This window comes from Myodes glareolus, chromosome 21 (assembly GCF_982192425.1).
Source record: "Myodes glareolus chromosome 21, mMyoGla1.1, whole genome shotgun sequence".
In the NCBI taxonomy this organism is placed as follows: domain Eukaryota; kingdom Metazoa; phylum Chordata; class Mammalia; order Rodentia; family Cricetidae; genus Myodes; species Myodes glareolus.
In genome coordinates, this window is record NC_142046.1 from 3,327,543 (window position 1) to 3,399,079 (window position 71,537).

Below are 71,537 nucleotides of genomic sequence, written 5' to 3' on the forward strand. Positions count from 1 at the left end.
GTGAGTTTCTGGTGAATGCTTGTAAGTAGCTTAAGGCACTTTCAAAGGAAAGTGATTTTCTCTGAAAGGACAGCATTTAGAAAGTGAAGCAACACGCCATTCACTTCGCACAGTGAATTGAAGTGTTAGAACAGACTGCTTCTCTTTCAGAGAAATGCATGTGAGTTTAAGTTGAATGCTTGTAAGTAGCTTAAGGCACTTTCCAAAGAAAGTGATTTTCTCTGAAAGGACAGCATTTAGAAAGTGAAGCAACACTCCATTCACTTCGCAGAGTGAATTGAAGTATTGGAACAGACTGCTTCTCTTTCAGAGAAACGCATGTGAGTTTATGGTGAATGCTTGTAAGTAGCTTAAGGCACTTTCAAAGGAAAGTGATTTTCTCTGAAAGGACAGCATTTAGAAAGTGAAGCAACACTCCATTCACTTCGCACAGTGAATTGAAGTGTTGGAACAGACTGCTTCTCTTTCAGAGAAATGCATGTGAGTTTCTGATGAATGCTTGAAAGTAGCTTAAGGCACTTTCAAAGGAAAGTGATTTTCTCTGAAAGGACAGCATTTAGAACGTGAGGCAACACTCTATTCACTTCACACAGTGAATTGAAGTGTTGGAACAGACTGCTTCTCTTTCAGAGAAACGCATGTGAGTTTCTTCCTAATGCTTGCAAGTAGCTTAAGGCACTATCAAAGGAAAGTGATTTTCTCTGCAAGGACAGCATTTAGAAAGTGAAGCAACACTCCCTTCACTTTGCACAGTGAATTGAAGTGTTGGAACAGACTGCTTCTCTTTCAGAGAAATGCATGTGAGTTTCTGTTGAATGCTTGTAAGTAGCTTAAGGCACTTTCAAAGGAAAGTGATTTTCTCTGAAAGGACAGCATTTAGAAAGTGAAGCAACACTCCATTCACTTCGCACAGTGAATTGAAGTGTTGGAACAGACTGCTTCTCTTTCAGGGAAACGCATGTGAGTTTTTTATGAATGCTTGAAAGTAGTTTAAGGCACTTTCAAAGGAAAGTGATTTTCTCTGAAAGGACAGCATTTAGAAAGTAAAGCAATACTCCATTCCCTTCGTGCAATGAATTGAATTGTTGGAACCGACTGCTTCTCTTTCATAGAAACACATTAGTGTTTCTTATGAATGTTTGCAAGTAGCTTAAGGCACTTTCAAAGGAAAATGATTTTCTCTGAAAAGACAGCATTTAGAAAGTGAAGCAACACTCCATTCACTTCGCACAGAGAATTGAAGTGTTGGAACAGACTGCTTCTCTTTCAGAGAAATGCATGTGAGTTTCTGTTGAATGCTTGTAATTAGCTTGAGGTACTTTCAGAGGAAAGTGATTTTCTCTGAAAGGACAGCATTTAGAAAGTGAAGCAACACTCCATTCACCTTGCACAGTGAATTGAAGTGTTGGAACAGACTGCTTCTCTTTCAGAGAAACGCATGTGAGTTTCTTCCTAATGCTTGCAAGTAGCTTAAGGCACTATCAAAGGAAAGTGATTTTCTCTGCAAGGACAGCATTTAGAAAGTGACGCAACACTCCCTTCACTTTGCACAGTGAATTGAAGTGTTGGAACAGACTGCTTCTCTTTCAGAGAAATGCATGTGAGTTTCTGTTGAATGCTTGTAAGTAGCTTAAGGCACTTTCAAAGGAAAGTGATTTTCTCTGAAAGGACAGCATTTAGAAAGTGAAGCAACACTCCACTCACTTCGCACAGTGAATGAAATGTTGGAACAGACAGCTTCTCTTTTAGAGAAACGCATGTGAGTTTCTTCCTAATGCTTGCAAGTAGCTTAAGGCACTTTCAAAGGAAAGTGATTTTCTCTGAAAGAAGAGCATTTAGAAAGTGAAGCAACACTCCATTCACTTCGCACAGTGAATTGAAGTGATGGAACAGACTGCTTCTATTTCAGAAAACGCATTAGTGTTTCTTGTGAATGCTTGCAAGTAGCTTAAGGCACTTTCAAAGGAAAGTGATTTTCTCTGAAAGGACAGAATTTAGAAAGTGAAGCAACACTCCATTCACTTTGCACAGTGAATTGAAGTGTTGGAAAAGACTGCTTCTCTTTCAGAGAAACGCATGTGAGTTTCTTCCTAATGCTTGCAAGTAGCTTAAGGCACTTTCAAAGGAAAGTGATTTTCTCTGAAAGGACAGCATTTAGAAAGTGAAGCAACACTCCATTCACTTCACACAGTGAATTGAAGTTTTGGAACAGACTGCTTCTCTTTCAGGGAAACAAATATGAGTTTTTTATGAATGCTTGAAAGTAGTTTAAGGCACTTTCAAAGGAAAGTGATTTTCTCTGAAAGGACAGCATTTAGAAAGTGAAGCAACACTCCATTCACTTTGCACAGTGAATTGAAGTTTTGGAACAGACTGCTTCTCTTTCAGAGAAACGCATGTGAGTTTCTTCCTAATGCTTGCAAGTAGCTTAACGCACTTTCAAAGGAAAGTGATTTTCTCTGAAAGGACAGCATTTAGAAAGTGAAGCAACACTCCCTTCACTTTGCACAGTGAATTGAAGTGTTGGAACAGACTGCTTCTCTTTCAGAGAAACGCATGTGAGTTTCTGGTGAATGCTTGTAAGTAGCTTAAGGCACTTTCAAAGGAAAGTGATTTTCTCTGAAAGGACAGCATTTAGAAAGTGAAGCAACACTCTATTCCCTTCGTGCAGTGAATTGAAGTGTTGGAACAGACTGCTTCTCTTTCAGAGAAATGCATGTGAGTTTCTTCCTAATGCTTGCAAGTAGCTTAAGGCACTTTCATAGGAAAGTGATTTTCTCTGAAAGGACAGCATTTAGAAAGTGAAGCAACACTCCATTCACTTCGCACAGTGAATTGAAGTGTTGGAACAGACTGCTTCTCTTTCAGAGAAATGCATGTGAGTTTCTGTTGAATGCTTGTAAGTAGCTTAAGGCACTTTCAAAGGAAAGTGATTTTTTCTGAAAGGACAGCATTTAGAAAGTGAAGCAACACTCCATTCACTTCGCACAGTGAATTGAAGTGTTGGAACAGACTGCTTCTCTTTCAGAGAAACGCATGTATGTTTCTTCCTAATGCTTGCATGTAGCTTAAGGCACTTTCAAAGGAAAGTGATTTTCTCTGAAAGGACAGCATTTAGAAAGTGAAGCAACACTCCATTCACTTCGCACAGTGAATTGAAGTGTTGGAACAGACTGCTTCTCTTTCAGGGAAACGCATGTGAGTTTTTTATGAATGCTTGAAAGTAGTTTAAGGCACTTTCAAAGGAAAGTGATTTTCTCTGAAAGGACAGCATTTAGAAAGTAAAGCAATACTCCATTCCCTTCGTGCAATGAATTGAATTGTTGGAACCGACTGCTTCTCTTTCATAGAAACACATTAGTGTTTCTCATGAATGTTTGCAAGTAGCTTAAGGCACTTTCAAAGGAAAGTGATTTTCTCTGAAAAGACAGCATTTAGAAAGTGAAGCAACACTCCATTCACTTCGCACAGAGAATTGAAGTGTTGGAACAGACTGCTTCTCTTTCAGAGAAATGCATGTGAGTTTCTGTTGAATGCTTGTAATTAGCTTAAGGCACTTTCAGAGGAAAGTGATTTTCTCTGAAAGGACAGCATTTAGAAAGTGAAGCAACACTCCATTCACCTTGCACAGTGAATTGAAGTGTTGGAACAGACTGCTTCTCTTTCAGAGAAACGCATGTGAGTTTCTTCCTAATGCTTGCAAGTAGCTTAAGGCACTATCAAAGGAAAGTGATTTTCTCTGCAAGGACAGCATTTAGAAAGTGAAGCAACACTCCCTTCACTTTGCACAGTGAATTGAAGTGTTGGAACAGACTGCTTCTCTTTCAGAGAAATGCATGTGAGTTTCTGTTGAATGCTTGTAAGTAGCTTAAGGCACTTTCAAAGGAAAGTGATTTTCTCTGAAAGGACAGCATTTAGAAAGTGAAGCAACACTCCACTCACTTCGCACAGTGAATTGAAGTGTTGGAACAGACAGCTTCTCTTTTAGAGAAACGCATGTGAGTTTCTTCCTAATGCTTGCAAGTAGCTTAAGGCACTTTCAAAGGAAAGTGATTTTCTCCGAAAGAAGAGCATTTAGAAAGTGAAGCAACACTCCATTCACTTCGCACAGTGAATTGAAGTGATGGAACAGACTGCTTCTATTTCAGAGAAACGCATTAGTGTTTCTTGTGAATGCTTGCAAGTAGCTTAAGGCACTTTCAAAGGAAAGTGATTTTCTCTGAAAGGACAGAATTTAGAAAGTGAAGCAACACTCCATTCACTTTGCACAGTGATTTGAAGTGTTGGAAAAGACTGCTTCTCTATCAGAGAAACGCATGTGAGTTTCTTCCTAATGCTTGCAAGTAGCTTAAGGCACTATCAAAGGAAAGTGATTTTCTCTGAAAGGACAGCATTTAGAAAGTGAAGCAACACTCCATTCACTTCACACAGTGAATTGAAGTGTTGGAACAGACTACTTCTCTTTCAGGGAAACGCATGTGAGTTTTTTATGAATGCTTGAAAGTAGTTTAAGGCACTTTCAAAGGAAAGTGATTTTCTCTGAAAGGACAGCATTTAGAAAGTGAAGCAACACTCCATTCACTTTGCACAGTGAATTGAAGTTTTGGAACAGACTGCTTCTCTTTCAGAGAAACGCATGTGAGTTTCTTCCTAATGCTTGCAAGTAGCTTAACGCACTTTCAAAGGAAAGTGATTTTCTCTGAAAGGACAGGATTTAGAAAGTGAAGCAACACTCCCTTCACTTTGCACAGTGAATTGAAGTGTTGGAACAGACTGCTTCTCTTTCAGAGAAACGCATGTGAGTTTCTGGTGAATGCTTGTAAGTAGCTTAAGGCACTTTCAAAGGAAAGTGATTTTCTCTGAAAGGACAGCATTTAGAAAGTGAAGCAACACTCCATTCCCTTCGTGCAGTGAATTGAAGTGTTGGAACAGAGTGCTTCCCTTTCATATAAACGCATTAGTGTTTCTTGTGAATGCTTGAAAGTTGCTTAAGGCACTTTCAAAGGAAAGTGATTTTCTCTGAAAGGACAGCATTTAGAAAGTGAAGGAACACTCCATACACTTTGCACAGTGAATTGAAGTGTTAAAACAGACTGCTTCTCTTTCAGAGAAACGCATGTGAGTTTCTTCCTAATGCTTGCAAGTAGCTTAACGCACTTTCAAAGGAAAGTGATTTTCTCTGAAAGGACAGCATTTAGAAAGTGAAGCAACACTCCCTTCACTTTGCACAGTGAATTGAAGTGTTGGAACAGACTGCTTCTCTTTCAGAGAAACGCATGTGAGTTTCTGGTGAATGCTTGTAAGTAGCTTAAGGCACTTTCAAAGGAAAGTGATTTTCTCTGAAAGGACAGCATTTAGAAAGTGAAGCAACACTCCATTCCCTTCGTGCAGTGAATTGAAGTGTTGGAACAGACTGCTTCTCTTTCAGAGAAATGCATGTGAGTTTCTTCCTAATGCTTGCAAGTAGCTTAAGGCACTTTCAAAGGAAAGTGATTTTCTCTGAAAGGACAGCATTTAGAAAGTGAAGCAACACTCCATTCACTTCGCACAGTGAATTGAAGTGTTGGAACAGACTGCTTCTCTTTCAGAGAAATGCATGTGAGTTTCTGTTGAATGCTTGTAAGTAGCTTAAGGCACTTTCAAAGGAAAGTGATTTTTTCTGAAAGGACAGCATTTAGAAAGTGAGGCAACACTCCATTCACTTCGCACAGTGAATTGAAGTGTTGGAACAGACTGCTTCTCTTTCAGAGAAACGCATGTATGTTTCTTCCTAATGCTTGCATGTAGCTTAAGGCACTTTCAAAGGAAAGTGATTTTCTCTGAAAGGACAGCATTTAGAAAGTGAAGCAACACTCCATTCACTTCGCACAGTGAATTGAAGTGTTGGAACAGACTGCTTCTCTTTCAGGGAAACGCATGTGAGTTTTTTATGAATGCTTGAAAGTAGTTTAAGGCACTTTCAAAGGAAAGTGATTTTCTCTGAAAGGACAGCATTTAGAAAGTAAAGCAATACTCCATTCCCTTCGTGCAATGAATTGAATTGTTGGAACCGACTGCTTCTCTTTCATAGAAACACATTAGTGTTTCTTATGAATGTTTGCAAGTAGCTTAAGGCACTTTCAAAGGAAAGTGATTTTCTCTGAAAAGACAGCATTTAGAAAGTGAAGCAACACTCCATTCACTTCGCACAGAGAATTGAAGTGTTGGAACAGACTGCTTCTCTTTCAGAGAAATGCATGTGAGTTTCTGTTGAATGCTTGTAATTAGCTTAAGGCACTTTCAGAGGAAAGTGATTTTCTCTGAAAGGACAGCATTTAGAAAGTGAAGCAACACTCCATTCACCTTGCACAGTGAATTGAAGTGTTGGAACAGACTGCTTCTCTTTCAGAGAAACGCATGTGAGTTTCTTCCTAATGCTTGCAAGTAGCTTAAGGCACTATCAAAGGAAAGTGATTTTCTCTGCAAGGACAGCATTTAGAAAGTGAAGCAACACTCCCTTCACTTTGCACAGTGAATTGAAGTGTTGGAACAGACTGCTTCTCTTTCAGAGAAATGCATGTGAGTTTCTGTTGAATGCTTGTAAGTAGCTTAAGGCACTTTCAAAGGAAAGTGATTTTCTCTGAAAGGACAGCATTTAGAAAGTGAAGCAACACTCCACTCACTTCGCACAGTGAATTGAAGTGTTGGAACAGACAGCTTCTCTTTTAGAGAAACGCATGTGAGTTTCTTCCTAATGCTTGCAAGTAGCTTAAGGCACTTTCAAAGGAAAGTGATTTTCTCCGAAAGAAGAGCATTTAGAAAGTGAAGCAACACTCCATTCACTTCGCACAGTGAATTGAAGTGATGGAACAGACTGCTTCTATTTCAGAGAAACGCATTAGTGTTTCTTGTGAATGCTTGCAAGTAGCTTAAGGCACTTTCAAAGGAAAGTGATTTTCTCTGAAAGGACAGAATTTAGAAAGTGAAGCAACACTCCATTCACTTTGCACAGTGATTTGAAGTGTTGGAAAAGACTGCTTCTCTTTCAGAGAAACGCATGTGAGTTTCTTCCTAATGCTTGCAAGTAGCTTAAGGCACTATCAAAGGAAAGTGATTTTCTCTGAAAGGACAGCATTTAGAAAGTGAAGCAACACTCCATTCACTTCACACAGTGAATTGAAGTGTTGGAACAGACTACTTCTCTTTCAGGGAAACGCATGTGAGTTTTTTATGAATGCTTGAAAGTAGTTTAAGGCACTTTCAAAGGAAAGTGATTTTCTCTGAAAGGACAGCATTTAGAAAGTGAAGCAACACTCCATTCACTTTGCACAGTGAATTGAAGTTTTGGAACAGACTGCTTCTCTTTCAGAGAAACGCATGTGAGTTTCTTCCTAATGCTTGCAAGTAGCTTAACGCACTTTCAAAGGAAAGTGATTTTCTCTGAAAGGACAGGATTTAGAAAGTGAAGCAACACTCCCTTCACTTTGCACAGTGAATTGAAGTGTTGGAACAGACTGCTTCTCTTTCAGAGAAACGCATGTGAGTTTCTGGTGAATGCTTGTAAGTAGCTTAAGGCACTTTCAAAGGAAAGTGATTTTCTCTGAAAGGACAGCATTTAGAAAGTGAAGCAACACTCCATTCCCTTCGTGCAGTGAATTGAAGTGTTGGAACAGAGTGCTTCCCTTTCATATAAACGCATTAGTGTTTCTTGTGAATGCTTGAAAGTTGCTTAAGGCACTTTCAAAGGAAAGTGATTTTCTCTGAAAGGACAGCATTTAGAAAGTGAAGGAACACTCCATACACTTTGCACAGTGAATTGAAGTGTTAAAACAGACTGCTTCTCTTTCAGAGAAACGCATGTGAGCTTTTTGTGAATGCTTGAAAGTAGTTTAAGGCACTTTCAAAAGAAAGTGATTTTCTCTGAAAGGAGAGCATTTAGAACGTGAAGCAACACTCCATTCACTTCGCACAGAGAATTGAAGTGTTGGAACAGACTGCTTCTCTTTTAGAGAAATGCATGTGAGTTTCTGTTGAATGCTTGTAATTAGCTTAAGGCACTTTCAGAGGAAAGTGATTTTCTCTGAAAGGACAGCATTTAGAAAGTGAAGCAACACTCCATTCACTTCGCACAGTGAATTGAAGTGTTGGAACAGAAAGCTTCTCTTTCAGAGAAACGCATGTGAGTTTCTTCCTAATGCTTGCAAGTAGCTTAAGGCACTTTCAAAGAAAAGTGATTTTCTCTGAAAGAAGAGCATTTAGAAAGTGAAGCAACACTCCATTCACTTCGCACAGTGAATTGAAGTGTTGGAACAGACTGCTTCTATTTCAGAGAAACGCATTAGTGTTTCTTGTGAATGCTTGCAAGTAGCTTAAGGCACTTTCAAAGGAAAGTGATTTTCTCTGAAAGGACAGCATTTAGAAAGTGAAGCAACACTCCATTCACTTCGCACAGTGAATTGAAGTGTTGGAACAGACTGCTTCTCTTTCAGAGAAATGCATGTGAGTTTCTGTTGAATGCTTGTAAGTAGCTTAAGGCACTTTCAAAGGAAAGTGATTTTCTCTGAAAGGACAGCATTTAGAAAGTGAGGCAACACTACTTTTACTTCGCACAGTGAATTGAAGTGTTGGAACAGACTGCTTCTCTTTCAGAGAAACGCATGTATGTTTCTTCCTAATGCTTTCATGTAGCTTAAGGCACTTTCAAAGGAAGGTGATTTTCTCTGAAAGGACAGCATTTAGAAAGTGAAGCAACACTCCCTTCACTTCGCACAGTGAATTGAAGTGTTGGAACAGACTGCTTCTCTTTCAGGGAAACGCATGTGAGTTTTTTATGAATGCTTGAAAGTAGTTTAAGGAATTTTCAAATGAAAGTGATTTTCTCTGAAAGGACAGGATTTAGAAAGTAAAGCAATACTCCATTCCCTTCGTGCAATGAATTGAAGTGTTGGAACCGAGTGCTTCTCTTTCATAGAAACACATTAGTGTTTCTTATGAATGTTTGCAAGTAGCTTGAGGCACTTTCAAAGGAAAGTGATTTTCTCTGAAAGGACAGCATTTAGAAAGTGAAGCAACACTCCATTCACTTCGCACAGAGAATTGAAGTGTTGGAACAGACTGCTTCTCTTTCAGAGAAATGCATGTGAGTTTCTGTTGAATGCTTGTAATTAGCTTAAGGCACTTTCAGAGGAAAGTGATTTTCTCTGAAAGGACAGCATTTAGAAAGTGAAGCAACACTCCATTCACCTTGCACAGTGAATTGAAGTGTTGGAACAGACTGCTTCTCTTTCAGAGAAACGCATGTGAGTTTCTTCCTAATGCTTGCAAGTAGCTTAAGGCACTATCAAAGGAAAGTGATTTTCTCTGAAAGGACAGAATTTAGAAAGTGAAGCAACACTCCCTTCACTTTGCACAGTGAATTGAAGTGTTGGAACAGACTGCTTCTCTTTCAGAGAAATGCATGTGAGTTTCTGTTGAATGCTTGTAAGTAGCTTAAGGCACTTTCAAATGAAAGTGATTTTCTCTGAAAGGACAGCATTTAGAAATTGAAGTAACACTCCACTCACTTCGCACAGTGAATTGAAGTGTTGGAACAGACAGCTTCTCTTTCAGAGAAACGCATGTGAGTTTCTTCCTAATGCTTGCAAGTAGCTTAAGGCACTTTCAAAGGAAAGTGATTTTCTCTGAAAGAAGAGCATTTAGAAAGTGAAGCAACACTCCCTTCACTTTGCACAGTGAATTGAAGTGTTGGAACAGACTGCTTCTCTTTCAGAGAAACGCATGTGAGTTTCTGGTGAATGCTTGCAAGTAGCTTAAGGCACTTTCAAAGGAAAGTGATTTTCTCTGAAAGGACAGCATTTAGAAAGTGAAGCAACACTCCATTCCCTTCGTGCAGTGAATTGAAGTGTTGGAACAGAGTGCTTCCCTTTCATATAAACGCATTAGTGTTTCTTGTGAATGCTTGCAAGTTGCTTAAGGCACTTTCAAAGGAAAGTGATTTTCTCTGAAAGGACAGCATTTAGAAAGTGAAGCAACACTCCATTCACTTCGCACAGTGAATTGAAGTGTTGGAACAGACTGCTTCTCTTTCAGAGAAATGCATGTGAGTTTCTGTTGAATGCTTGTAAGTAGCTTAAGGCACTTTCAAAGGAAAGTGATTTTTTCTGAAAGGACAGCATATAGAAAGTGAGGCAACACTCCATTCACTTTGCACAGTGAATTGAAGTGTTGGAACAGACTGCTTCTCTTTCAGAGTAACGCATGTATGTTTCTTCCTAATGCTTGCATGTAGCTTAAGGCACTTTTAAAGGAAAGTGATTTTCTCTGAAAGGACAGCATTTAGAAAGTGAAGCAACACTCCATTCCCTTCGTGCAGTGATTTGAAGTGTTGGAACAGAGTGCTTCTCTTTCATATAAACGCTTTAGTGTTTCTTGTGAATGCTTGAAAGTAGTTTAAGGCACTTTCAAAGGAAAGGTATTTTCTCTGAAAGGACAGCATTTAGAAAGTGAAGCAACACTCCATTCACTTCGCACAGTGAATTGAAGTGTTGGAACAGACTGCTTCTCTTTCCGAGAAATGCATGTGAGTTTCTTGTGAATGCTTGAAAGTTGCTTAAGGCACTTTCAAACAAAAGTGATTTTCTCAGAACGGACAGGATTTAGAAAGTGAAGCAACACTCCATTCACATCGCACAGTGAATTGAAGTGTTGGAACAGACTGCTTCTATTTCAGAGAAACGCATGTGTGTTTCCTGTGAATGCTTGAAAGTAGCTTAAGGCACTTTCAAAGGAAAGTGATTTTCTCTGAAAGGACAGCATTTAGAAAGTGAAGTAACACTCCATTCACTTCGCACAGTGAATTGAAGTGTTGGAACAGACTGCTTCTCTTTCAGAGAAACGCATGTGAGTTTCTTCCTAATGCTTGCAAGTAGCTTAAGGCACTTTCAAAGGAAAGTGATTTTCTCTGAAAGGACAGTATTTAGAAAGTGAAGCAACACTCCCTTCACTTTGCACAGTGAATTGAAGTGTTGGAACAGACTGCTTCTCTTTCAGAGAAATGCATGTGAGTTTCTGTTGAATGCATGTAAGTAGCTTAAGGCACTTTCAAATGAAAGTGATTTTCTCTGAAAGGACAGCATTTAGAAAGTGAAGCAACACTCCACTCACTTCGTACAATGAATTGAAGTGTTGGAACAGAAAGCTTCTCTTTCAGAGAAACGCATGTGAGTTTCTTCCTAATGTTTGCAAGTAGCTTAAGGCACTTTCAAAGGAAAGTGATTTTTTCTGAAAGAAGAGCATTTAGAAAGTGAAGCAACACTCCATTCACTTCGCACAGTGAATTGAAGTGTTGGAACAGACTGCTTCTATTTCAGAGAAACGCATGTGTGTTTCCTGTGAATGCTTGAAAGTAGCTAAAGGCACTTTCAAAGGAAAGTGATTTTCTCTGAAAGGACAGCATTTAGAAAGTGAAGCAACACTCCATTCACTTCACACAGTGAATTGAAGTGTTGGAACAGACTACTTCTCTTTCAGGGAAACGCATGTGAGTTTTTTATGAATGCTTGAAAGTAGTTTAAGGCACTTTCAAAGGAAAGTGATTTTCTCTGAAAGGACAGCATTTAGAAAGTGAAGCAACACTCCATTCACTTTGCACAGTGAATTGAAGTTTTGGAACAGACTGCTTCTCTTTCAGAGAAACGCATGTGAGTTTCTTCCTAATGCTTGCAAGTAGCTTAACGCACTTTCAAAAGAAAGTGATTTTCTCTGAAAGGACAGGATTTAGAAAGTGAAGCAACACTCCCTTCACTTTGCACAGTGAATTGAAGTGTTGGAACAGACTGCTTCTCTTTCAGAGAAACGCATGTGAGTTTCTGGTGAATGCTTGTAAGTAGCTTAAGGCACTTTCAAAGGAAAGTGATTTTCTCTGAAAGGACAGCATTTAGAAAGTGAAGCAACACTCCATTCCCTTCGTGCAGTGAATTGAAGTGTTGGAACAGAGTGCTTCCCTTTCATATAAACGCATTAGTGTTTCTTGTGAATGCTTGAAAGTTGCTTAAGGCACTTTCAAAGGAAAGTGATTTTCTCTGAAAGGACAGCATTTAGAAAGTGAAGGAACACTCCATACACTTTGCACAGTGAATTGAAGTGTTAAAACAGACTGCTTCTCTTTCAGAGAAACGCATGTGAGTTTCTTCCTAATGCTTGCAAGTAGCTTAACGCACTTTCAAAGGAAAGTGATTTTCTCTGAAAGGACAGCATTTAGAAAGTGAAGCAACACTCCCTTCACTTTGCACAGTGAATTGAAGTGTTGGAACTGACTGCTTCTCTTTCAGAGAAACGCATGTGAGTTTCTGGTGAATGCTTGTAAGTAGCTTAAGTCACTTTCAAAGGAAAGTGATTTTCTCTGAAAGGACAGCATTTAGAAAGTGAAGCAACACTCCATTCCCTTCGTGCAGTGAATTGAAGTGTTGGAACAGACTGCTTCTCTTTCAGAGAAATGCATGTGAGTTTCTTCCTAATGCTTGCAAGTAGCTTAAGGCACTTTCAAAGGAAAGTGATTTTCTCTGAACGGACAGCATTTAGAAAGTGAAGCAACACTCCATTCACTTCGCACAGTGAATTGAAGTGTTGGAACAGACTGCTTCTCTTTCAGAGAAATGCATGTGAGTTTCTGTTGAATGCTTGTAAGTAGCTTAAGGCACTTTCAAAGGAAAGTGATTTTTTCTGAAAGGACAGCATTTAGAAAGTGAGGCAACACTCCATTCACTTCGCACAGTGAATTGAAGTGTTGGAACAGACTGCTTCTCTTTCAGAGAAACGCATGTATGTTTCTTCCTAATGCTTGCATGTAGCTTAAGGCACTTTCAAAGGAAAGTGATTTTCTCTGAAAGGACAGCATTTAGAAAGTGAAGCAACACTCCATTCACTTCGCACAGTGAATTGAAGTGTTGGAACAGACTGCTTCTCTTTCAGGGAAACGCATGTGAGTTTTTTATGAATGCTTGAAAGTAGTTTAAGGCACTTTCAAAGGAAAGTGATTTTCTCTGAAAGGACAGCATTTAGAAAGTAAAGCAATACTCCATTCCCTTCGTGCAATGAATTGAATTGTTGGAACCGACTGCTTCTCTTTCATAGAAACACATTAGTGTTTCTTATGAATGTTTGCAAGTAGCTTAAGGCACTTTCAAAGGAAAGTGATTTTCTCTGAAAAGACAGCATTTAGAAAGTGAAGCAACACTCCATTCACTTCGCACAGAGAATTGAAGTGTTGGAACAGACTGCTTCTCTTTCAGAGAAATGCATGTGAGTTTCTGTTGAATGCTTGTAATTAGCTTAAGGCACTTTCAGAGGAAAGTGATTTTCTCTGAAAGGACAGCATTTAGAAAGTGAAGCAACACTCCATTCACCTTGCACAGTGAATTGAAGTGTTGGAACAGACTGCTTCTCTTTCAGAGAAACGCATGTGAGTTTCTTCCTAATGCTTGCAAGTAGCTTAAGGCACTATCAAAGGAAAGTGATTTTCTCTGCAAGGACAGCATTTAGAAAGTGAAGCAACACTCCCTTCACTTTGCACAGTGAATTGAAGTGTTGGAACAGACTGCTTCTCTTTCAGAGAAATGCATGTGAGTTTCTGTTGAATGCTTGTAAGTAGCTTAAGGCACTTTCAAAGGAAAGTGATTTTCTCTGAAAGGACAGCATTTAGAAAGTGAAGCAACACTCCACTCACTTCGCACAGTGAATTGAAGTGTTGGAACAGACAGCTTCTCTTTTAGAGAAACGCATGTGAGTTTCTTCCTAATGCTTGCAAGTAGCTTAAGGCACTTTCAAAGGAAAGTGATTTTCTCCGAAAGAAGAGCATTTAGAAAGTGAAGCAACACTCCATTCACTTCGCACAGTGATTTGAAGTGATGGAACAGACTGCTTCTATTTCAGAGAAACGCATTAGTGTTTCTTGTGAATGCTTGCAAGTAGCTTAAGGCACTTTCAAAGGAAAGTGATTTTCTCTGAAAGGACAGAATTTAGAAAGTGAAGCAACACTCCATTCACTTTGCACAGTGATTTGAAGTGTTGGAAAAGACTGCTTCTCTTTCAGAGAAACGCATGTGAGTTTCTTCCTAATGCTTGCAAGTAGCTTAAGGCACTATCAAAGGAAAGTGATTTTCTCTGAAAGGACAGCATTTAGAAAGTGAAGCAACACTCCATTCACTTCACACAGTGAATTGAAGTGTTGGAACAGACTACTTCTCTTTCAGGGAAACGCATGTGAGTTTTTTATGAATGCTTGAAAGTAGTTTAAAGCACTTTCAAAGGAAAGTGATTTTCTCTGAAAGGACAGCATTTAGAAAGTGAAGCAACACTCCATTCACTTTGCACAGTGAATTGAAGTTTTGGAACAGACTGCTTCTCTTTCAGAGAAACGCATGTGAGTTTCTTCCTAATGCTTGCAAGTAGCTTAACGCACTTTCAAAGGAAAGTGATTTTCTCTGAAAGGACAGGATTTAGAAAGTGAAGCAACACTCCCTTCACTTTGCACAGTGAATTGAAGTGTTGGAACAGACTGCTTCTCTTTCAGAGAAACGCATGTGAGTTTCTGGTGAATGCTTGTAAGTAGCTTAAGGCACTTTCAAAGGAAAGTGATTTTCTCTGAAAGGACAGCATTTAGAAAGTGAAGCAACACTCCATTCCCTTCGTGCAGTGAATTGAAGTGTTGGAACAGAGTGCTTCCCTTTCATATAAACGCATTAGTGTTTCTTGTGAATGCTTGAAAGTTGCTTAAGGCACTTTCAAAGGAAAGTGATTTTCTCTGAAAGGACAGCATTTAGAAAGTGAAGGAACACTCCATACACTTTGCACAGTGAATTGAAGTGTTAAAACAGACTGCTTCTCTTTCAGAGAAACGCATGTGAGCTTTTTGTGAATGCTTGAAAGTAGTTTAAGGCACTTTCAAAAGAAAGTGATTTTCTCTGAAAGGAGAGCATTTAGAACGTGAAGCAACACTCCATTCACTTCGCACAGAGAATTGAAGTGTTGGAACAGACTGCTTCTCTTTCAGAGAAATGCATGTGAGTTTCTGTTGAATGCTTGTAATTAGCTTAAGGCACTTTCAGAGGAAAGTGATTTTCTCTGAAAGGACAGCATTTAGAAAGTGAAGCAACACTCCATTCACTTCGCACAGTGAATTGAAGTGTTGGAACAGAAAGCTTCTCTTTCAGAGAAACGCATGTGAGTTTCTTCCTAATGCTTGCAAGTAGCTTAAGGCACTTTCAAAGAAAAGTGATTTTCTCTGAAAGAAGAGCATTTAGAAAGTGAAGCAACACTCCATTCACTTCGCACAGTGAATTGAAGTGTTGGAACAGACTGCTTCTATTTCAGAGAAACGCATTAGTGTTTCTTGTGAATGCTTGCAAGTAGCTTAAGGCACTTTCAAAGGAAAGTGATTTTCTCTGAAAGGACAGCATTTAGAAAGTGAAGCAACACTCCATTCACTTCGCACAGTGAATTGAAGTGTTGGAACAGACTGCTTCTCTTTCAGAGAAATGCATGTGAGTTTCTGTTGAATGCTTGTAAGTAGCTTAAGGCACTTTCAAAGGAAAGTGATTTTCTCTGAAAGGACAGCATTTAGAAAGTGAGGCAACACTCCTTTTACTTCGCACAGTGAATTGAAGTGTTGGAACAGACTGCTTCTCTTTCAGAGAAACGCATGTATGTTTCTTCCTAATGCTTTCATGTAGCTTAAGGCACTTTCAAAGGAAGGTGATTTTCTCTGAAAGGACAGCATTTAGAAAGTGAAGCAACACTCCCTTCACTTCGCACAGTGAATTGAAGTGTTGGAACAGACTGCTTCTCTTTCAGGGAAACGCATGTGAGTTTTTTATGAATGCTTGAAAGTAGTTTAAGGCATTTTCAAATGAAAGTGATTTTCTCTGAAAGGACAGGATTTAGAAAGTAAAGCAATACTCCATTCCCTTCGTGCAATGAATTGAAGTGTTGGAACCGAGTGCTTCTCTTTCATAGAAACACATTAGTGTTTCTTATGAATGTTTGCAAGTAGCTTGAGGCACTTTCAAAGGAAAGTGATTTTCTCTGAAAGGACAGCATTTAGAAAGTGAAGCAACACTCCATTCACTTCGCACAGAGAATTGAAGTGTTGGAACAGACTGCTTCTCTTTCAGAGAAATGCATGTGAGTTTCTGTTGAATGCTTGTAATTAGCTTAAGGCACTTTCAGAGGAAAGTGATTTTCTCTGAAAGGACAGCATTTAGAAAGTGAAGCAACACTCCATTCACCTTGCACAGTGAATTGAAGTGTTGGAACAGACTGCTTCTCTTTCAGAGAAACGCATGTGAGTTTCTTCCTAATGCTTGCATGTAGCTTAAGGCACTTTTAAAGGAAAGTGATTTTCTCTGAAAGGACAGCATTTAGAAAGTGAAGCAACACTCCATTCCCTTCGTGCAGTGATTTGAAGTGTTGGAACAGAGTGCTTCTCTTTCATATAAACGCTTTAGTGTTTCTTGTGAATGCTTGAAAGTAGTTTAAGGCACTTTCAAAGGAAAGGTATTTTCTCTGAAAGGACAGCATTTAGAAAGTGAAGCAACACTCCATTCACTTCGCACAGTGAATTGAAGTGTTGGAACAGACTGCTTCTCTTTCCGAGAAATGCATGTGAGTTTCTTGTGAATGCTTGAAAGTTGCTTAAGGCACTTTCAAACAAAAGTGATTTTCTCAGAACGGACAGGATTTAGAAAGTGAAGCAACACTCCATTCACATCGCACAGTGAATTGAAGTGTTGGAACAGACTGCTTCTATTTCAGAGAAACGCATGTGTGTTTTCTGTGAATGCTTGAAAGTAGCTTAAGGCACTTTCAAAGGAAAGTGATTTTCTCTGAAAGGACAGCATTTAGAAAGTGAAGTAACACTCCATTCACTTCGCACAGTGAATTGAAGTGTTGGAACAGACTGCTTCTCTTTCAGAGAAACGCATGTGAGTTTCTTCCTAATGCTTGCAAGTAGCTTAAGGCACTTTCAAAGGAAAGTGATTTTCTCTGAAAGGACAGAATTTAGAAAGTGAAGCAACACTCCCTTCACTTTGCACAGTGAATTGAAGTGTTGGAACAGACTGCTTCTCTTTCAGAGAAATGCATGTGAGTTTCTGTTGAATGCATGTAAGTAGCTTAAGGCACTTTCAAATGAAAGTGATTTTCTCTGAAAGGACAGCATTTAGAAAGTGAAGCAACACTCCACTCACTTCGTACAATGAATTGAAGTGTTGGAACAGAAAGCTTCTCTTTCAGAGAAACGCATGTGAGTTTCTTCCTAATGTTTGCAAGTAGCTTAAGGCACTTTCAAAGGAAAGTGATTTTTTCTGAAAGAAGAGCATTTAGAAAGTGAAGCAACACTCCATTCACTTCGCACAGTGAATTGAAGTGTTGGAACAGACTGCTTCTATTTCAGAGAAACGCATGTGTGTTTCCTGTGAATGCTTGAAAGTAGCTAAAGGCACTTTCAAAGGAAAGTGATTTTCTCTGAAAGGACAGCATTTAGAAAGTGAAGTAACATTCCATTCACTTCGCACAGTGAATTGAAGTGTTGGAACAGACTGCTTCTCTTTCAGGGAAACGCATGTGAGTTTTTTATGAATGCTTGAAAGTAGTTTAAGGCATTTTCAAAGGAAAGTGATTTTCTCTGAAAGGACAGCATTCAGAAAGTAAAGCAATACTCCATTCCCTTCGTGCAATGAATTGAAGTGTTGGAACAGACTGCTTCTCTTTCAGAGAAATGCATGTGAATTTCTGTTGAATGCTTGTAATTAGCTTAAGGCACTTTCAAAGGAAAGTGATTTTCTCTGATAGGACAGCATTTAGAAAGTGAAGCAGCACTCCATTCACCTTGCACAGTGAATTGAAGTGTTGGAACAGACTGCTTCTCTTTCAGAGAAACGCATGTGAGTTTCTTCCTAATGCTTGCAAGTAGCTTAAGGCACTATCAAAGGAAAGTGATTTTCTCTGAAAGGACAGAATTTAGAAAGTGAAGCAACACTCCCTTCACTTTGCACAGTGAATTGAAGTGTTGGAACAGACTGCTTCTCTTTCAGAGAAATGCATGTGAGTTTCTTCCTAATGCTTGCAAGTAGCTTAAGGCACTTTCAAAGGAAAGTGATTTTCTCTGAAAGAAGAACATTTAGAAACTGAAGCAACACTCCATTCACTTCGCACAGTGAATTGAAGTGTTGGAACAGACTGCTTCTATTTCAGAGAAACGCATTAGTGTTTCTTGTGAATGCTTGCAAGTAGCTTAAGGCACTTTCAAAGGAAAGTGATTTTCTCTGAAAGGACAGCATTTAGAAAGTGAAGCAACACTCCATTCACTTTGCACAGTGAATTGAAGTGTTGGAACAGACTGCTTCTCTTTCAGAGAAATGCATGTGAGTTTCTGTTGAATGCTTGTAAGTAGCTTAAGGCACTTTCAAAGGAAAGTGATTTTTTCTGAAAGGACAGCATTTAGAAAGTGAGGCAACACTCCATTCACTTCGCACAGTGAATTGAAGTGTTGGAACAGACTGCTTCTCTTTCAGAGAAACGCATGTATGTTTCTTCCTAATGCTTGCATGTAGCTTAAGGCACTTTCAAAGGAAAGTGATTTTCTCTGAAAGGACAGCATTTAGAAAGTGAAGCAACACTCCATTCACTTCGCACAGTGAATTGAAGTGTTGGAACAGACTGCTTCTCTTTCAGGGAAACGCATGTGAGTTTTTTATGAATGCTTGAAAGTAGTTTAAGGCACTTTCAAAGGAAAGTGATTTTCTCTGAAAGGACAGCATTTAGAAAGTAAAGCAATACTCCATTCCCTTCGTGCAATGAATTGAATTGTTGGAACCGACTGCTTCTCTTTCATAGAAACACATTAGTGTTTCTTATGAATGTTTGCAAGTAGCTTAAGGCACTTTCAAAGGAAAGTGATTTTCTCTGAAAGGACAGCATTTAGAAAGTAAAGCAACACTCCATTCACTTCGCACAGAGAATTGAAGTGTTGGAACAGACTGCTTCTCTTTCAGAGAAATGCATGTGAGTTTCTGTTGAATGCTTGTAATTAGCTTAAGGCACTTTCAGAGGAAAGTGATTTTCTCTGAAAGGACAGCATTTAGAAAGTGAAGCAACACTCCATTCACCTTGCACAGTGAATTGAAGTGTTGGAACAGACTGCTTCTCTTTCAGAGAAACGCATGTGAGTTTCTTCCTAATGCTTGCAAGTAGCTTAAGGCACTATCAAAGGAAAGTGATTTTCTCTGAAAGGACAGCATTTAGAAAGTGAAGCAACACTCCATTCACCTTGCACAGTGAATTGAAGTGTTGGAACAGACTGCTTCTCTTTCAGAGAAACGCATGTGAGTTTCTTCCTAATGCTTGCAAGTAGCTTAAGGCACTATCAAAGGAAAGTGATTTTTCTCTGAAAGGACAGGATTTAGAAAGTGAAGCAACACTCCATTCACCTTGCACAGTGAATTGAAGTGTTGGAACAGACTGCTTCTCTTTCAGAGAAATGCATGTGAGTTTCTGTTGAATGCTTGTAAGTAGCTTAAGGCACTTTCAAATGAAAGTGATTTTCTCTGAAAGGACAGCATTTAGAAAGTGAAGCAACACTCCACTCACTTCGCACAGTGAATTGAAGTGTTGGAACAGAAAGCTTCTCTTTCAGAGAAACGCATGTGAGTTTCTTCCTAATGCTTGCAAGTAGCTTAAAGCACTTTCAAAGGAAAGTGATTTTCTCTGAAAGAAGAGCATTTAGAAAGTGAAGCAACACTCCATTCACTTCGCACAGTTAATTGAAGTGTTGGAACAGACTGCTTCTATTTCAGAGAAACGCATTAGTGTTTCTTGTGAATGCTTGCAAGTAGCTTAAGGCACTTTCAAAGGAAAGTGATTTTCTCTGAAGGACAGTATTTAGAAAGTGAAGCAACACTCCATTCACTTCGCACAGTGAATTGAAGTGTTGGAACAGACTGCTTCTCTTTCAGAGAAATGCATGTGAGTTTCTGTTGAATGCTTGTAAGTAGCTTAAGGCACTTTCAAAGGAAAGTGATTTTTTCTGAAAGGACAGCATTTAGAAAGTGAGTCAAGACTCCTTTTACTTCGCACAGTGAATTGAAGTGTTGGAACAGACTGCTTCTCTTTCAGAGAAACGCATGTATGTTTCTTCCTAATGCTTTCATGTAGCTTAAGGCACTTTCAAAGGAAAGTGATTTTCTCTGAAAGGACAGCATTTAGAAAGTGAAGCAACACTCCATTCACTTCGCACAGTGAATTGAAGTGTTGGAACAGACTGCTTCTCTTTCAGGGAAACGCATGTGAGTTTTTTATGAATGCTTGAAAGTAGTTTAAGGCATTTTCAAAGGAAAGTGATTTTCTCTGAAAGGACAGCATTTAGAAAGTAAAGCAATACTCCATTCACTTCGTGCAATGAATTGAAGTGTTGGAACCGAGTGCTTCTCTTTCATAGAAACACATTAGTGTTTCTTATGAATGCTTGCAAGTAGCTTAAGGCACTTTCAAAGGAAAGTGATTTTCTCTGAAAGGACAGAATTTAGAAAGTGAAGCAACACTCCATTCACTTTGCACAGTGAATTGAAGTGTTGGAAAAGACTGCTTCTCTTTCAGAGAAACGCATGTGAGTTTCTTCCTAATGCTTGCAAGTAGCTTAAGGCACTTTCAAAGGAAAGTGATTTTCTCTGAAAGGACAGCATTTAGAAAGTGACGCAACACTCCATTCACTTCACACAGTGAATTGAAGTGTTGGAACAGACTGCTCTCTTTCAGGGAAACGCATGTGAGTTTTTTATGAATGCTTGAAAGTAGTTTAAGGCACTTTCAAAGGAAAGTGATTTTCTCTGAAAGGACAGCATTTAGAAAGTAAAGCAACACTCCATTCACTTAGCACAGAGAATTGAAGTGTTGGAACAGACTGCTTCTCTTTCAGAGAAATGCATGTGAGTTTCTGTTGAATGCTTGTAAGTAGCTTAAGGCACTTTCAAAGGAAAGTGATTTTCTCTGAAAGGACAGCATTTAGAAAGTGAAGGAACACTCCATACACTTTGCACAGTGAATTGAAGTGTTGAAACAGACTGCTTCTCTTTCAGAGAAACGCATGTGAGCTTTTTGTGAATGCTTGAAAGTAGTTTAAGGCACTTTCAAAAGAAAGTGATTTTCTCTGAAAGGACAGAATTTAGAAAGTGAAGCAACACTCCATTCACTTCGCACAGTGAATTGAAGTGTTGGAACAGACTGATTCTCTTTCAGAGAAATGCATGTGAGTTTCTGATGAATGCTTGTAAGTAGCTTAAGGCACTTTCAAAGGAAAGTGATTTTCTCTGAAAGGACAGCATTTAGAAAGTGAAGCAACACTCCATTCACTTTGCACAGTGAATTGAAGTTTTGGAACAGACTGCTTCTCTTTCAGAGAAACGCATGTGAGTTTCTTCCTAATGCTTGCAAGTAGCTTAAGGCACTTTCAAAGGAAAGTGATTTTCTCTGAAAGGACAGCATTTAGAAAGTAAAACAACACTCCCTTCACTTTGCACAGTGAATTGAAGTGTTGGAACAGACTGCTTCTCTTTCAGAGAAACGCATGTGAGTTTCTGGTGAATGCTTGTAAGTAGCTTAAGGCACTTTCAAAGGAAAGTGATTTTCTCTGAAAGGACAGCATTTAGAAAGTGAAGCAACACTCCATTCCCTTCGTGCCGTGAATTGAAGTGTTGGAACAGAGTGCTTCCCTTTCATATAAACGCATTAGTGTTTCTTGTGAATGCTTGCAAGTTGCTTAAGGCACTTTCAAAGGAAAGTGATTTTCTCTGAAAGGACAGCATTTAGAAAGTGAAGGAACACTCCATACACTTTGCACAGTGAATTGAAGTGTTGAAACAGACTGCTTCTCTTTCAGAGAAACGCATGTGAGCTTTTTGTGAATGCTTGAAAGTAGTTTAAGGCACTTTCAAAAGAAAGTGATTTTCTCTGAAAGGACAGAATTTAGAAAGTGAAGCAACACTCCATTCACTTCCCACAGTGAATTGAAGTGTTGGAACAGACTGATTCTCTTTCAGAGAAATGCATGTGAGTTTCTGATGAATGCTTGTAAGTAGCTTAAGGCACTTTCAAAGGAAAGTGATTTTCTCTGAAAGGACAGCATTTAGAAAGTGACGCAACAGTCCATTCACTTCGCACAGTGAAATGAAGTGTTGGAACAGACTGCTTCTCTTTCAGAGAAATGCATGTGAGTTTCTGTTGAATGCTTGTAAGTAGCTTAAGGCACTTTCAAATGAAAGTGATTTTCTCTGAAAGGACAGCATTTAGAAAGTGAAGCAACACTCCACTCACTTCGCACAGTGAATTGAAGTGTTGGAACAGAAAGCTTCTCTTTCAGAGAAACGCATGTGAGTTTCTTCCTAATGCTTGCAAGTAGCTTAAGGCACTTTCAAAGGAAAGTGATTTTCTCTGAAAGAAGAGCATTTAGAAAGTGAAGCAACACTCCATTCACTTCGCACAGTGAATTGAAGTGTTGGAACAGACTGCATCTATTTCAGAGAAACACATTAGTGTTTCTTGTGAATGCTTGCAAGTAGCTTAAGGCACTTTCAAAGGAAAGTGATTTTCTCTGAAAGGACAGCATTTAGAAAGTGAAGCAATACTCCATTCCCTTCGTGCAATGAATTGAAGTATTGGAACAGACTGATTCTCTTTCAGAGAAATGCATGTGAGTTTCTGATGAATGCTTGTAAGTAGCTTAAGGCACTTTCAAAGGAAAGTGATTTTCTCTGAAAGTACAGCATTTAGAAAGTGAAGCAACACTCCATTCACTTTGCACAGTGAAATGAAGTGTTGGAACAGACTGCTTCTCTTTCAGAGAAAAGAATGTGAGTTTCTGTTGAATGCTTGTAAGTTGCTTAAGGCATTTTCAAAGGAAAGTGATTTTCTCTGAAAGGACAGCATTTAGAAAGTGAGGCAACACTCCATTCACTTCAAACAGTGAATTGAAGTTTTGGAACAGACTGCTTCTCTTTCAGAGAAACGCATGTGAGTTTCTTGTGAATGCTTCCAAGTTGCTTAAGGCACTTACAAAGGAAAGTGATTTTCTCTGAAAGGACAGCATTTAGAAAGTGAAGCAACACTCCATTCACTTCGCACAGAGAATTGAAGTGTTGGAACAGATTGCTTCTCTTTCAGAGAAATGCATGTGAGTTTCTGTTGAATGCTTGTAAGTAGCTTAAGGCACATTCAGAGGAAAGTGATTTTCTCTGAAAGGACAGCATTTAGAAAGTGAAGCAACACTCCATTCACTTCGCACAGTGAATTGAAGTGTTGGAACAGACTGCTTCTCTTTCAGAGAAACGCATGTGAGTTTCTTCCTAATGCTTGCAAGTAGCTTAAGGCACTTTCAAAGGAAAATGATTTTCTCTGAAAGGACAGCATTTAGAAAGTGAAGCAACACTCCATTCACTTCGCACAGTGAATTGAAGTGTTGGAACAGACTGCTTCTCTTTCAGAGAAATGCATGTGAGTTTCTGGTGAATGCTTGTAAGTAGCGTAAGGCACTTTCAAAGGAAAGTGATTTTCTCTGAAAGGACAGCATTTAGAACGTGAAGCAACACTCCATTCACTTCGCACAGTGATTTGAAGTGTTGGAACAGACTGCTTCTCTTTCAGAGAAACGCATGTGAGTTTCTTCCTAATGCTTGCAAGTAGCTTAAGGCACTTTCAAAGGAAAGTGATTTTCTCTAAAAGGACAGCATTTGGAAAGTGAAGCACGACTCCATTCACTTCGCACAGTGAATTGAAGTGTTGGAACAGACTGCTTCTCTTTCAGAGAAACGCATGTGAGTTTCTGTTGAATGCTTGTAAGTAGCTTAAGGCACTTTCAAAGGAAAGTGATTTTCTCTGAAAGGACAGCATTTAGAAAGTGAGGCAACACTCCATTCACTTCGCACAGTGAATTGAAGTGTTGGAACAGACTGCTTCTCTTTCAGAGAAACGCATGTATGTTTCTACCTAATGCTTGCATGTAGCTTAAGGCACTTTCAAAGTAATGTGATTTTCTCTGAAAGGACAGCATTTAGAAAGTGAAGCAACACTCCATTCACTTCGCACAGTGAATAGAAGTGTTGGAACAGACTGCATCTCTTTCAGGGAAACGCATGTGAGTTTTTTATGAATGCTTGAAAGTAGTTTAAGGCACTTTCAAAGGAAAGTGATTTTCTCTGAAAGGACAGCATTTAGAAAGTAAAGCAATACTCCATTCCCTTCGTGCAATGAATTGAAGTGTTGGAACCGAGTGCTTCTCTTTCATAGAAACACATTAGTGTTTCTTATGAATGTTTGCAAGTAGCTTGAGGCACTTTCAAAGGAAAGTGATTTTCTCTGAAAGGACAGCATTTAGAAAGTGAAGCAACACTCCATTCACTTCGCACAGAGAATTGAAGTGTTGGAACATACTGCTTCTCTTTCAGAGAAAGGCATGTGAGTTTCTGTTGAATGCTTGTAATTAGCTTCAGGCACTTTCAGAGGAAAGTGATTTTCTCTGAAAGGTCAGCATTTAGAAAGTGAAGCAACACTCCATTCACCTTGCACAGTGAATTGAAGTGTTGGAACAGACTGCTTTTCTTTCAGAGAAACGCATGTGAGTTTCTTCCTAATGCTTGCAAGTAGCTTAAGGCACTATCAAAGGAAAGTGATTTTCTCTGAAAGGACAGAATTTAGAAAGTGAAGCAACACTCCCTTCACTTTGCACAGTGAATTGAAGTGTTGGAACAGACTGCTTCTCTTTCAGAGAAATGCATGTGAGTTTCTGTTGAATGCTTGTAAGTAGCTTAAGGCACTTTCAAATGAAAGTGATTTTCTCTGAAAGGACAGCATTTAGAAAGTGAAGCAACACTCCACTCACTTCGCACAGTGAATTGAAGTGTTGGAACAGAAAGCTTCTCTTTCAGAGAAACGCATGTGAGTTTCTTCCTAATGCTTGCAAGTAGCTTAAGGCACTTTCAAAGGAAAGTGATTTTCTCTGAAAGAAGAGCATTTAGAAAGTGAAGCAACACTCCATTCACTTCACACAGTGAATTGAAGTGTTGGAACAGACTGCTTCTATTTCAGAGAAACGCATTAGTGTTTCTTGTGAATGCTTGCAAGTAGCTTAAGGCACTTTCAAAGGAAAGTGATTTTCTCTGAAAGGACAGAATTTAGAAAGTGAAGCAACACTCCATTCACTTTGCACAGTGAATTGAAGTGTTGGAAAAGACTGCTTCTCTTTCAGAGAAACGCATGTGAGTTTCTTCCTAATGCTTGCAAGTAGCTTAAGGCACTTTCAAAGGAAAGTGATTTTCTCTGAAAGGACAGCATTTAGAAAGTGAAGCAACACTCCATTCACTTCACACAGCGAATTGAAGTGTTGGAACAGACTGCTCTCTTTCAGGGAAACGCATGTGAGTTTTTTATGAATGCTTGAAAGTAGTTTAAGGCACTTTCAAAGGAAAGTGATTTTCTCTGAAAGGACAGCATTTAGAAAGTAAAGCAACACTCCATTCACTTAGCACAGAGAATTGAAGTGTTGGAACAGACTGCTTCTCTTTCAGAGAAATGCATGTGAGTTTCTGTTGAATGCTTGTAAGTAGCTTAAGGCACTTTCAAAGGAAAGTGATTTTTTCTGAAAGGACAGCATTTAGAAAGTGAGTCAACACTCCTTTTACTTCGCACAGTGAATTGAAGTGTTGGAACAGACTGCTTCTCTTTCAGAGAAACGCATGTATGTTTCTTCCTAATGCTTGCATGTAGCTTAAGGCACTTTCAAAGTAATGTGATTTTCTCTGAAAGGACAGCATTTAGAAAGTGAAGCAACACTCCATTCACTTCGCACAGTGAATAGAAGTGTTGGAACAGACTGCATCTCTTTCAGGGAAACGCATGTGAGTTTTTTATGAATGCTTGAAAGTAGTTTAAGGCACTTTCAAAGGAAAGTGATTTTCTCTGAAAGGACAGCATTTAGAAAGTAAAGCAATACTCCATTCCCTTCGTGCAATGAATTGAAGTGTTGGAACCGAGTGCTTCTCTTTCATAGAAACACATTAGTGTTTCTTATGAATGTTTGCAAGTAGCTTGAGGCACTTTCAAAGGAAAGTGATTTTCTCTGAAAGGACAGCATTTAGAAAGTGAAGCAACACTCCATTCACTTCGCACAGAGAATTGAAGTGTTGGAACATACTGCTTCTCTTTCAGAGAAAGGCATGTGAGTTTCTGTTGAATGCTTGTAATTAGCTTAAGGCACTTTCAGAGGAAAGTGATTTTCTCTGAAAGGTCAGCATTTAGAAAGTGAAGCAACACTCCATTCACCTTGCACAGTGAATTGAAGTGTTGGAACAGACTGCTTTTCTTTCAGAGAAACGCATGTGAGTTTCTTCCTAATGCTTGCAAGTAGCTTAAGGCACTATCAAAGGAAAGTGATTTTCTCTGAAAGGACAGAATTTAGAAAGTGAAGCAACACTCCCTTCACTTTGCACAGTGAATTGAAGTGTTGGAACAGACTGCTTCTCTTTCAGAGAAATGCATGTGAGTTTCTGTTGAATGCTTGTAAGTAGCTTAAGGCACTTTCAAATGAAAGTGATTTTCTCTGAAAGGACAGCATTTAGAAAGTGAAGCAACACTCCACTCACTTCGCACAGTGAATTGAAGTGTTGGAACAGAAAGCTTCTCTTTCAGAGAAACGCATGTGAGTTTCTTCCTAATGCTTGCAAGTAGCTTAAGGCACTTTCAAAGGAAAGTGATTTTCTCTGAAAGAAGAGCATTTAGAAAGTGAAGCAACACTCCATTCACTTCACACAGTGAATTGAAGTGTTGGAACAGACTGCTTCTATTTCAGAGAAACGCATTAGTGTTTCTTGTGAATGCTTGCAAGTAGCTTAAGGCACTTTCAAAGGAAAGTGATTTTCTCTGAAAGGACAGAATTTAGAAAGTGAAGCAACACTCCATTCACTTTGCACAGTGAATTGAAGTGTTGGAAAAGACTGCTTCTCTTTCAGAGAAACGCATGTGAGTTTCTTCCTAATGCTTGCAAGTAGCTTAAGGCACTTTCAAAGGAAAGTGATTTTCTCTGAAAGGACAGCATTTAGAAAGTGAAGCAACACTCCATTCACTTCACACAGTGAATTGAAGTGTTGGAACAGACTGCTCTCTTTCAGGGAAACGCATGTGAGTTTTTTATGAATGCTTGAAAGTAGTTTAAGGCACTTTCAAAGGAAAGTGATTTTCTCTGAAAGGACAGCATTTAGAAAGTAAAGCAACACTCCATTCACTTAGCACAGAGAATTGAAGTGTTGGAACAGACTGCTTCTCTTTCAGAGAAATGCATGTGAGTTTCTGTTGAATGCTTGTAAGTAGCTTAAGGCACTTTCAAAGGAAAGTGATTTTCTCTGAAAGGACAGCATTTAGAAAGTGAAGCAACACTCCATTCACTTTGCACAGTGAATTGAAGTTTTGGAATAGACTGCTTCTCTTTCAGAGAAACGCATGTGAGTTTCTTCCTAATGCTTGCAAGTAGCTTAACGCACTTTCAAAGGAAAGTGATTTTCTCTGAAAGGACAGCATTTAGAAAGTGAAGCAACACTCCCTTCACTTTGCACAGTGAATTGAAGTGTTGGAACAGACTGCTTCTCTTTCAGAGAAACGCATGTGAGTTTCTGGTGAATGCTTGTAAGTAGCTTAAGGCACTTTCAAAGGAAAGTGATTTTCTCTGAAAGGACAGCATTTAGAAAGTGAAGCAACACTCCATTCCCTTCGTGCTGTGAATTGAAGTGTTTGAACAGAGTGCTTCCCTTTCATATAAACGCATTAGTGTTTCTTGTGAATGCTTGCAAGTTGCTTAAGGCACTTTCAAAGGAAAGTGATTTTCTCTGAAAGGACAGCATTTAGAAAGTGAAGGAACACTCCATACACTTTGCACAGTGAATTGAAGTGTTGAAACAGACTGCTTCTCTTTCAGAGAAACGCATGTGAGCTTTTTGTGAATGCTTGAAAGTAGTTTAAGGCACTTTCAAAAGAAAGTGATTTTCTCTGAAAGGACAGAATTTAGAAAGTGAAGCAACACTCCATTCACTTCGCACAGTGAATTGAAGTGTTGGAACAGACTGATTCTCTTTCAGAGAAATGCATGCGAGTTTCTGATGAATGCTTGTAAGTAGCTTAAGGCACTTTCAAAGGAAAGTGATTTTCTCTGAAAGGACAGCATTTAGAAAGTGACGCAACACTCCATTCACTTTGCACAGTGAATTGAAGTGTTGGAACAGACTGCTTCTCTTTCAGAGAAAAGCATGTGAGTTTCTGTTGAATGCTTGTAAGTAGCTTAAGGCATTTTCAAAGGAAAGTGATTTTCTCTGAAAGGACAGCATTTAGAAAGTGAGGCAACACTCCATTCACTTCACACAGTGAATTGAAGTTTTGGAACAGACTGCTTCTCTTTCAGAGAAACGCATGGGAGTTTCTTATGAATGCTTGCAAGTTGCTTAAGGCACTTACAAAGGAAAGTGATTTTCTCTGAAAGGACAGCATTTAGAAAGTGAAGCAACACTCCATTCACTTCGCACAGAGAATTGAAGTGTTGGAACAGATTGCTTCTCTTTCAGAGAAATGCATGTGAGTTTCTGTTGAATGCTTGTAAGTAGCTTAAGGCACATTCAGAGGAAAGGGAATTTCTCTGAAAGGACAGCATTTAGAAAGTGAAGCAACACTCCATTCACTTCGCACAGTGAATTGAAGTGTTGGAACATACTGCTTCTCTTTCATAGAAACGCATGTGAGTTTCTTCCTAATGCTTGCAAGTAGCTTAAGGCACTTTCAAAGGAAAATGATTTTCTCTGAAAGGACAGCATTTAGAAAGTGAAGCAACACTCCATTCACTTCGCACAGTGAATTGAAGTGTTGGAACAGACTGCTTCTCTTTCATCGAAATGCATGTGAGTTTCTGGTGAATGCTTGTAAGTAGCGTAAGGCACTTTCAAAGGAAAGTGATTTTCTCTGAAAGGACAGCATTTAGAACGTGAAGCAACACTCCATTCACTTCGCACAGTGATTTGAAGTGTTGGAACAGACTGCTTCTCTTTCAGAGAAACGCATGTGAGTTTCTTCCTAATGCTTGCAAGTAGCTTAAGGCACTTTCAAAGGAAAGTGATTTTCTCTAAAAGGACAGCATTTGTATAGTGAAGCACCACTCCATTCACTTCGCACAGTGAATTGAAGTGTTGGAACAGACTGCTTCTCTTTCAGAGAAACGCATGTGAGTTTCTGTTGAATGCTTGTAAGTAGCTTAAGGCACTTTCAAAGGAAAGTGATTTTCTCTGAAAGGACAGCATTTAGAAAGTGAAGCAACACTCCATTCACTTCGCACAGTGAATTGAAGGGTTGGAACAGACTGCTTCTCTTTCAGAGAAACGCATGTGAGTTTCTTCCTAATGCTTGCAAGTAGCTTAAGGCACTTTCAAAGGAAAGTGATTTTCTCTGAAAGGACAGCATTTAGAAAGTGAAGCAACACTCCATTCACTTCACACAGCGAATTGAAGTGTTGGAACAGACTGCTCTCTTTCAGGGAAACGCATGTGAGTTTTTTATGAATGCTTGAAAGTAGTTTAAGGCACTTTCAAAGGAAAGTGATTTTCTCTGAAAGGACAGCATTTAGAAAGTAAAGCAACACTCCATTCACTTAGCACAGAGAATTGAAGTGTTGGAACAGACTGCTTCTCTTTCAGAGAAATGCATGTGAGTTTCTGTTGAATGCTTGTAAGTAGCTTAAGGCACTTTCAAAGGAAAGTGATTTTTTCTGAAAGGACAGCATTTAGAAAGTGAGTCAACACTCCTTTTACTTCGCACAGTGAATTGAAGTGTTGGAACAGACTGCTTCTCTTTCAGAGAAACGCATGTATGTTTCTTCCTAATGCTTGCATGTAGCTTAAGGCACTTTCAAAGTAATGTGATTTTCTCTGAAAGGACAGCATTTAGAAAGTGAAGCAACACTCCATTCACTTCGCACAGTGAATAGAAGTGTTGGAACAGACTGCATCTCTTTCAGGGAAACGCATGTGAGTTTTTTATGAATGCTTGAAAGTAGTTTAAGGCACTTTCAAAGGAAAGTGATTTTCTCTGAAAGGACAGCATTTAGAAAGTAAAGCAATACTCCATTCCCTTCGTGCAATGAATTGAAGTGTTGGAACCGAGTGCTTCTCTTTCATAGAAACACATTAGTGTTTCTTATGAATGTTTGCAAGTAGCTTGAGGCACTTTCAAAGGAAAGTGATTTTCTCTGAAAGGACAGCATTTAGAAAGTGAAGCAACACTCCATTCACTTCGCACAGAGAATTGAAGTGTTGGAACATACTGCTTCTCTTTCAGAGAAAGGCATGTGAGTTTCTGTTGAATGCTTGTAATTAGCTTAAGGCACTTTCAGAGGAAAGTGATTTTCTCTGAAAGGTCAGCATTTAGAAAGTGAAGCAACACTCCATTCACCTTGCACAGTGAATTGAAGTGTTGGAACAGACTGCTTTTCTTTCAGAGAAACGCATGTGAGTTTCTTCCTAATGCTTGCAAGTAGCTTAAGGCACTATCAAAGGAAAGTGATTTTCTCTGAAAGGACAGAATTTAGAAAGTGAAGCAACACTCCCTTCACTTTGCACAGTGAATTGAAGTGTTGGAACAGACTGCTTCTCTTTCAGAGAAATGCATGTGAGTTTCTGTTGAATGCTTGTAAGTAGCTTAAGGCACTTTCAAATGAAAGTGATTTTCTCTGAAAGGACAGCATTTAGAAAGTGAAGCAACACTCCACTCACTTCGCACAGTGAATTGAAGTGTTGGAACAGAAAGCTTCTCTTTCAGAGAAACGCATGTGAGTTTCTTCCTAATGCTTGCAAGTAGCTTAAGGCACTTTCAAAGGAAAGTGATTTTCTCTGAAAGAAGAGCATTTAGAAAGTGAAGCAACACTCCATTCACTTCACACAGTGAATTGAAGTGTTGGAACAGACTGCTTCTATTTCAGAGAAACGCATTAGTGTTTCTTGTGAATGCTTGCAAGTAGCTTAAGGCACTTTCAAAGGAAAGTGATTTTCTCTGAAAGGACAGAATTTAGAAAGTGAAGCAACACTCCATTCACTTTGCACAGTGAATTGAAGTGTTGGAAAAGACTGCTTCTCTTTCAGAGAAACGCATGTGAGTTTCTTCCTAATGCTTGCAAGTAGCTTAAGGCACTTTCAAAGGAAAGTGATTTTCTCTGAAAGGACAGCATTTAGAAAGTGAAGCAACACTCCATTCACTTCACACAGTGAATTGAAGTGTTGGAACAGACTGCTCTCTTTCAGGGAAACGCATGTGAGTTTTTTATGAATGCTTGAAAGTAGTTTAAGGCACTTTCAAAGGAAAGTGATTTTCTCTGAAAGGACAGCATTTAGAAAGTAAAGCAACACTCCATTCACTTAGCACAGAGAATTGAAGTGTTCTAACAGACTGCTTCTCTTTCAGAGAAATGCATGTGAGTTTCTGTTGAATGCTTGTAAGTAGCTTAAGGCACTTTCAAAGGAAAGTGATTTTCTCTGAAAGGACAGCATTTAGAAAGTGAAGCAACACTCCATTCACTTTGCACAGTGAATTGAAGTTTTGGAATAGACTGCTTCTCTTTCAGAGAAACGCATGTGAGTTTCTTCCTAATGCTTGCAAGTAGCTTAACGCACTTTCAAAGGAAAGTGATTTTCTCTGAAAGGACAGCATTTAGAAAGTGAAGCAACACTCCCTTCACTTTGCACAGTGAATTGAAGTGTTGGAACAGACTGCTTCTCTTTCAGAGAAACGCATGTGAGTTTCTGGTGAATGCTTGTAAGTAGCTTAAGGCACTTTCAAAGGAAAGTGATTTTCTCTGAAAGGACAGCATTTAGAAAGTGAAGCAACACTCCATTCCCTTCGTGCTGTGAATTGAAGTGTTTGAACAGAGTGCTTCCCTTTCATATAAACGCATTAGTGTTTCTTGTGAATGCTTGCAAGTTGCTTAAGGCACTTTCAAAGGAAAGTGATTTTCTCTGAAAGGACAGCATTTAGAAAGTGAAGGAACACTCCATACACTTTGCACAGTGAATTGAAGTGTTGAAACAGACTGCTTCTCTTTCAGAGAAACGCATGTGAGCTTTTTGTGAATGCTTGAAAGTAGTTTAAGGCACTTTCAAAAGAAAGTGATTTTCTCTGAAAGGACAGAATTTAGAAAGTGAAGCAACACTCCATTCACTTCGCACAGTGAATTGAAGTGTTGGAACAGACTGATTCTCTTTCAGAGAAATGCATGCGAGTTTCTGATGAATGCTTGTAAGTAGCTTAAGGCACTTTCAAAGGAAAGTGATTTTCTCTGAAAGGACAGCATTTAGAAAGTGACGCAACACTCCATTCACATTGCACAGTGAATTGAAGTGTTGGAACAGACTGCTTCTCTTTCAGAGAAAAGCATGTGAGTTTCTGTTGAATGCTTGTAAGTAGCTTAAGGCATTTTCAAAGGAAAGTGATTTTCTCTGAAAGGACAGCATTTAGAAAGTGAGGCAACACTCCATTCACTTCACACAGTGAATTGAAGTTTTGGAACAGACTGCTTCTCTTTCAGAGAAACGCATGGGAGTTTCTTATGAATGCTTGCAAGTTGCTTAAGGCACTTACAAAGGAAAGTGATTTTCTCTGAAAGGACAGCATTTAGAAAGTGAAGCAACACTCCATTCACTTCGCACAGAGAATTGAAGTGTTGTAACAGATTGCTTCTCTTTCAGAGAAATGCATGTGAGTTTCTGTTGAATGCTTGTAAGTAGCTTAAGGCACATTCAGAGGAAAGGGAATTTCTCTGAAAGGACAGCATTTAGAAAGTGAAGCAACACTCCATTCACTTCGCACAGTGAATTGAAGTGTTGGAACAGACTGCTTCTCTTTCAGAGAAACGCATGTGAGTTTCTTCCTAATGCTTGCAAGTAGCTTAAGGCACTTTCAAAGGAAAGTGATTTTCTCTAAAAGGACAGCATTTGTATAGTGAAGCACCACTCCATTCACTTCGCACAGTGAATTGAAGTGTTGGAACAGACTGCTTCTCTTTCAGAGAAACGCATGTGAGTTTCTGTTGAATGCTTGTAAGTAGCTTAAGGCACTTTCAAAGGAAAGTGATTTTCTCTGAAAGGACAGCATTTAGAAAGTGAGGCAACACTCCATTCACTTCACACAGTTAATTGAAGTGTTGGAATAGACTGCTTCCTTTTAGAGAAACGCATGTGAGTTTCTTCCTAATGCTTGCAAGTAGCTTAAGGCACTTTCAAAGGAAAGTGATTTTCTCTGAAAGGACAGCATTTAGAAAGTGAAGCAACACTCCATTCACTTCGCACAGTGAATTGAAGTGTTGGAACAGACTGCTTCTATTTCAGAGAAACGCATTAGTGTTTCTTGTGAATGCTTGCAAGTAGCTTAAGGCACTTTCAAAGGAAAGTGATTTTCTCTGAAAGGACAGAATTTAGAAAGTGAAGCAACACTCCATTCACTTTGCACAGTGAATTGAAGTGTTGGAAAAGACTGCTTCTCTTTCAGAGAAACGCATGTGAGTTTCTTCCTAATGCTTGCAAGTAGCTTAAGGCACTTTCAAAGGAAAGTGATTTTCTCTGAAAGGACAGCATTTAGAAAGTGAAGCAACACTCCATTCACTTCACACAGTGAATTGAAGTGTTGGAACAGACTGCTCTCTTTCAGGGAAACGCATGTGAGTTTTTTATGAATGCTTGAAAGTAGTTTAAGGCACTTTCAAAGGAAAGTGATTTTCTCTGAAAGGACAGCATTTAGAAAGTAAAGCAACACTCCATTCACTTAGCACAGAGAATTGAAGTGTTCTAACAGACTGCTTCTCTTTCAGAGAAATGCATGTGAGTTTCTGTTGAATGCTTGTAAGTAGCTTAAGGCACTTTCAAAGGAAAGTGATTTTCTCTGAAAGGACAGCATTTAGAAAGTGAAGCAACACTCCATTCACTTTGCACAGTGAATTGAAGTTTTGGAATAGACTGCTTCTCTTTCAGAGAAACGCATGTGAGTTTCTTCCTAATGCTTGCAAGTAGCTTAACGCACTTTCAAAGGAAAGTGATTTTCTCTGAAAGGACAGCATTTAGAAAGTGAAGCAACACTCCCTTCACTTTGCACAGTGAATTGAAGTGTTGGAACAGACTGCTTCTCTTTCAGAGAAACGCATGTGAGTTTCTGGTGAATGCTTGTAAGTAGCTTAAGGCACTTTCAAAGGAAAGTGATTTTCTCTGAAAGGACAGCATTTAGAAAGTGAAGCAACACTCCATTCCCTTCGTGCTGTGAATTGAAGTGTTTGAACAGAGTGCTTCCCTTTCATATAAACGCATTAGTGTTTCTTGTGAATGCTTGCAAGTTGCTTAAGGCACTTTCAAAGGAAAGTGATTTTCTCTGAAAGGACAGCATTTAGAAAGTGAAGGAACACTCCATACACTTTGCACAGTGAATTGAAGTGTTGAAACAGACTGCTTCTCTTTCAGAGAAACGCATGTGAGCTTTTTGTGAATGCTTGAAAGTAGTTTAAGGCACTTTCAAAAGAAAGTGATTTTCTCTGAAAGGACAGAATTTAGAAAGTGAAGCAACACTCCATTCACTTCGCACAGTGAATTGAAGTGTTGGAACAGACTGATTCTCTTTCAGAGAAATGCATGCGAGTTTCTGATGAATGCTTGTAAGTAGCTTAAGGCACTTTCAAAGGAAAGTGATTTTCTCTGAAAGGACAGCATTTAGAAAGTGACGCAACACTCCATTCACTTTGCACAGTGAATTGAAGTGTTGGAACAGACTGCTTCTCTTTCAGAGAAAAGCATGTGAGTTTCTGTTGAATGCTTGTAAGTAGCTTAAGGCATTTTCAAAGGAAAGTGATTTTCTCTGAAAGGACAGCATTTAGAAAGTGAGGCAACACTCCATTCACTTCACACAGTGAATTGAAGTTTTGGAACAGACTGCTTCTCTTTCAGAGAAACGCATGGGAGTTTCTTATGAATGCTTGCAAGTTGCTTAAGGCACTTACAAAGGAAAGTGATTTTCTCTGAAAGGACAGCATTTAGAAAGTGAAGCAACACTCCATTCACTTCGCACAGAGAATTGAAGTGTTGTAACAGATTGCTTCTCTTTCAGAGAAATGCATGTGAGTTTCTGTTGAATGCTTGTAAGTAGCTTAAGGCACATTCAGAGGAAAGGGAATTTCTCTGAAAGGACAGCATTTAGAAAGTGAAGCAACACTCCATTCACTTCGCACAGTGAATTGAAGTGTTGGAACATACTGCTTCTCTTTCATAGAAACGCATGTGAGTTTCTTCCTAATGCTTGCAAGTAGCTTAAGGCACTTTCAAAGGAAAATGATTTTCTCTGAAAGGACAGCATTTAGAAAGTGAAGCAACACTCCATTCACTTCGCACAGTGAATTGAAGTGTTGGAACAGACTGCTTCTCTTTCATCGAAATGCATGTGAGTTTCTGGTGAATGCTTGTAAGTAGCGTAAGGCACTTTCAAAGGAAAGTGATTTTCTCTGAAAGGACAGCATTTAGAACGTGAAGCAACACTCCATTCACTTCGCACAGTGATTTGAAGTGTTGGAACAGACTGCTTCTCTTTCAGAGAAACGCATGTGAGTTTCTTCCTAATGCTTGCAAGTAGCTTAAGGCACTTTCAAAGGAAAGTGATTTTCTCTAAAAGGACAGCATTTGTATAGTGAAGCACCACTCCATTCACTTCGCACAGTGAATTGAAGTGTTGGAACAGACTGCTTCTCTTTCAGAGAAACGCATGTGAGTTTCTGTTGAATGCTTGTAAGTAGCTTAAGGCACTTTCAAAGGAAAGTGATTTTCTCTGAAAGGACAGCATTTAGAAAGTGAGGCAACACTCCATTCACTTCACACAGTTAATTGAAGTGTTGGAATAGACTGCTTCCTTTTAGAGAAACGCATGTGAGTTTCTTCCTAATGCTTGCAAGTAGCTTAAGGCACTTTCAAAGGAAAGTGATTTTCTCTGAAAGGACAGCATTTAGAAAGTGAAGCAACACTCCATTCACTTCGCACAGTGAATTGAAGTGTTGGAACAGACTGCTTCTCTTTCAGAGAAACGCATGTGAGTTTCTGGTGAATGCTTGTAAGTAGCTTAAGGCACTTTCAAAGGAAAGTGATTTTCTCTGAAAGGACAGCATTTAGAAAGTGACGCAACACTCCATTCACTTTGCACAGTGAATTGAAGTGTTGGAACAGACTGCTTCTCTTTCAGAGAAAAGCATGTGAGTTTCTGTTGAATGCTTGTAAGTAGCTTAAGGCATTTTCAAAGGAAAGTGATTTTCTCTGAAAGGACAGCATTTAGAAAGTGAGGCAACACTCCATTCACTTCACACAGTGAATTGAAGTTTTGGAACAGACTGCTTCTCTTTCAGAGAAACGCATGGGAGTTTCTTATGAATGCTTGCAAGTTGCTTAAGGCACTTACAAAGGAAAGTGATTTTCTCTGAAAGGACAGCATTTAGAAAGTGAAGCAACACTCCATTCACTTCGCACAGAGAATTGAAGTGTTGTAACAGATTGCTTCTCTTTCAGAGAAATGCATGTGAGTTTCTGTTGAATGCTTGTAAGTAGCTTAAGGCACATTCAGAGGAAAGGGAATTTCTCTGAAAGGACAGCATTTAGAAAGTGAAGCAACACTCCATTCACTTCGCACAGTGAATTGAAGTGTTGGAACATACTGCTTCTCTTTCATAGAAACGCATGTGAGTTTCTTCCTAATGCTTGCAAGTAGCTTAAGGCACTTTCAAAGGAAAATGATTTTCTCTGAAAGGACAGCATTTAGAAAGTGAAGCAACACTCCATTCACTTCGCACAGTGAATTGAAGTGTTGGAACAGACTGCTTCTCTTTCATCGAAATGCATGTGAGTTTCTGGTGAATGCTTGTAAGTAGCGTAAGGCACTTTCAAAGGAAAGTGATTTTCTCTGAAAGGACAGCATTTAGAACGTGAAGCAACACTCCATTCACTTCGCACAGTGATTTGAAGTGTTGGAACAGACTGCTTCTCTTTCAGAGAAACGCATGTGAGTTTCTTCCTAATGCTTGCAAGTAGCTTAAGGCACTTTCAAAGGAAAGTGATTTTCTCTAAAAGGACAGCATTTGTATAGTGAAGCACCACTCCATTCACTTCGCACAGTGAATTGAAGTGTTGGAACAGACTGCTTCTCTTTCAGAGAAACGCATGTGAGTTTCTGTTGAATGCTTGTAAGTAGCTTAAGGCACTTTCAAAGGAAAGTGATTTTCTCTGAAAGGACAGCATTTAGAAAGTGAGGCAACACTCCATTCACTTCACACAGTTAATTGAAGTGTTGGAATAGACTGCTTCCTTTTAGAGAAACGCATGTGAGTTTCTTCCTAATGCTTGCAAGTAGCTTAAGGCACTTTCAAAGGAAAGTGATTTTCTCTGAAAGGACAGCATTTAGAAAGTGAAGCAACACTCCATTCACTTCGCACAGTGAATTGAAGTGTTGGAACAGACTGCTTCTCTTTCAGAGAAACGCATGTGAGTTTCTGGTGAATGCTTGTAAGTAGCTTAAGGCACTTTCAAAGGAAAGTGATTTTCTCTGAAAGGACAGCATTTAGAAAGTGAAGCAACACTCCATTCCCTTCGTGCTGTGAATTGAAGTGTTTGAACAGAGTGCTTCCCTTTCATATAAACGCATTAGTGTTTCTTGTGAATGCTTGCAAGTTGCTTAAGGCACTTTCAAAGGAAAGTGATTTTCTCTGAAAGGACAGCATTTAGAAAGTGAAGGAACACTCCATACACTTTGCACAGTGAATTGAAGTGTTGAAACAGACTGCTTCTCTTTCAGAGAAACGCATGTGAGCTTTTTGTGAATGCTTGAAAGTAGTTTAAGGCACTTTCAAAAGAAAGTGATTTTCTCTGAAAGGACAGAATTTAGAAAGTGAAGCAACACTCCATTCACTTCGCACAGTGAATTGAAGTGTTGGAACAGACTGATTCTCTTTCAGAGAAATGCATGCGAGTTTCTGATGAATGCTTGTAAGTAGCTTAAGGCACTTTCAAAGGAAAGTGATTTTCTCTGAAAGGACAGCATTTAGAAAGTGACGCAACACTCCATTCACTTTGCACAGTGAATTGAAGTGTTGGAACAGACTGCTTCTCTTTCAGAGAAAAGCATGTGAGTTTCTGTTGAATGCTTGTAAGTAGCTTAAGGCATTTTCAAAGGAAAGTGATTTTCTCTGAAAGGACAGCATTTAGAAAGTGAGGCAACACTCCATTCACTTCACACAGTGAATTGAAGTTTTGGAACAGACTGCTTCTCTTTCAGAGAAACGCATGTGAGTTTCTTATGAATGCTTGCAAGTTGCTTAAGGCACTTACAAAGGAAAGTGATTTTCTCTGAAAGGACAGCATTTAGAAAGTGAAGCAACACTCCATTCACTTCGCACAGAGAATTGAAGTGTTGGAACAGATTGCTTCTCTTTCAGAGAAATGCATGTGAGTTTCTGTTGAATGCTTGTAAGGAGCTTAAGGCACATTCAGAGGAAAGGGAATTTCTCTGAAAGGACAGCATTTAGAAAGTGAAGCAACACTCCATTCACTTCGCACAGTGAATTGAAGTGTTGGAACAGACTGCTTCTCTTTCAGAGAAACGCATGTGAGTTTCTTCCTAATGCTTGCAAGTAGCTTAAGGCACTTTCAAAGGAAAATGATTTTCTCTGAAAGGACAGCATTTAGAAAGTGAAGCAACACTCCATTCACTTCGCACAGTGAATTGAAGTGTTGGAACAGACTGCTTCCCTTTCATCGAAATGCATGTGAGTTTCTGGTGAATGCTTGTAAGTAGCGTAAGGCACTTTCAAAGGAAAGTGATTTTCTCTGAAAGGACAGCATTTAGAACGTGAAGCAACACTCCATTCACTTCGCACAGTGATTTGAAGTGTTGGAACAGACTGCTTCTCTTTCAGAGAAACGCATGTGAGTTTCTTCCTAATGCTTGCAAGTAGCTTAAGGCACTTTCAAAGGAAAGTGATTTTCTCTAAAAGGACAGCATTTGTATAGTGAAGCACCACTCCATTCACTTCGCACAGTGAATTGAAGTGTTGGAACAGACTGCTTCTCTTTCAGAGAAACGCATGTGAGTTTCTGTTGAATGCTTGTAAGTAGCTTAAGGCACTTTCAAAGGAAAGTGATTTTCTCTGAAAGGACAGCATTTAGAAAGTGAGGCAACACTCCATTCACTTCACACAGTTAATTTAAGTGTTGGAATAGACTGCTTCCTTTTAGAGAAACGCATGTGAGTTTCTTCCTAATGCTTGCAAGTAGCTTAAGGCACTTTCAAAGGAAAGTGATTTTCTCTGAAAGGACAGCATTTAGAAAGTGAAGCAACACTCCATTCACTTCGCACAGTGAATTGAAGTGTTGGAACAGACTGCTTCTCTTTCAGAGAAATGCATATGAGTTTCTGTTGAATGCTTGTAAGTATCTCAAGGCTCTTTCAAAGGAAAGTGATTTTTTCTGAAAGGACAGCATTTAGAAAGTAAAGCAATACTCCATTCCCTTCGTGCAATGAATTGAAGTGTTGGAACCAACTGCTTCTCTTTCATAGAAACGCATTAGTGTTTCTTGTGAATGTTTGCAAGTAGCTTAAGGCACTTTCAAAGGAAAGTGATTTTCTCTGAAAGGACAGCATTTAGAAAGTGAAGCAACACTCCTTTCACTTCGCACAGAGAATTGAAGTGTTGGAACAGACTGCTTCTCTTTCAGAGAAATGCATGTGAATTTCTGTTGAATGCTTGTAATTAGCTTAAGGCACTTTCAAAGGAAAGTGATTTTCTCTGAAAGGACAGCATTTAGAAAGTGAAGCAACACTCCATTCACCTTGCACAGTGAATTGAAGTGTTGGAACAGACTGCTTCTCTTTCAGAGAAACGCATGTGAGTTTCTTCCTAATGCTTGCAAGTAGCTTAAGGCACTATCAAAGGAAAGTGATTTTCTCTGAAAGGACAGAATTTAGAAAGTGAAGCAACACTCCCTTCACTTTGCACAGTGAATTGAAGTGTTGGAACAGACTGCTTCTCTTTCAGAGAAATGCATGTGAGTTTCTGTTGAATGCTTGTAAGTAGCTTAAGGCACTTTCAAATGAAAGTGATTTTCTCTGAAAGGACAGCATTTAGAAAGTGAAGCAACACACCACTCACTTCGCACAGTGAATTGAAGTGTTGGAACAGAAAGCTTCTCTTTCAGAGAAACGCATGTGAGTTTCTTCCTAATGCTTGCAAGTAGCTTAAGGCACTTTCAAAGGAAAGTGATTTTCTCTGAAAGAAGAGCATTTAGAAAGTGAAGCAACACTCCATTCACTTCGCACAGTGAATTGAAGTGTTGGAACAGACTGCTACTATTTCAGAGAAACGCATTAGTGTTTCTTGTGAATGCTTGCAAGTAGCTTAAGGCACTTTCAAAGGAAAGTGATTTTCTCTGAAAGGACAGCATTTAGAAAGTGAAGCAACACTCCATTCACTTCGCACAGTGAATTGAAGTGTTGGAACAGACTGCTTCTCTTTCAGAGAAATGCATGTGAGTTTCTGTTGAATGCTTGTAAGTAGCTTAAGGCACTTTCAAAGGAAAGTGATTTTTTCAGAAAGGACAGCATTTAGAAAGTGAGGCAACACTCCATTCACTTCGCACAGTGAATTGAAGTGTTGGAACAGACTGCTTCTCTTTCAGAGAAACGCATGTAAGTTTCTTCCTAATGCTTGCAAGTAGCTTAAGGCACTTTCAAAGGAAAGTGATTTTCTCTGAAAGGACAGCATTTAGAAAGTGAAGCAACACTCCATTCACTTCGCACAGTGAATTGAAGTGTTGGTACAGACTGCTTCTCTTTCAGGGAAACGCATGTGAGTTTTTTATGAATGCTTGAAAGTAGTTTAAGGCACTTTCAAAGGAAAGTGTTTTTCTCTGAAAGGACAGCATTTAGAAAGTGAAGCAACACTCCATTCACTTAGCACAGAGAATTGAAGTGTTGGAACAGACTGCTTCTCTTTCAGAGAAATGCATGTGAGTTTCTGTTGAATGCTTGTAAGTAGCTTAAGGCACTTTCAAAGGAAAGTGATTTTCTCTGAAAGGACAGCATTTAGAAAGTGAAGCAACACTCCATTCCCTTCGTGCTGTGAATTGAAGTGTTTGAACAGAGTGCTTCCCTTTCATATAAACGCATTAGTGTTTCTTGTGAATGCTTGCAAGTTGCTTAAGGCACTTTCAAAGGAAAGTGATTTTCTCTGAAAGGACAGCATTTAGAAAGTGAAGGAACACTCCATACACTTTGCACAGTGAATTGAAGTGTTGAAACAGACTGCTTCTCTTTCAGAGAAACGCATGTGAGCTTTTTGTGAATGCTTGAAAGTAGTTTAAGGCACTTTCAAAAGAAAGTGATTTTCTCTGAAAGGACAGAATTTAGAAAGTGAAGCAACACTCCATTCACTTCGCACAGTGAATTGAAGTGTTGGAACAGACTGATTCTCTTTCAGAGAAATGCATGCGAGTTTCTGATGAATGCTTGTAAGTAGCTTAAGGCACTTTCAAAGGAAAGTGATTTTCTCTGAAAGGACAGCATTTAGAAAGTGACGCAACACTCCATTCACTTTGCACAGTGAATTGAAGTGTTGGAACAGACTGCTTCTCTTTCAGAGAAAAGCATGTGAGTTTCTGTTGAATGCTTGTAAGTAGCTTAAGGCATTTTCAAAGGAAAGTGATTTTCTCTGAAAGGACAGCATTTAGAAAGTGAGGCAACACTCCATTCACTTCACACAGTGAATTGAAGTTTTGGAACAGACTGCTTCTCTTTCAGAGAAACGCATGTGAGTTTCTTATGAATGCTTGCAAGTTGCTTAAGGCACTTACAAAGGAAAGTGATTTTCTCTGAAAGGACAGCATTTAGAAAGTGAAGCAACACTCCATTCACTTCGCACAGAGAATTGAAGTGTTGGAACAGATTGCTTCTCTTTCAGAGAAATGCATGTGAGTTTCTGTTGAATGCTTGTAAGTAGCTTAAGGCACATTCAGAGGAAAGGGAATTTCTCTGAAAGGACAGCATTTAGAAAGTGAAGCAACACTCCATTCACTTCGCACAGTGAATTGAAGTGTTGGAACAGACTGCTTCTCTTTCAGAGAAACGCATGTGAGTTTCTTCCTAATGCTTGCAAGTAGCTTAAGGCACTTTCAAAGGAAAATGATTTTCTCTGAAAGGACAGCATTTAGAAAGTGAAGCAACACTCCATTCACTTCGCACAGTGAATTGAAGTGTTGGAACAGACTGCTTCCCTTTCATCGAAATGCATGTGAGTTTCTGGTGAATGCTTGTAAGTAGCGTAAGGCACTTTCAAAGGAAAGTGATTTTCTCTGAAAGGACAGCATTTAGAACGTGAAGCAACACTCCATTCACTTCGCACAGTGATTTGAAGTGTTGGAACAGACTGCTTCTCTTTCAGAGAAACGCATGTGAGTTTCTTCCTAATGCTTGCAAGTAGCTTAAGGCACTTTCAAAGGAAAGTGATTTTCTCTAAAAGGACAGCATTTGTATAGTGAAGCACCACTCCATTCACTTCGCACAGTGAATTGAAGTGTTGGAACAGACTGCTTCTCTTTCAGAGAAACGCATGTGAGTTTCTGTTGAATGCTTGTAAGTAGCTTAAGGCACTTTCAAAGGAAAGTGATTTTCTCTGAAAGGACAGCATTTAGAAAGTGAGGCAACACTCCATTCACTTCACACAGTTAATTGAAGTGTTGGAATAGACTGCTTCCTTTTAGAGAAACGCATGTGAGTTTCTTCCTAATGCTTGCAAGTAGCTTAAGGCACTTTCAAAGGAAAGTGATTTTCTCTGAAAGGACAGCATTTAGAAAGTGAAGCAACACTCCATTCACTTCGCACAGTGAATTGAAGTGTTGGAACAGACTGCTTCTCTTTCAGAGAAATGCATGTGAGTTTCTTGTGAATGCTTGAAAGTTGCTTAAGGCACTTTCAAACAAAAGTGATTTAATCAGAAAGGACAGGATTTAGAAAGTGAAGCAACCCTCCATTCACTTCGCACAGTGAATTGAAGTGTTGGAACAGACTGCTTCTATTTCAGAGAAACGGATGTGTGTTTCCTGTGAATGCTTGAAAGTAGCTTAAGGCACTTTCAAAGGATAGTGATTTTCTCTGAAAGGACAGCATTTATTAAGTTAAGTAACATTCCATTCACTTCGCACAGTGAATTGAAGTGTTGGAACAGACTGCTTCTCTTTCAGAGAAATGCATATGATTTTCTGTTGAATGCTTGTAAGTATCTCAAGGCTCTTTCAAAGGAAAGTGATTTTTTCTGAAAGGACAGCATTTAGAAAGTAAAGCAATACTCCATTCCCTTCGTGCAATGAATTGAAGTGTTGGAACCAACTGCTTCTCTTTCATAGAAACGCATTAGTGTTTCTTGTGAATGTTTGCAAGTAGCTTAAGGCACTTTCAAAGGAAAGTGATTTTCTCTGAAAGGACAGCATTTAGAAAGTGAAGCAACACTCCTTTCACTTCGCACAGAGAATTGAAGTGTTGGAACAGACTGCTTCTCTTTCAGAGAAATGCATGTGAATTTCTGTTGAATGCTTGTAATTAGCTTAAGGCACTTTCAAAGGAAAGTGATTTTCTCTGAAAGGACAGCATTTAGAAAGTGAAGCAACACTCCATTCACCTTGCACAGTGAATTGAAGTGTTGGAACAGACTGCTTCTCTTTCAGAGAAACGCATGTGAGTTTCTTCCTAATGCTTGCAAGTAGCTTAAGGCACTATCAAAGGAAAGTGATTTTCTCTGAAAGGACAGAATTTAGAAAGTGAAGCAACACTCCCTTCACTTTGCACAGTGAATTGAAGTGTTGGAACAGACTGCTTCTCTTTCAGAGAAATGCATGTGAGTTTCTGTTGAATGCTTGTAAGTAGCTTAAGGCACTTTCAAATGAAAGTGATTTTCTCTGAAAGGACAGCATTTAGAAAGTGAAGCAACACACCACTCACTTCGCACAGTGAATTGAAGTGTTGGAACAGAAAGCTTCTCTTTCAGAGAAACGCATGTGAGTTTCTTCCTAATGCTTGCAAGTAGCTTAAGGCACTTTCAAAGGAAAGTGATTTTCTCTGAAAGAAGATCATTTAGAAAGTGAAGCAACACTCCATTCACTTCGCACAGTGAATTGAAGTGTTGGAACAGACTGCTACTATTTCAGAGAAACGCATTAGTGTTTCTTGTGAATGCTTGCAAGTAGCTTAAGGCACTTTCAAAGGAAAGTGATTTTCTCTGAAAGGACAGCATTTAGAAAGTGAAGCAACACTCCATTCACTTCGCACAGTGAATTGAAGTGTTGGAACAGACTGCTTCTCTTTCAGAGAAATGCATGTGAGTTTCTGTTGAATGCTTGTAAGTAGCTTAAGGCACTTTCAAAGGAAAGTGATTTTTTCAGAAAGGACAGCATTTAGAAAGTGAGGCAACACTCCATTCACTTCGCACAGTGAATTGAAGTGTTGGAACAGACTGCTTCTCTTTCAGAGAAACGCATGTAAGTTTCTTCCTAATGCTTGCAAGTAGCTTAAGGCACTTTCAAAGGAAAGTGATTTTCTCTGAAAGGACAGCATTTAGAAAGTGAAGCAACACTCCATTCACTTCGCACAGTGAATTGAAGTGTTGGTACAGACTGCTTCTCTTTCAGGGAAACGCATGTGAGTTTTTTATGAATGCTTGAAAGTAGTTTAAGGCACTTTCAAAGGAAAGTGTTTTTCTCTGAAAGGACAGCATTTAGAAAGTGAAGCAACACTCCATTCACTTAGCACAGAGAATTGAAGTGTTGGAACAGACTGCTTCTCTTTCAGAGAAATGCATGTGAGTTTCTGTTGAATGCTTGTAAGTAGCTTAAGGCACTTTCAAAGGAAAGTGATTTTCTCTGAAAGGACAGCATTTAGAAAGTGAAGCAACACTCCATTCCCTTCGTGCTGTGAATTGAAGTGTTTGAACAGAGTGCTTCCCTTTCATATAAACGCATTAGTGTTTCTTGTGAATGCTTGCAAGTTGCTTAAGGCACTTTCAAAGGAAAGTGATTTTCTCTGAAAGGACAGCATTTAGAAAGTGAAGGAACACTCCATACACTTTGCACAGTGAATTGAAGTGTTGAAACAGACTGCTTCTCTTTCAGAGAAACGCATGTGAGCTTTTTGTGAATGCTTGAAAGTAGTTTAAGGCACTTTCAAAAGAAAGTGATTTTCTCTGAAAGGACAGAATTTAGAAAGTGAAGCAACACTCCATTCACTTCGCACAGTGAATTGAAGTGTTGGAACAGACTGATTCTCTTTCAGAGAAATGCATGCGAGTTTCTGATGAATGCTTGTAAGTAGCTTAAGGCACTTTCAAAGGAAAGTGATTTTCTCTGAAAGGACAGCATTTAGAAAGTGACGCAACACTCCATTCACTTTGCACAGTGAATTGAAGTGTTGGAACAGACTGCTTCTCTTTCAGAGAAAAGCATGTGAGTTTCTGTTGAATGCTTGTAAGTAGCTTAAGGCATTTTCAAAGGAAAGTGATTTTCTCTGAAAGGACAGCATTTAGAAAGTGAGGCAACACTCCATTCACTTCACACAGTGAATTGAAGTTTTGGAACAGACTGCTTCTCTTTCAGAGAAACGCATGTGAGTTTCTTATGAATGCTTGCAAGTTGCTTAAGGCACTTACAAAGGAAAGTGATTTTCTCTGAAAGGACAGCATTTAGAAAGTGAAGCAACACTCCATTCACTTCGCACAGAGAATTGAAGTGTTGGAACAGATTGCTTCTCTTTCAGAGAAATGCATGTGAGTTTCTGTTGAATGCTTGTAAGTAGCTTAAGGCACATTCAGAGGAAAGGGAATTTCTCTGAAAGGACAGCATTTAGAAAGTGAAGCAACACTCCATTCACTTCGCACAGTGAATTGAAGTGTTGGAACAGACTGCTTCTCTTTCAGAGAAACGCATGTGAGTTTCTTCCTAATGCTTGCAAGTAGCTTAAGGCACTTTCAAAGGAAAATGATTTTCTCTGAAAGGACAGCATTTAGAAAGTGAAGCAACACTCCATTCACTTCGCACAGTGAATTGAAGTGTTGGAACAGACTGCTTCCCTTTCATCGAAATGCATGTGAGTTTCTGGTGAATGCTTGTAAGTAGCGTAAAGCACTTTCAAAGGAAAGTGATTTTCTCTGAAAGGACAGCATTTAGAACGTGAAGCAACACTCCATTCACTTCGCACAGTGATTTGAAGTGTTGGAACAGACTGCTTCTCTTTCAGAGAAACGCATGTGAGTTTCTTCCTAATGCTTGCAAGTAGCTTAAGGCACTTTCAAAGGAAAGTGATTTTCTCTAAAAGGACAGCATTTGTATAGTGAAGCACCACTCCATTCACTTCGCACAGTGAATTGAAGTGTTGGAACAGACTGCTTCTCTTTCAGAGAAACGCATGTGAGTTTCTGTTGAATGCTTGTAAGTAGCTTAAGGCACTTTCAAAGGAAAGTGATTTTCTCTGAAAGGACAGCATTTAGAAAGTGAGGCAACACTCCATTCACTTCACACAGTTAATTGAAGTGTTGGAATAGACTGCTTCCTTTTAGAGAAACGCATGTGAGTTTCTTCCTAATGCTTGCAAGTAGCTTAAGGCACTTTCAAAGGAAAGTGATTTTCTCTGAAAGGACAGCATTTAGAAAGTGAAGCAACACTCCATTCACTTCGCACAGTGAATTGAAGTGTTGGAACAGACTGCTTCTCTTTCAGAGAAATGCATGTGAGTTTCTTGTGAATGCTTGAAAGTTGCTTAAGGCACTTTCAAACAAAAGTGATTTAATCAGAAAGGACAGGATTTAGAAAGTGAAGCAACCCTCCATTCACTTCGCACAGTGAATTGAAGTGTTGGAACAGACTGCTTCTATTTCAGAGAAACGGATGTGTGTTTCCTGTGAATGCTTGAAAGTAGCTTAAGGCACTTTCAAAGGATAGTGATTTTCTCTGAAAGGACAGCATTTATTAAGTTAAGTAACATTCCATTCACTTCGCACAGTGAATTGAAGTGTTGGAACAGACTGCTTCTCTTTCAGAGAAATGCATATGAGTTTCTGTTGAATGCTTGTAAGTATCTCAAGGCTCTTTCAAAGGAAAGTGATTTTTTCTGAAAGGACAGCATTTAGAAAGTAAAGCAATACTCCATTCCCTTCGTGCAATGAATTGAAGTGTTGGAACCAACTGCTTCTCTTTCATAGAAACGCATTAGTGTTTCTTGTGAATGTTTGCAAGTAGCTTAAGGCACTTTCAAAGGAAAGTGATTTTCTCTGAAAGGACAGCATTTAGAAAGTGAAGCAACACTCCTTTCACTTCGCACAGAGAATTGAAGTGTTGGAACAGACTGCTTCTCTTTCAGAGAAATGCATGTGAATTTCTGTTGAATGCTTGTAATTAGCTTAAGGCACTTTCAAAGGAAAGTGATTTTCTCTGAAAGGACAGCATTTAGAAAGTGAAGCAACACTCCATTCACCTTGCACAGTGAATTGAAGTGTTGGAACAGACTGCTTCTCTTTCAGAGAAACGCATGTGAGTTTCTTCCTAATGCTTGCAAGTAGCTTAAGGCACTATCAAAGGAAAGTGATTTTCTCTGAAAGGACAGAATTTAGAAAGTGAAGCAACACTCCCTTCACTTTGCACAGTGAATTGAAGTGTTGGAACAGACTGCTTCTCTTTCAGAGAAATGCATGTGAGTTTCTGTTGAATGCTTGTAAGTAGCTTAAGGCACTTTCAAATGAAAGTGATTTTCTCTGAAAGGACAGCATTTAGAAAGTGAAGCAACACACCACTCACTTCGCACAGTGAATTGAAGTGTTGGAACAGAAAGCTTCTCTTTCAGAGAAACGCATGTGAGTTTCTTCCTAATGCTTGCAAGTAGCTTAAGGCACTTTCAAAGGAAAGTGATTTTCTCTGAAAGAAGATCATTTAGAAAGTGAAGCAACACTCCATTCACTTCGCACAGTGAATTGAAGTGTTGGAACAGACTGCTACTATTTCAGAGAAACGCATTAGTGTTTCTTGTGAATGCTTGCAAGTAGCTTAAGGCACTTTCAAAGGAAAGTGATTTTCTCTGAAAGGACAGCATTTAGAAAGTGAAGCAACACTCCATTCACTTCGCACAGTGAATTGAAGTGTTGGAACAGACTGCTTCTCTTTCAGAGAAATGCATGTGAGTTTCTGTTGAATGCTTGTAAGTAGCTTAAGGCACTTTCAAAGGAAAGTGATTTTTTCAGAAAGGACAGCATTTAGAAAGTGAGGCAACACTCCATTCACTTCGCACAGTGAATTGAAGTGTTGGAACAGACTGCTTCTCTTTCAGAGAAACGCATGTAAGTTTCTTCCTAATGCTTGCAAGTAGCTTAAGGCACTTTCAAAGGAAAGTGATTTTCTCTGAAAGGACAGCATTTAGAAAGTGAAGCAACACTCCATTCACTTCGCACAGTGAATTGAAGTGTTGGTACAGACTGCTTCTCTTTCAGGGAAACGCATGTGAGTTTTTTATGAATGCTTGAAAGTAGTTTAAGGCACTTTCAAAGGAAAGTGTTTTTCTCTGAAAGGACAGCATTTAGAAAGTGAAGCAACACTCCATTCACTTAGCACAGAGAATTGAAGTGTTGGAACAGACTGCTTCTCTTTCAGAGAAATGCATGTGAGTTTCTGTTGAATGCTTGTAAGTAGCTTAAGGCACTTTCAAAGGAAAGTGATTTTCTCTGAAAGGACAGCATTTAGAAAGTGAAGCAACACTCCATTCACTTTGCACAGTGAATTGAAGTGTTGGAACAGACTGCTTCTCTTTCAGAGAAACGCATGTGAGTTTCTTCCTAATGCTTGCAAGTAGCTTAAGGCACTTTCAAAGGAAAGTGATTTTCTCTGAAAGGACAGCATTTAGAAAGTGAAGCAACACTCCATTCACTTCGCACAGTGAATTGAAGTGTTGGAACAGACTGCTTCTCTTTCAGAGAAACGCATGTGAGTTTCTGGTGAATGCTTGTAAGTAGCTTAAGGCACTTTCAAAGGAAAGTGATTTTCTCTGAAAGGACAGCATTTAGAAAGTGAAGCAACACTCCATTCCCTTCGTGCAGTGATTTGAAGTGTTCTAACAGAGTGCTTCTCTTTCATATAAACGCTTTAGTGTTTCTTGTGAATGCTTGAAAGTAGTTTAAGGCACTTTCAAAGGAAAGGTATTTTCTATGAAAGGACAGCATTTAGAAAGTGAAGCAACACTCCATTCACTTCGCACAGTGAAGTGAAGTGTTGGAACAGACTGCTTCTCTTTCAGAGAAATGCATGTGAAGTTCTTGTGAATGCTTGAAAGTTGCTTAAGGCACTTTCAATCAAAAGTGATTTTCTCAGAAAGGACAGGATTTAGAAAGTGAAGCAACACTCCATTCATTTCGCACAGTGAATTGAAGTGTTGGAACAGACTGCTTCTATTTCAGAGAAACGCATGTGAGTTTCCTGTGAATGCTTGAAAGTAGCTTAAGGCACTTTCAAAGGAAAGTGATTTTCTCTGAAAGGACAGCATTTAGAAAGTGAAGTAACATTCCATTCACTTCGCACAGTGTATTGAAGTGTTGGAACAGACTGCTTCTCTTTCAGAGAAATGCATATGAGTTTCTGTTGAATGCTTGTAAGTAGCTCAAGGCACTTTCAAAGGAAAGTGATTTTCTCTGAAAGGACAGCACTTAGAAAGTGAAGCAACACTCCACTCACTTCGCACACTGAATTGAAGTGTTGGAACAGAAAGCTTCTCTTTCAGAGAAACGCATGTGAGTTTCTTCCTAATGCTTGCAAGTAGCTTAAGGCACTTTCAAAGGAAAGTGATTTTCTCTGAAAGGACAGCATTTAGAAAGTGAAGCAACACTCCATTCACTTCGCACAGTGAATTGAAGTGTTGGAACAGACTGCTTTTCTTTCAGAGAAACGCATGTAAGTTTCTTCCTAATGCTTGAAAGTAGCTTAAGGCACTTTCAAAGGAAAGTGATTTTCCCTGAAAGGACAGCATTTAGAAAGTGAAGCAACACTCCATTCACTTCGCACAGTGAATTGAAGTGTTGGAACAGACTGCTTCTCTTTCAGGGAAACGCATGTGAGTTTTTTATGAATGCTTGAAAGTAGTTTAAGGCACTTTCAAAGGAAAGTGATTTTCTCTGAAAGGACAGCATTTAGAAAGTAAAGCAATACTCCATTCCCTTCGTGCAATGAATTGAAGTGTTGGAACCGACTGCTTCTCTTTCATAGAAACGCATTAGTATTTCTTATGAATGTTTGTAAGTAGCTTAAGGCACTTTCAAAGGAATGTGATTTTCTCTGAAAGGACAGCATTTATAAAGTGAAGCAACACTCCATTCACTTCGCACAGAGAATTGAAGTGTTTGAACAGACTGCTTCTCTTTCAGAGAAATGCATGTGAGTTTCTGTTGAATGCTTGTAATTAGCTTAAGGCACTTTCAACTGAAAGTGATTTTCTCTGAAAGTACAGCATTTAGAAAGTGAAGCGACACTCCATTCACCTTGCACAGTGAATTGAAGTGTTGGAACAGACTGCTTCTCTTTCAGAGAAACGCATGTGAGTTTCTTCCTAATGCTTGCAAGTAGCTTAACGCACTATCAAAGGAAAGTGATTTTCGCTGAAAGGACAGCATTTAGAAAGTGAAGCAACACTCCATTCCCTTCGAGCAGTGATTTGAAGTGTTGGAACAGAGTGCTTCTCTTTCATATAAACGCTTTAGTGTTTCTTTTGAATGCTTGAAAGTAGTTTAAGGCACTTTCAAAGGAAAGGTATTTTCTCTGAAAGGACAGCATTTAGAAAGTGAAGCAACACTCCATTCACTTCGCACAGTGAATTGAAGTGTTGGAACAGACTGCTTCTCTTTCAGAGAAATGCATGTGAGTTTCTTGTGAATGCTTGAAAGTTGCTTAAGGCACTTTCAAACAAAAGTGATTTTCTCAGAAAGGACAGGATTTAGAAAGTGAAGCAACACTCCATTCACTTCGCACAGTGAATTGAAGTGTTGGAACAGACTGCTTCTATTTCAGAGAAACGCATGTGTGTTTCCTGTGAATGCTTGAAAGTAGCTTAAGGCACTTTCAAAGGAAAGTGATTTTCTCTGAAAGGACAGCATTTAGAAAGTGAAGTAACACTCCATTCACTTCGCACAGTGAATTGAAGTGTTGGAACAGACTGCTTCTCTTTCAGAGAAACGCATGTGAGTTTCTTCCTAATGCTTGCAAGTAGCTTAAGGCACTATCAAAGGAAAGTGATTTTCTCTGAAAGGACAGAATTTAGAAAGTGAAGCAACACTCCTTTCACTTTGCACAGTGAATTGAAGTGTTGGAACAGACTGCTTCTCTTTCAGAGAAATGCAGGTGAGTTTCTGTTGAATGCATGTAAGTAGCTTAAGGCACTTTCAAATGAAAGTGATTTTCTCTGAAAGGACAGCATTTAGAAAGTGAAGCAACACTCCACTCACTTCGCACAATGAATTGAAGTGTTGGAACAGAAAGCTTCTCTTTCAGAGAAACGCATGTGAGTTTCTTCCTAATGCTTGCAAGTAGCTTAAGGCACTTTCAAAGGAAAGTGATTTTCTCTGAAAGAATAGCATTTAGAAAGTGAAGCAACACTCCATTCACTTCGCACAGTGAATTGAAGTGTTGGAACAGACTGCTTCTATTTCAGAGAAATGCATATGAGTTTCTGTTGAATGCTTGTAAGTATCTCAAGGCTCTTTCAAAGGAAAGTGATTTTCTCTGAAAGGACAGCATTTAGAAAGTAAAGCAATACTCCATTCCCTTCGTGCAATGAATTGAAGTGTTGGAACCGACTGCTTCTCTTTCATAGAAACGCATTAGTGTTTCTTGTGAATGTTTGCAAGTAGCTTAAGGCACTTTCAAAGGAAAGTGATTTTCTCTGAAAGGACAGCATTTAGAAAGTGAAGCAACACTCCTTTCACTTCGCACAGAGAGTTGAAGTGTTGGAACAGACTGCTTCTCTTTCAGAGAAATGCATGTGAGTTTCTGTTGAATGCTTGTAAGTAGCTTAAGGCACTTTCAAATGAAAGTGATTTTCTCTGAAAGGACAGCATTTAGAAAGTGAAGCAACACTCCACTCACTTCGCACAGTGAATTGAAGTGTTGGAACAGAAAGCTTCTCTTTCAGAGAAACGCATGTGAGTTTCTTCCTAATGCTTGCAAGTAGCTTAAGGCACTTTCAAAGGAAAGTGATTTTCTCTGAAAGAAGAGCATTTAGAAAGTGAAGCAACACTCCATTCACTTCGCACAGTGAATTGAAGTGTTGGAACAGACTGCTTCTATTTCAGAGAAACGCATTATTGTTTCTTGTGAATGCTTGCAAGTAGCTTAAGGCACTTTCAAAGGAAAGTGATTTTCTCTGAAAGGACAGCATTTAGAAAGTGAAGCAACACTCCATTCACTTCGCACAGTGAATTGAAGTGTTGGAACAGACTGCTTCTCTTTCAGAGAAATGCATGTGAGTTTCTGTTGAATGCTTGTAAGTAGCTTAAGGCACTTTCAAAGGAAAGTGATATTTTCTGAAAGGACAGCATTTAGAAAGTGAGGCAACACTCCATTCACTTCGCACAGTGAATTGAAGTGTTGGAACAGACTGCTTCTCTTTCAGAGAAACGCATGTAAGTTTCTTCCTAATGCTTGCAAGTAGCTTAAGGCACTTTCAAAGGAAAGTGATTTTCTCTGAAAGGACAGCATTTAGAAAGTGAAGCAACACTCCATTCACTTCGCACAGTGAATTGAAGTGTTGGAACAGACTGCTTCTCTTTCAGAGAAACGCATGTAAGTTTCTTCCTAATGCTTGCAAGTAGCTTAAGGCACTTTCAAAGGAAAGTGATTTTCTCTGAAAGGACAGCATTTAGAAAGTGAAGCAACACTCCATTCACTTCGCACAGTGAATTGAAGTGTTGGTACAGACTGCTTCTCTTTCAGGGAAACGCATGTGAGTTTTTTATGAATGCTTGAAAGTAGTTTAAGGCACTTTCAAAGGAAAGTGTTTTTCTCTGAAAGGACAGCATTTAGAAAGTGAAGCAACACTCCATTCACTTAGCACAGAGAATTGAAGTGTTGGAACAGACTGCTTCTCTTTCAGAGAAATGCATGTGAGTTTCTGTTGAATGCTTGTAAGTAGCTTAAGGCACTTTCAAAGGAAAGTGATTTTCTCTGAAAGGACAGCATTTAGAAAGTGAAGCAACACTCCATTCCCTTCGTGCTGTGAATTGAAGTGTTTGAACAGAGTGCTTCCCTTTCATATAAACGCATTAGTGTTTCTTGTGAATGCTTGCAAGTTGCTTAAGGCACTTTCAAAGGAAAGTGATTTTCTCTGAAAGGACAGCATTTAGAAAGTGAAGGAACACTCCATACACTTTGCACAGTGAATTGAAGTGTTGAAACAGACTGCTTCTCTTTCAGAGAAACGCATGTGAGCTTTTTGTGAATGCTTGAAAGTAGTTTAAGGCACTTTCAAAAGAAAGTGATTTTCTCTGAAAGGACAGAATTTAGAAAGTGAAGCAACACTCCTTTCACTTCGCACAGAGAATTGAAGTGTTGGAACAGACTGCTTCTCTTTCAGAGAAATGCATGTGAATTTCTGTTGAATGCTTGTAATTAGCTTAAGGCACTTTCAAAGGAAAGTGATTTTCTCTGAAAGGACAGCATTTAGAAAGTGAAGCAACACTCCATTCACCTTGCACAGTGAATTGAAGTGTTGGAACAGACTGCTTCTCTTTCAGAGAAACGCATGTGAGTTTCTTCCTAATGCTTGCAAGTAGCTTAAGGCACTATCAAAGGAAAGTGATTTTCTCTGAAAGGACAGAATTTAGAAAGTGAAGCAACACTCCCTTCACTTTGCACAGTGAATTGAAGTGTTGGAACAGACTGCTTCTCTTTCAGAGAAATGCATGTGAGTTTCTGTTGAATGCTTGTAAGTAGCTTAAGGCACTTTCAAATGAAAGTGATTTTCTCTGAAAGGACAGCATTTAGAAAGTGAAGCAACACACCACTCACTTCGCACAGTGAATTGAAGTGTTGGAACAGAAAGCTTCTCTTTCAGAGAAACGCATGTGAGTTTCTTCCTAATGCTTGCAAGTAGCTTAAGGCACTTTCAAAGGAAAGTGATTTTCTCTGAAAGAAGATCATTTAGAAAGTGAAGCAACACTCCATTCACTTCGCACAGTGAATTGAAGTGTTGGAACAGACTGCTACTATTTCAGAGAAACGCATTAGTGTTTCTTGTGAATGCTTGCAAGTAGCTTAAGGCACTTTCAAAGGAAAGTGATTTTCTCTGAAAGGACAGCATTTAGAAAGTGAAGCAACACTCCATTCACTTCGCACAGTGAATTGAAGTGTTGGAACAGACTGCTTCTCTTTCAGAGAAATGCATGTGAGTTTCTGTTGAATGCTTGTAAGTAGCTTAAGGCACTTTCAAAGGAAAGTGATTTTTTCAGAAAGGACAGCATTTAGAAAGTGAGGCAACACTCCATTCACTTCGCACAGTGAATTGAAGTGTTGGAACAGACTGCTTCTCTTTCAGAGAAACGCATGTAAGTTTCTTCCTAATGCTTGCAAGTAGCTTAAGGCACTTTCAAAGGAAAGTGATTTTCTCTGAAAGGACAGCATTTAGAAAGTGAAGCAACACTCCATTCACTTCGCACAGTGAATTGAAGTGTTGGTACAGACTGCTTCTCTTTCAGGGAAACGCATGTGAGTTTTTTATGAATGCTTGAAAGTAGTTTAAGGCACTTTCAAAGGAAAGTGTTTTTCTCTGAAAGGACAGCATTTAGAAAGTGAAGCAACACTCCATTCACTTAGCACAGAGAATTGAAGTGTTGGAACAGACTGCTTCTCTTTCAGAGAAATGCATGTGAGTTTCTGTTGAATGCTTGTAAGTAGCTTAAGGCACTTTCAAAGGAAAGTGATTTTCTCTGAAAGGACAGCATTTAGAAAGTGAAGCAACACTCCATTCACTTTGCACAGTGAATTGAAGTGTTGGAACAGACTGCTTCTCTTTCAGAGAAACGCATGTGAGTTTCTTCCTAATGCTTGCAAGTAGCTTAAGGCACTTTCAAAGGAAAGTGATTTTCTCTGAAAGGACAGCATTTAGAAAGTGAAGCAACACTCCATTCACTTCGCACAGTGAATTGAAGTGTTGGAACAGACTGCTTCTCTTTCAGAGAAACGCATGTGAGTTTCTGGTGAATGCTTGTAAGTAGCTTAAGGCACTTTCAAAGGAAAGTGATTTTCTCTGAAAGGACAGCATTTAGAAAGTGAAGCAACACTCCATTCCCTTCGTGCAGTGATTTGAAGTGTTCTAACAGAGTGCTTCTCTTTCATATAAACGCTTTAGTGTTTCTTGTGAATGCTTGAAAGTAGTTTAAGGCACTTTCAAAGGAAAGGTATTTTCTATGAAAGGACAGCATTTAGAAAGTGAAGCAACACTCCATTCACTTCGCACAGTGAATTGAAGTGTTGGAACAGACTGCTTCTCTTTCAGAGAAATGCATGTGAAGTTCTTGTGAATGCTTGAAAGTTGCTTAAGGCACTTTCAATCAAAAGTGATTTTCTCAGAAAGGACAGGATTTAGAAAGTGAAGCAACACTCCATTCATTTCGCACAGTGAATTGAAGTGTTGGAACAGACTGCTTCTATTTCAGAGAAACGCATGTGAGTTTCCTGTGAATGCTTGAAAGTAGCTTAAGGCACTTTCAAAGGAAAGTGATTTTCTCTGAAAGGACAGCATTTAGAAAGTGAAGTAACATTCCATTCACTTCGCACAGTGTATTGAAGTGTTGGAACAGACTGCTTCTCTTTCAGAGAAATGCATATGAGTTTCTGTTGAATGCTTGTAAGTAGCTCAAGGCACTTTCAAAGGAAAGTGATTTTCTCTGAAAGGACAGCACTTAGAAAGTGAAGCAACACTCCACTCACTTCGCACACTGAATTGAAGTGTTGGAACAGAAAGCTTCTCTTTCAGAGAAACGCATGTGAGTTTCTTCCTAATGCTTGCAAGTAGCTTAAGGCACTTTCAAAGGAAAGTGATTTTCTCTGAAAGGACAGCATTTAGAAAGTGAAGCAACACTCCATTCACTTCGCACAGTGAATTGAAGTGTTGGAACAGACTGCTTTTCTTTCAGAGAAACGCATGTAAGTTTCTTCCTAATGCTTGAAAGTAGCTTAAGGCACTTTCAAAGGAAAGTGATTTTCCCTGAAAGGACAGCATTTAGAAAGTGAAGCAACACTCCATTCACTTCGCACAGTGAATTGAAGTGTTGGAACAGACTGCTTCTCTTTCAGGGAAACGCATGTGAGTTTTTTATGAATGCTTGAAAGTAGTTTAAGGCACTTTCAAAGGAAAGTGATTTTCTCTGAAAGGACAGCATTTAGAAAGTAAAGCAATACTCCATTCCCTTCGTGCAATGAATTGAAGTGTTGGAACCGACTGCTTCTCTTTCATAGAAACGCATTAGTATTTCTTATGAATGTTTGTAAGTAGCTTAAGGCACTTTCAAAGGAATGTGATTTTCTCTGAAAGGACAGCATTTATAAAGTGAAGCAACACTCCATTCACTTCGCACAGAGAATTGAAGTGTTGGAACAGACTGCTTCTCTTTCAGAGAAATGCATGTGATTTTCTGTTGAATGCTTGTAATTAGCTTAAGGCACTTTCAACTGAAAGTGATTTTCTCTGAAAGTACAGCATTTAGAAAGTGAAGCGACACTCCATTCACCTTGCACAGTGAATTGAAGTGTTGGAACAGACTGCTTCTCTTTCAGAGAAACGCATGTGAGTTTCTTCCTAATGCTTGCAAGTAGCTTAACGCACTATCAAAGGAAAGTGATTTTCGCTGAAAGGACAGCATTTAGAAAGTGAAGCAACACTCCATTCCCTTCGTGCAGTGATTTGAAGTGTTGGAACAGAGTGCTTCTCTTTCATATAAACGCTTTAGTGTTTCTTTTGAATGCTTGAAAGTAGTTTAAGGCACTTTCAAAGGAAAGGTATTTTCTCTGAAAGGACAGCATTTAGAAAGTGAAGCAACACTCCATTCACTTCGCACAGTGAATTGAAGTGTTGGAACAGACTGCTTCTCTTTCAGAGAAATGCATGTGAGTTTCTTGTGAATGCTTGAAAGTTGCTTAAGGCACTTTCAAACAAAAGTGATTTTCTCAGAAAGGACAGGATTTAGAAAGTGAAGCAACACTCCATTCACTTCGCACAGTGAATTGAAGTGTTGGAACAGACTGCTTCTATTTCAGAGAAACGCATGTGTGTTTCCTGTGAATGCTTGAAAGTAGCTTAAGGCACTTTCAAAGGAAAGTGATTTTCTCTGAAAGGACAGCATTTAGAAAGTGAAGTAACACTCCATTCACTTCGCACAGTGAATTGAAGTGTTGGAACAGACTGCTTCTCTTTCAGAGAAACGCATGTGAGTTTCTTCCTAATGCTTGCAAGTAGCTTAAGGCACTATCAAAGGAAAGTGATTTTCTCTGAAAGGACAGAATTTAGAAAGTGAAGCAACACTCCTTTCACTTTGCACAGTGAATTGAAGTGTTGGAACAGACTGCTTCTCTTTCAGAGAACTGCAGGTGAGTTTCTGTTGAATGCATGTAAGTAGCTTAAGGCACTTTCAAATGAAAGTGATTTTCTCTGAAAGGACAGCATTTAGAAAGTGAAGCAACACTCCACTCACTTCGCACAATGAATTGAAGTGTTGGAACAGAAAGCTTCTCTTTCAGAGAAACGCATGTGAGTTTCTTCCTAATGCTTGCAAGTAGCTTAAGGCACTTTCAAAGGAAAGTGATTTTCTCTGAAAGAATAGCATTTAGAAAGTGAAGCAACACTCCATTCACTTCGCACAGTGAATTGAAGTGTTGGAACAGACTGCTTCTATTTCAGAGAAATGCATATGAGTTTCTGTTGAATGCTTGTAAGTATCTCAAGGCTCTTTCAAAGGAAAGTGATTTTCTCTGAAAGGACAGCATTTAGAAAGTAAAGCAATACTCCATTCCCTTCGTGCAATGAATTGAAGTGTTGGAACCGACTGCTTCTCTTTCATAGAAACGCATTAGTGTTTCTTGTGAATGTTTGCAAGTAGCTTAAGGCACTTTCAAAGGAAAGTGATTTTCTCTGAAAGGACAGCATTTAGAAAGTGAAGCAACACTCCTTTCACTTCGCACAGAGAGTTGAAGTGTTGGAACAGACTGCTTCTCTTTCAGAGAAATGCATGTGAGTTTCTGTTGAATGCTTGTAAGTAGCTTAAGGCACTTTCAAATGAAAGTGATTTTCTCTGAAAGGACAGCATTTAGAAAGTGAAGCAACACTCCACTCACTTCGCACAGTGAATTGAAGTGTTGGAACAGAAAGCTTCTCTTTCAGAGAAACGCATGTGAGTTTCTTCCTAATGCTTGCAAGTAGCTTAAGGCACTTTCAAAGGAAAGTGATTTTCTCTGAAAGAAGAGCATTTAGAAAGTGAAGCAACACTCCATTCACTTCGCACAGTGAATTGAAGTGTTGGAACAGACTGCTTCTATTTCAGAGAAACGCATTATTGTTTCTTGTGAATGCTTGCAAGTAGCTTAAGGCACTTTCAAAGGAAAGTGATTTTCTCTGAAAGGACAGCATTTAGAAAGTGAAGCAACACTCCATTCACTTCGCACAGTGAATTGAAGTGTTGGAACAGACTGCTTCTCTTTCAGAGAAATGCATGTGAGTTTCTGTTGAATGCTTGTAAGTAGCTTAAGGCACTTTCAAAGGAAAGTGATATTTTCTGAAAGGACAGCATTTAGAAAGTGAGGCAACACTCCATTCACTTCGCACAGTGAATTGAAGTGTTGGAACAGACTGCTTCTCTTTCAGAGAAACGCATGTAAGTTTCTTCCTAATGCTTGCAAGTAGCTTAAGGCACTTTCAAAGGAAAGTGATTTTCTCTGAAAGGACAGCATTTAGAAAGTGAAGCAACACTCCATTCACTTCGCACAGTGAATTGAAGTGTTGGAACAGACTGCTTCTCTTTCAGGGAAACGCATGTGAGTTTTTTATGAATGCTTGAAAGTAGTTTAAGGCACTTTCAAAGGAAAGTGATTTTCTCTGAAAGGACAGCATTTAGAAAGTGAAGCAACACTCCATTCACTTAGCACAGAGAATTGAAGTGTTGGAACAGACTGCTTCTCTTTCAGAGAAATGCATGTGAGTTTCTGTTGAATGCTTGTAAGTAGCTTAAGGCACTTTCAAAGGAAAGTGATTTTCTCTGAAAGGACAGCATTTAGAAAGTGAAGCAACACTCCATTCACTTTGCACAGTGTATTGAAGTGTTGGAACAGACTGCTTCTCTTTCAGAGAAACGCATGTGAGTTTCTTCCTAATGCTTGCAAGTAGCTTAAGGCACTTTCAAAGGAAAGTGATTTTCTCTGAAAGGACAGCATTTAGAAAGTGAAGCAATATTCCATTCACTTCGCACAGTGAATTGAAGTGTTGGAACAGACTGCTTCTCTTTCAGAGAAACGCATGTGAGTTTCTGGTGAATGCTTGTAAGTAGCTTAAGGCACTTTCAAAGGAAAGTGATTTTCTCTGAAAGGACAGCATTTAGAAAGTGAAGCAACACTCGATTCACCTTTCACAGTGAATTGAAGTGTTGGAACAGACTGCTTCTCTTTCAGAGAAACGCATGTGAGTTTCTTCCTAATGCTTGCAAGTAGCTTAAGGTACTATCAAATGAAAGTGATTTTCTCTGAAAGGACAGCATTTAGAAAGTGAAGCAACACTCCATTCCCTTCGTGCAGTGATTTGAAGTGTTGGAACAGAGTGCTTCTCTTTCATATAAACGCTTTAGTGTTTCTTGTGAATGCTTGAAAGTAGTTTAAGGCACTTTCAAAGGAAAGGTATTTTCTCTGAAAGGACAGCATTTAGAAAGTGAAGCAACACTCCATTCACTTCGCACAGTGAATTGAAGTGTTGGAACAGACTGCTTCTCTTTCAGAGAAATGCATGTGAGTTTCTTGTGAATGCTTGAAAGTTGCTTAAGGCACTTTCAAACAAAAGTGATTTTCTCAGAAAGGACAGGATTTAGAAAGTGAAGCAACACTCCATTCACTTCGCACAGTGAATTGAAGTGTTGGAACAGACTGCTTCTATTTCAGAGAAACGCATGTGTGTTTCCTGTGAATGCTTGAAAGTAGCTTAAGGCACTTTCAAAGGAAAGTGATTTTCTCTGAAAGGACAGCATTTAGAAAGTGAAGTAACACTCCATTCACTTCGCACAGTGAATTGAAGTGTTGGAACAGACTGCTTCTCTTTCAGAGAAACGCATGTGAGTTTCTTCCTAATGCTTGCAAGTAGCTTAAGGCACTATCAAAGGAAAGTGATTTTCTCTGAAAGGACAGAATTTAGAAAGTGAAGCAACACTCCCTTCACTTTGCACAGTGAATTGAAATGTTGGAACAGACTGCTTCTCTTTCAGAGAAATGCATGTGAGTTTCTGTTGAATGCATGTAAGTAGCTTAAGGCACTTTCAAATGAAAGTGATTTTCACTGAAAGGAAAGCATTTAGAAAGTGAGGCAACACTCCACTCACTTCGCACAATGAATTGAAGTGTTGGAACAGAAAGCTTCTCTTTCAGAGAAACGCATGTGAGTTTCTTCCTAATGCTTGCAAGTATCTTAAGGCACTTTCAAAGGAAAGTGATTTTCTCTGAAAGAAGAGCATTTAGAAAGTGAAGCAACACTCCATTCACTTCGCACAGTGAATTGAAGTGTTGGAACAGACTGCTTCTATTTCAGAGAAACGCATTAGTGTTTCTTGTGAATGCTTGCAAGTAGCTTAAGGCACTTTCAAAGGAAAGTGATTTTCTCTGAAAGGACAGCATTTAGAAAGTGAAGCAACACTCCATTCACTTCGCACAGTGAATTGAAGTGTTGGAACAGACTGCTTCTCTTTCAGAGAAACGCATGTGAGTTTTTTATGAATGCTTGAAAGTAGTTTAAGGCACTTTCAAAGGAAAGTGATTTTCTCTGAAAGGACAGCATTTAGAAAGTAAAGCAATACTCCATTCCCTTCGTGCAATGAATTGAATTGTTGGAACCGACTGCTTCTCTTTCATAGAAACACATTAGTGTTTCTTATGAATGTTTGCAAGTAGCTTAAGGCACTTTCAAAGGAAAGTGATTTTCTCTGAAAGGACAGCATTTAGAAAGTGAAGCAACACTCCATTCACTTCGCACAGAGAATTGAAGTGTTGGAACAGACTGCTTCTATTTCAGAGAAATGCATGTGAGTTTCTGTTGAATGCTTGTAATTAGCTTAAGGCACTTTCAGAGGAAAGTGATTTTCTCTGAAAGGACAGCATTTAGAAAGTGAAGCAACACCCCATTCACCTTGCACAGTGAATTGAAGTGTTGGAACAGACTGCTTCTCTTTCAGAGAAACGCATGTGAGTTTCTTCCTAATGCTTGCAAGTAGCTTAAGGCACTATCAAAGGAAAGTGATTTTCTCTGAAAGGACAGCATTTAGAAAGTGAAGCAACACTCCATTCACTTCGCACATTTAATTGAAGTGTTGGAACAGACTGCTTCTCTTTCAGAGAAACGCATGTGAGTTTCTGTTGAATGCTTGTAAGTAGCTTAAGGCACTTTCAAAGAAAGTGATTTTCTCTGAAAGGACAGCATTTAGAAAGTGAGGCAACACTCCATTCACTTCACACAGTGAATTGAAGTTTTGGAACACACTTCTTCTCTTTCAGAGAAACGCATGTGAGTTTCTTCCTAATGCTTGCAGGAAGCTTAAGGCACTTTCAAAGGATAGTGATTTTCTCTGAAAGGACAGCATTTAGAAAGTGAAGCAACACTCCATTCACTTCACACAGTGTATTGAAGTTTTGGAACAGACTGCTTCTCTTTCAGAGAAACGCATTAGTGTTTCTTGTGAATGCTTGCAAGTAGCTTAAGGCACTTTCAAATGAAAGTGATTTTCTCTGAAAGGACAGCATTTAGAAAGTGAAGCAACACTCCATTCACTTCGCACAGTGAATTGAAGTGTTGGAACAGACTGCTTCTCTTTCAGAGAAACGCATGTGAGTTTCTTCCTAATGCTTCCAAGCAGCTTAAGGCACTTTCAAAGGAAAGTGATTTTCTCTGAAAGGACAGCATTTAGAAAGTGCAGCAACACTCCCTTCACTTTGCACAGTGAATTGAAGTGTTGGAACAGACTGCTACTCTTTCAGAGAAATGCATGTGAGTTTCTGTTGAATGCTTGTAAGTAGCTTAAGGCACTTTCAAATGAAAGTGATTTTCTCTGAAAGGACAGCATTTAGAAAGTAATGAAACACTCCACTCACTTCGCACAGTGAATTGAAGTGTTGGAACAGACAGCTTCTCTTTCAGAGAAACGCATGTGAGTTTCTTCCTAATGCTTGCAAGTAGCTTAAGGCACTTTCAAAGGAAAGTGATTTTCTCTGAAAGAAGAGCATTTAGAAAGTGAAGCAACACTCCATTCACTTCCCACAGTGAATTGAAGTGTTGGAACAGACTGCTTCTATTTCAGAGAAACGCATTAGTTTTTCTTGTGAATGCTTGCAAGTAGCTTAAGGCACTTTCAAAGGAAAGTGATTTTCTCTGAAAGGACATCATTTAGAAAGTGAAGCAACACTCCATTCACTTCGCACAGTGAATTGAAGTGTTGGAACAGACTGCTTCTCTTTCAGAGAAACGCATGTGAGTTTCTGGTGAATGCTTGTAAGTAGCTTAAGGCACTTTCAAAGGAAAGTGATTTTCTCTGAAAGGACAGCATTTAGAAAGTGAAGCAACACTCCATTTCCTTCGTGCAGTGAATTGAAGTGTTGGAACAGAGTGCTTCTCTTTCATATAAACGCATTAGTGTTTCTTGTGAATGCTTGCAAGTAGCTTAAGGCACTTTCAAAGGAAAGTGATTTTCTCTGAAAGGACAGCATTTAGAAAGTGAAGTAACATTCCATTCACTTCGCACAGTGAATTGAAGTGTTGGAACAGACTGCTTCTCTTTCAGAGAAATGCATATGAGTTTCTGTTGAATGCTTGTAAGTAGCTCAAGGCTCTTTCAAAGGAAAGTGATTTTCTCTGAAAGGACAGCATTTAGAAAGTAAAGCAATACTCCATTCCCTTCGTGCAATGTATTGAAGTGTTGGAACCGACTGCTTCTCTTTCATAGAAACGCATTAGTGTTTCTTGTGAATGTTTGCAAGTAGCTTAAGGCACTTTCAAAGGAAAGTGATTTTCTCTGAAAGAAGAGCATTTAGAAAGTGAAGCAACACTCCATTCACTTCGCACAGTGAATTGAAGTGTTGGAACAGACTGCTTCTATTTCAGAGAAACGCATTATTGTTTCTTGTGAATGCTTGCAAGTAGCTTAAGGCACTTTCAAAGGAAAGTGATTTTCTCTGAAAGGACAGCATTTAGAAAGTGAAGCAACACTCCATTCACTTCGCACAGTGAATTGAAGTGTTGGAACAGACTGCTTCTCTTTCAGAGAAATGCATGTGAGTTTCTGTTGAATGCTTGTAAGTAGCTTAAGGCACTTTCAAAGGAAAGTGATTTTTTCTGAAAGGACAGCATTTAGAAAGTGAGGCAACACTCCATTCACTTCGCACAGTGAATTGAAGTGTTGGAACAGACTGCTTCTCTTTCAGAGAAACGCATGTAAGTTTCTTCCTAATGCTTGCAAGTAGCTTAAGGCACTTTCAAAGGAAAGTGATTTTCTCTGAAAGGACAGCATTTAGAAAGTGAAGCAACACTCCATTCACTTCGCACAGTGAATTGAAGTGTTGGAACAGACTGCTTCTCTTTCAGGGAAACGCATGTGAGTTTTTTATGAATGCTTGAAAGTAGTTTAAGGCACTTTCAAAGGAAAGTGATTTTCTCTGAAAGGACAGCATTTAGAAAGTGAAGCAACACTCCATTCACTTAGCACAGAGAATTGAAGTGTTGGAACAGACTGCTTCTCTTTCAGAGAAATGCATGTGAGTTTCTGTTGAATGCTTGTAAGTAGCTTAAGGCACTTTCAAAGGAAAGTGATTTTCTCTGAAAGGACAGCATTTAGAAAGTGAAGCAACACTCCATTCACTTTGCACAGTGAATTGAAGTGTTGGAACAGACTGCTTCTCTTTCAGAGAAACGCATGTGAGTTTCTTCCTAATGCTTGCAAGTAGCTTAAGGCACTTTCAAAGGAAAGTGATTTTCTCTGAAAGGACAGCATTTAGAAAGTGAAGCAACACTCCATTCACTTCGCACAGTGAATTGAAGTGTTGGAACAGACTGCTTCTCTTTCAGAGAAACGCATGTGAGTTTCTGGTGAATGCTTGTAAGTAGCTTAAGGCACTTTCAAAGGAAAGTGATTTTCTCTGAAAGGACAGCATTTAGAAAGTGAAGCAACACTCGATTCACCTTTCACAGTGAATTGAAGTGTTGGAACAGACTGCTTCTCTTTCAGAGAAACGCATGTGAGTTTCTTCCTAATGCTTGCAAGTAGCTTAAGGTACTATCAAATGAAAGTGATTTTCTCTGAAAGGACAGCATTTAGAAAGTGAAGCAACACTCCATTCCCTTCGTGCAGTGATTTGAAGTGTTGGAACAGAGTGCTTCTCTTTCATATAAACGCTTTAGTGTTTCTTGTGAATGCTTGAAAGTAGTTTAAGGCACTTTCAAAGGAAAGGTATTTTCTCTGAAAGGACAGCATTTAGAAAGTGAAGCAACACTCCATTCACTTCGCACAGTGAATTGAAGTGTTGGAACAGACTGCTTCTCTTTCAGAGAAATGCATGTGAGTTTCTTGTGAATGCTTGAAAGTTGCTTAAGGCACTTTCAAACAAAAGTGATTTTCTCAGAAAGGACAGGATTTAGAAAGTGAAGCAACACTCCATTCACTTCGCACAGTGAATTGAAGTGTTGGAACAGACTGCTTCTATTTCAGAGAAACGCATGTGTGTTTCCTGTGAATGCTTGAAAGTAGCTTAAGGCACTTTCAAAGGAAAGTGATTTTCTCTGAAAGGACAGCATTTAGAAAGTGAAGTAACACTCCATTCACTTCGCACAGTGAATTGAAGTGTTGGAACAGACTGCTTCTCTTTCAGAGAAACGCATGTGAGTTTCTTCCTAATGCTTGCAAGTAGCTTAAGGCACTATCAAAGGAAAGTGATTTTCTCTGAAAGGACAGAATTTAGAAAGTGAAGCAACACTCCCTTCACTTTGCACAGTGAATTGAAATGTTGGAACAGACTGCTTCTCTTTCAGAGAAATGCATGTGAGTTTCTGTTGAATGCATGTAAGTAGCTTAAGGCACTTTCAAATGAAAGTGATTTTCTCTGAAAGGACAGCATTTAGAAAGTGAGGCAACACTCCACTCACTTCGCACAATGAATTGAAGTGTTGGAACAGAAAGCTTCTCTTTCAGAGAAACGCATGTGAGTTTCTTCCTAATGCTTGCAAGTAGCTTAAGGCACTTTCAAAGGAAAGTGATTTTCTCTGAAAGAAGAGCATTTAGAAAGTGAAGCAACACTCCATTCACTTCGCACAGTGAATTGAAGTGTTGGAACAGACTGCTTCTATTTCAGAGAAACGCATTAGTGTTTCTTGTGAATGCTTGCAAGTAGCTTAAGGCACTTTCAAAGGAAAGTGATTTTCTCTGAAAGGACAGCATTTAGAAAGTGAAGCAACACTCCATTCACTTCGCACAGTGAATTGAAGTGTTGGAACAGACTGCTTCTCTTTCAGAGAAACGCATGTGAGTTTTTTATGAATGCTTGAAAGTAGTTTAAGGCACTTTCAAAGGAAAGTGATTTTCTCTGAAAGGACAGCATTTAGAAAGTAAAGCAATACTCCATTCCCTTCGTGCAATGAATTGAATTGTTGGAACCGACTGCTTCTCTTTCATAGAAACACATTAGTGTTTCTTATGAATGTTTGCAAGTAGCTTAAGGCACTTTCAAAGGAAAGTGATTTTCTCTGAAAGGACAGCATTTAGAAAGTGAAGCAACACTCCATTCACTTCGCACAGAGAATTGAAGTGTTGGAACAGACTGCTTCTCTTTCAGAGAAATGCATGTGAGTTTCTGTTGAATTCTTGTAATTAGCTTAAGGCACTTTCAGAGGAAAGTGATTTTCTCTGAAAGGACAGCATTTAGAAAGTGAAGCAACACTCCATTCACCTTGCACAGTGAATTGAAGTGTTGGAACAGACTGCTTCTCTTTCAGAGAAACGCATGTGAGTTTCTTCCTAATGCTTGCAAGTAGCTTAAGGCACTATCAAAGGAAAGTGATTTTCTCTGAAAGGACAGCATTTAGAAAGTGAAGCAACACTCCATTCACTTCGCACATTTAATTGATGTGTTGGAACAGACTGCTTCTCTTTCAGAGAAACGCATGTGAGTTTCTGTTGAATGCTTGTAAGTAGCTTAAGGCACTTTCAAAGAAAGTGATTTTCTCTGAAAGGACAGCATTTAGAAAGTGAGGCAACACTCCATTCACTTCACACAGTGAATTGAAGTTTTGGAACACACTTCTTCTCTTTCAGAGAAACGCATGTGAGTTTCTTCCTAATGCTTGCAGGAAGCTTAAGGCACTTTCAAAGGATAGTGATTTTCTCTGAAAGGACAGCATTTAGAAAGTGAAGCAACACTCCATTCACTTCACACAGTGTATTGAAGTTTTGGAACAGACTGCTTCTCTTTCAGAGAAACGCATTAGTGTTTCTTGTGAATGCTTGCAAGTAGCTTAAGGCACTTTCAAATGAAAGTGATTTTCTCTGAAAGGACAGCATTTAGAAAGTGAAGCAACACTCCATTCACTTCGCACAGTGAATTGAAGTGTTGGAACAGACTGCTTCTCTTTCAGAGAAACGCATGTGAGTTTCTTCCTAATGCTTCCAAGCAGCTTAAGGCACTTTCAAAGGAAAGTGATTTTCTCTGAATGGACAGCATTTAGAAAGTGCAGCAACACTCCCTTCACTTTGCACAGTGAATTGAAGTGTTGGAACAGACTGCTACTCTTTCAGAGAAATGCATGTGAGTTTCTGTTGAATGCTTGTAAGTAGCTTAAGGCACTTTCAAATGAAAGTGATTTTCTCTGAAAGGATAGCATTTAGAAAGTAATGAAACACTCCACTCACTTCGCACAGTGAATTGAAGTGTTGGAACAGACAGCTTCTCTTTCAGAGAAACGCATGTGAGTTTCTTCCTAATGCTTGCAAGTAGCTTAAGGCACTTTCAAAGGAAAGTGATTTTCTCTGAAAGAAGAGCATTTAGAAAGTGAAGCAACACTCCATTCACTTCCCACAGTGAATTGAAGTGTTGGAACAGACTGCTTCTATTTCAGAGAAACGCATTAGTTTTTCTTGTGAATGCTTGCAAGTAGCTTAAGGCACTTTCAAAGGAAAGTGATTTTCTCTGAAAGGACATCATTTAGAAAGTGAAGCAACACTCCATTCACTTCGCACAGTGAATTGAAGTGTTGGAACAGACTGCTTATCTTTCAGAGAAACGCATGTGAGTTTCTGGTGAATGCTTGTAAGTAGCTTAAGGCACTTTCAAAGGAAAGTGATTTTCTCTGAAATGACAGCATTTAGAAAGTGAAGCAACACTCCATTTCCTTCGTGCAGTGAATTGAAGTGTTGGAACAGAGTGCTTCTCTTTCATATAAACGCATTAGTGTTTCTTGTGAATGCTTGCAAGTTGCTTAAGGCACTTTCAAAGGAAAGTGATTTTCTCTGAAAGGACAGCATTTAGAAAGTGAAGTAACATTCCATTCACTTCGCACAGTGAATTGAAGTGTTGGAACAGACTGCTTCTCTTTCAGAGAAATGCATATGAGTTTCTGTTGAATGCTTGTAAGTAGCTCAAGGCTCTTTCAAAGGAAAGTGATTTTCTCTGAAAGGACAGCATTTAGAAAGTAAAGCAATACTCCATTCCCTTCGTGCAATGTATTGAAGTGTTGGAACCGACTGCTTCTCTTTCATAGAAACGCATTAGTGTTTCTTGTGAATGTTTGAAAGTAGCTTAAGGCACTTTCAAAGGAAAGTGATTTTCTCTGAAAGGACAGCATTTAGAAAGTGAAGCAACACTCCATTCACTTCGCACAGAGAATTAAAGTGTTGGAACAGACTGCTTCTCTTTCAGAGAAATGCATGTGTGTTTCTGTTGAATGCTTGTAATTAGCTTAAGGCACTTTCAAAGGAAAGTGATTTTCTCTGAAAGGACAGCATTTAGAAAGTGAAGCAACACTCCATTCACCTTGCACAGTGAATTGAAGTGTTGGAACAGACTGCTTCTCTTTCAGAGAAACGCATGTGAGTTTCTTCGTAATGCTTGCAAGTAGCTAAGGCACTATCAAAGGAAAGTGATTTTCTCTGAAAGGACAGAATTTAGAAAGTGAAGCAACACTCCCTTCACTTTGCACAGTGAATTGAAGTGTTGGAACAGACTGCTTCTCTTTCAGAGAAATGCATGTGAGTTTCTGTTGAATGCTTGTATGTAGCTCACGGCTCTTTCAAAGGAAAGTGATTTTCTCTGAAAGGACAGCATTTAGAAAGTGAAGTAACATTCCATTCACTTCGCACAGTGAATTGAAGTGTTGGAACAGACTGCTTCTCTTTCAGAGAAATGCATGTGAGTTTCTGTTGAATGCTTGTAAGTAGCTTAAGGCACTTTCAAAAAAAAGTGATTTTTTCTGAAAGGACATCATTTAGAAAGTGAAGCAACACTCCATTCACTTCGCACAAAGAATTGAAGTGTTGGAACAGACTGCTTCTCTTTAGAGAAATGCATGTGAGTTTCTGTTGAATGCTTGTAATTAGCTTAAGGCACTTTCAAAGGAAAGTGATTTTCTCTGAAAGGACAGCATTTAGAAAGTGAAGCAACACTCCATTCACCTTGCACAGTGAATTGAAGTGTTGGAACAGACTGCTTCTCTTTCAGAGACACGCATGTGAGTTTCTTCCTAATGCTTGCAAGTAGCTTAAGGCACTATCAAAGGAAAGTGATTTTCTCTGAAAGGACAGAATTTAGAAAGTGAAGCAACACTCCCATCACTTTGCACAGTGAATTGAAGTGTTGGAACAGACTGCTTCTCTTTCAGAGAAATGCATGTGAGTTTCTGTTGAATGCTTGTAATTAGCTTAAGGCACTTTCAGAGGAAAGTGATTTTGTCTGAAAGGACAGCATTTAGAAAGTGAAGCAACACTCCATTCACCTTTCACAGTGAATTGAAGTGTTGGAACAGACTGCTTCTCTTTCAGAGAAATGCATGTGAGTTACTGTTGAATGCTTGTAATTAGCTTAAGGCACTTTCAAAGGAAAGTGATTTTCTCTGAAAGGACAGCATTTAGAAAGTGAAGCAACACTCCATTCACCTTGCACAGTGAATTGAAGTGTTGGAACAGACTGCTTCTCTTTCAGAGAAATGCATGTGAGTTTCTTCCTAATGCTTGCAAGTAGCTTAAGGCACTATCAAAGGAAAGTGATTTTCTCTGAAAGGACAGAATTTAGAAAGTGAAGCAACACTCCCTTCACTTTGCACAGTGAATTGAAGTGTTGGAACAGACTGTTTCTCTCAGAGAGATGCATGTGAGTTTCTGTTGAATGCTTGTAATTAGCTTAAGGCACTTTCAAATGAAAGTGATTTTCTCTGAAAGGACAGCATTTAGAAAGTGAAGCAACACTCCACTCACTTCGCACAGTGAATTGAATTGTTGGAACAGAAAGCTTCTCTTTCAGAGAAACGCATGTGAGTTTCTTCCTAATGCTTGCAAGTAGCTTAAGGCACTTTCAAAGGAAAGTGATTTTCTCAGAAAGAAGAGCATTTAGAAAGTGAAGCAACACTCCATTCACTTCGCACAGTAAATTGAAGTGTTGGAACAGACTGCTTCTATTTCAGAGAAACGCATTAGTGTTTCTTGTGAATGCTTGCAAGTAGCTTAAGGCACTTTCAAAGGAAAGTGATTTTCTCTGAAAGGACAGCATTTAGAAAGTGAAGCAACACTCCATTCACTTCGCACAGTGAATTGAAGTGTTGGAACAGACTGCTTCTCTTTCAGAGAAATGCATGTGAGTTTCTGTTGAATGCTTGTAAGTAGCTTAACGCACTTTCAAAGGAAAGTGATTTTTTCTGAAAGGACAGCATTTAGAAAGTGAGCCAACACTCCATTCACTTCGCACAGTGAATTGAAGTGTTGGAACAGACTGCTTCTCTTTCAGATTAACGCATGTATGTTTCTTCCTAATGCTTGCAAGTAGCTTAAGGCACTTTCAAAGGAAAGTGATTTTCTCTGAAAGGACAGCATTTAGAAAGTGAAGCAACACTCCATTCACTTCGCACAGTGAATTGAAGTGTTGGAACAGACTGCTTCTCTTTCAGGGAAACGCATGTGAATTTTTTATGAATGCTTGAAAGTAGTTTAATGCACGTTCAAAGGAAAGTGATTTTCTCTGAAAGAAGAGCATTTAGAAAGTGAAGCAACACTCCATTCACTTCGCACAGTGAATTGAAGTGTTGGAACAGACTGCTTCTATTTCAGAGAAACGCATTAGTGTTTCTTGTGAATGCTTGCAAGTAGCTTAAGGCACTTTCAAAGGAAAGTGATTTTCTCTGAAAGGACAGCATTTAGAAAGTGAAGCAACACTCCATTCACTTCGCACAGAGAATTGAAGTGTTGGAACAGACTGCTTCTATTTCAGAGAAACGCATTAGTGTTTCTTGTGAATGCTTGCAAGTAGCTTAAGGCACTTTCAAAGGAAAGTGATTTTCTCTGAAAGGACAGCATTTAGAAAGTGAAGCAACACTCCATTCACTTCGCACAGAGAATTGAAGTGTTGGAACAGACTGCTTCTCTTTCAGAGAAATTCATGTGAGTTTCTGTTGAATGCTTGTAATTAGCTTAAGGCACTTTCAAAGGAAAGTGATTTTCTCTGAAAGGACAGCATTTAGAAAGTGAAGCAACACTCCATTCACTTCGCACAGTGAATTGAAGTGTTGGAACAGACTGCTTCTCTTTCAGAGAAATGCATGTGTGTTTCTGTTGAATAGTTGTAATTAGCTTAAGGCACTTTCAAAGGAAAGTGATTTTCTCTGAAAGGACAGCATTTAGAAAGTGAAGCAACACTCCATTCACCTTGCACAGTGAATTGAAGTGTTGGAACAGACTGCTTCTCTTTCAGAGAAACGCATGTGAGTTTCTTCCTAATGCTTGCAAGTAGCTTAAGGCACTATCAAAGGAAAGTGATTTTCTCTGAAAGGACAGAATTTAGAAAGTGAAGCAACACTCCCTTCACTTTGCACAGTGAATTGAAGTGTTGGAACAGACTGCTTCTCTTTCAGAGAAATGCATGTGAGTTTCTGTTGAATGCATGTAAGTAGCTTAAGGC